This window comes from Amblyomma mixtum, chromosome 4 (assembly GCF_055824585.1).
Source record: "Amblyomma mixtum isolate Tamu chromosome 4, ASM5582458v1, whole genome shotgun sequence".
Classification (NCBI taxonomy): Eukaryota; Metazoa; Arthropoda; class Arachnida; order Ixodida; family Ixodidae; genus Amblyomma; species Amblyomma mixtum.
Genome location: NC_143015.1, coordinates 78,298,554 through 78,370,642, shown reverse-complemented (window position 1 = coordinate 78,370,642; position 72,089 = coordinate 78,298,554). Strand labels below are relative to the sequence as shown.

General features: G+C 46.5%; 1 protein-coding gene across 1 annotated transcript; it reads right to left on the bottom strand.

The window, feature by feature from the left end:
• Positions 1 to 15,049: 15,049 nt before the first annotated feature.
• Positions 15,050 to 54,070, bottom strand: LOC149347140 (uncharacterized). Its single transcript, XM_089541501.1, has 8 exons — positions 53,977 to 54,070; positions 49,717 to 49,951; positions 47,408 to 47,573; positions 41,504 to 41,607; positions 38,544 to 38,706; positions 27,399 to 27,599; positions 23,996 to 24,142; positions 15,050 to 15,256 (listed from the first exon to the last, which is right to left on the bottom strand). The coding sequence occupies exons 1-8, from the start codon at positions 54,068 to 54,070 to the stop codon at positions 15,050 to 15,052; spliced, it is 1,317 nt and encodes a 438-aa protein (XP_089397627.1).
• Between the last annotated feature and the right edge of the window lie 18,019 nt (positions 54,071 to 72,089).

The window sequence follows — 72,089 nt, the reverse complement described above, 5'->3', positions numbered from 1 at the left end:
TCCCGTCTTCTGGTGTAGTAACCGGGTGTCGAAGCGGTAGGCTATGGCACGTGGCCTTCGTTTCCTTGCATTTCTTGATGAATGAAAGGGTGCCTTTAAATCGAGATACCTTTATTGTCTTGATGTACTATCGGGAAAAAAGTGGTATACTCCATGCGGCGGGTGCCGGGGCAACGGAAAACTGCCTCGCAACGCCATCTACAGGCGGTATCTGGGATCGAGACGGCCAACGCGTGACCTTTCTTATCAGCAGGCATGCCGCTTGGCTCGTTTCAATGTTTCATGCTTTAGCTCGCCAAAATGCCAGCAGTTTTCCGTTGCTCCGGCGCCCGCCGCGTGAAGTATACCACTTTTTCACCGATAGTTTATTCGCGAGTGAAAATATTAGCTTTAGTGATACGCCATCAGAACAGGAAATAGCAACGATCGCTGCTACGGTTATGAACACGCTCATAACAAAAGTGCTAGATGTGTTCAAAAAGCAGGACGTCGCTCCAGTGATGTCATTGTGCTAATCTTTTTCGCTTCTCACTTTACTTCGTTGTAGGGCCTAGGACCTTGAGCTTTTTGACTTTTTGACTTTTTGAGCTTAATAAATGTTGCTTGAGATAATCTGTGAGTGTTTGCCGTAAGTTATTCCCAATCAGGCAGGCAATTCTGTCGAAATGTTTAGTCTGCGTTCTATCTCACCGGGCTTTAAGCTAGAAAGCTTAAAGCCCGGTGAGATAGAACGCAGACTAAACATTTCGACAGAATTGCCTGCCTGATTGGGAATAACTTACGGCAAACACTCACAGATTATCTCAAGCAACATTTATTAAGCTCAAAAAGTCATTACCTTTCGACGACGGCTCGGCTCGGGCCCGAGCCGGCACCAGAACGTCCGAACTTTTTAAAATTATATAGTTTTGTTCGGAGAAACTGTTTCATAATAATTATTAGTTCCCAATCGGAAATGGGAATGGTGTGACATTGTGATGTTTCCAAAAAAAATGACAATGGCTTAGCTCTGCTATGCCTGGATATACGTAGCGTAAAGCGACGGTTATGCTTGGACAACCTTGGGATCGGAAGAATTTAAATTTTCCAGTCTTCTGTGCAGTTTGGCAGCGGCTCGACTCTCCTTGGCTTCCATGTCGAGCGCGACCGTCTTTTCTCCGCCGAGCGCATTATATAGACGCGGCGTACCCTCATCGCGCATGAGCAGTAGCGCGCGGCGCAACTGTCATAAGCGCACGCCGGTGGCGGCGGCGGCGAGAAGCGCACCGGCTGTGGCGAGGAGGCGACGCACCTGCGCCGCTTGTGATGTCACGCGGCTCTCGCGCATGCGCATAACGGGCGGCGCACACTCACGTGAGACTCGGCTCTGGCCCGTGTAGTGCAGCTTTATGCCACAAAATACTATTTACTTCGTAGAACCATATGCATCGCTCCCGCTGGTATAAGCGCCGTCTTTTTATGTAGCTGACAGAAATGATCTAATCTGTTTGGAAAATCACTTGGAAAGTTTTCTAGAAGCATGACGTTACACATGCATTCAGAAAGGCTGGCAAGTTTATTTTTTACTGTTGAAGAGGGAGCAAATCTATTTTTCAGAGTGTAATTGCGAAATTCGCTATTGCGAGTTTGAAGACTTACACCTTTCTAAATCCATAAATTTTTGTGATGCTTTTATGGCACGAAAGTCCGCCGTAAAACGTCGTATTGAGTAAATGTGCGTTATTCTAATCACATTATTTGGCTTCTGCCTGTAGATAAAACTTAACGAACAATATGCCTTCTATCTTGTTTTTCCAATAATGGGTCAAATGTAACCAAAAATAACAATGTGAGGTAATTCAGGTCAGAGATGTAAACAGATTTATTGCGTTTTTTTTTCGGAAGCATAGCCTGAAATTTCCATTCCAGACAGCAAGAGTGTTCAGACACTCAGCAAGAGTGACAATTTTTTCCCTCCTTGCTTGCGAGCTTGCTTCTGTAGCTTCTGTTGCTATGTCCTGAACCTCTCTCGGCGAAATACGCTCGACGAAGGTTACGCTCCTGCAACCATAACACGATGTAGTACCCCAGCAGCATTCCAAATACCTTTGGATGTCACCGGGATTATTAGAGGACATTATCTCAGGATATGCTTCTGTCAGTTAACGTTCGTACGGACTCTAAGCTTCTTGTTGCGAGATGTGGATTCAAAGGAAGGAATTTCTTTGAGCGCAGTCCAAATTTCTCAGTATTTTCCGTTCGTCCATGGGGACACTTCTTGAGGAGGTCTGGCTGTAGTGATTGCTCAAAAGCATTACTTTATGGCATGAAGACCACACTGCACAACGTGGCCGTCCGTCATTTGACTTTCGTCCACTCACCATGTGCTGCTCTCTTTCGAACGCAGCGCGTTATAGGCGTCACTGTCAGTGGCAAACGTGTACGAATGCTCAGTTTAAACTTGCTGAGGCATGGTTTCTAAGTTTTGAGTGAAAATCAAGACATAAGTTTAAAAATAACCACATATGAGTGAGAAAATTGCTCGACTCACATGTAGTAAGGAAAGCGACCGATAAACTAGCGAACATCCTACACAGCTTGCAATGTAAAAAATTTGCATTTCCTTATAGCTCTTAGTCACCTGGCTTAAAAGATTGCTCAATTTCGCTTCAGTCTACTTCTGCCGCATAAATATGCGCCAAAGCACGCTCCAGAGAAATCGGGCGTCTCGAATGGGCATTGCGTTTATAATACGGGGCTTTTCTAGCTTTACATCGGTTGCTTGATGAATGTGTCACCTAGGCTGTTCTCGGTGGTAATCTCGGTGCATATTGCTGTCACTTCTGGATGTCACGCCAATCATGTTGCTGTTATCTACTTGTGTATTTGCTCGGCTGGACATCATGTTCCCATATTTTCGAGGTATTTTCCTCACCTTCTTGTGATCCTGTTATGCCTGTCGATGCTATTCTATTTTTATGCATGGCTTCGTGTGCAAAGTACCTCCAAATTTGTGTACAGTTGAATGTAGTATTATTCCCCCTCACTGTAATGCATAGGTAAAGGTGCTATGAGTAATAAATAATAAAGCGAAAACGCTTGTGTATTCTATGCTGGTAGAAACGTCAAAAACCGATTATCTTCTAGAGCGAAAGCCCTACTCCTTCCGTACAAAGCTGAAGGTCATGTGGCTACGAAATTTGACCTTCAAACCAGGAGGAGCGGAGGCTTGCCTCTGACGTCATGCACTGCACTCGCCACGCTTCGCTAGAGCTGCGCGCTTTGAGTCGACGGCGCTCACTCGCCACAGAACTATTAACATTACCAGAACTTTCGCTGGTCTTGCTAAGTTAGGCCGGGTTGAACCACAGCCATTTCTTCAGCCCACTTTTTATCCTTTAACGGACGTTTTGCGTGCTCAAACACAAAGCAGAAGCCTCGCAAGAAATGTTTGCATACATTTATGCAAGAGCTAAGCGAACAGACAACACTGTGAGCCACGAGGGTCAGTATACTCTGCGCTAAATGTTTATATCACCAGCAAGATTTATTTCACCACATTATATAACAAAAAATTATTTAATAACACAATCCGCGCGAGAAAGTTTCCTGGAGCAGGCTTTCGATCAGTTGACGCCAACAGGATTTGTTTTTTCGAACTTTTGCTCCAATATGTTCAAAAACTTGACTTCTGAAGTAAGGCGGCGTCCCTTATAGTGTTATTTTTTATTTGCTTTCTTAAGGGGCTCATTTTCCTGTGCATTTTGAAAATCAGATAAATGAACTGTTACACCTAAAGTTTCGACTCAGCAAGTGAAGCTATTATACTAAGAATTACCACACGAAACGGGTTGTAGCGCCGAAACAGACAACACAGAAAGCTAGACGGGACACGTGTAACTTCCAACTGTTTTATTCACCGCGATTGCGAATGAATAGAAGGCAGTCAATCAAGAGGGATAGCAAGAACCACACATGCGGGTGAGGGTTGTACAAAAATTGAAAAAAAAAGATAAGTGAATCACACAGGCGTCTCACACCCGGGTATCTAAAAAAAGCGCTTTCATTCATATATGTGGTACCTGATGGGTACTAACACAGTCGCTACAGTTGCTTTTTATATAGAAAGCCTCCAACAGTTCACGGGCTGTCTGGTCCTTACTTGTGTTTAAGACCTTTCTTTCTTTCAGCCTTGCTGCACACTTTATCTTTCTTTCTTCGCCGCAGGCTTTACAGTCATGGGACAGATGTAAACCAGTGCCATTTTGTAAATCCCGGTTATGTTCTGCTAATCGGCCGTTAATACAGCGGCCGGTTTGTCCGATGTACTTCTTTCCGCAGAAATCTGATAGACGACTCCCACGGCACGCTTAACAAACAGAGCGGCATGTATCTTCTTACATTCAGTTTTGTTTGCCTTGTGGTGACCGGTTTTAACGCACAAGGAAGCTAGTTTCTTTGGGCGGAAAAAACCACAGGAACCTTATATTTTGTTGCCATATGCTTCAAATTACGCGCCACCTTATGGGTGTCCGGGATGACAACCGGTCTACTTTTGGCTTTGGTGACCTCATCTTCATTGCCTTTTTTTTCTACATTCTTTCTTCAGTTTTCCCAGCAAAGCCAAAGCCAAAAGCTATCTCCTTTGTAGAGGGCTACTCTTGTGCTGTTCTCGTGTACGCAATGTTATCAGTTGCCAATGTTTTACGCACTGCTTGCTTTCATGTCATGAATATTTCAATTTCTTTTCCATATATTTATACAATTCCAATTTAACTAAATGTCTGACTTGGAGCCGTCTACTAAGCGTCGGCTACTCGTCCAAAGAGTTCTTCTGACGCTTTTATACCGTATTAAGAAACAAATAAGCTTTTTAATTTCAATTTAAATTTTAATCATGAGGGCAAAAGTAGGGCAGAAACGGGCTTAGGGCACTAATTTGGTTTCTTCTCTCCTGTCAGTCTCGTTTTTAATACCAACTTTGTGGCCTTACTTGTGCTAACAAAAGCTATTCGCGATGTGAATGCGATCCTTCAAAATAACTATATTTCTGTGGACCTTTAGGGCCGACTACATTATTTTTTATCACACTACAACTTTTAAATAAATTTAATGTTTTTAATTTTTTACCCTTTTTCTAGTGGCTGCTTGTGTTCTGTAACGCCGTTGATAATCACGCGGAGAAGAAGGCAATGATAACTATTTTCAGTGCAGGTCAAGACGTCATGATAGCGCGATACTTCGTGCGAAAAGGATCCACAGTTGTCCCCAATATTTGGGCAGTCCACAACGATCCGGAACATTGGAGTGAGCCGCAAAAGTTTGATCCGACACGCTTCTTGACCGAAGATGGGTCGCTTGCCTTGGAGAGGTTGAAGGGAGTCATCCCATTTTCAGTCGGCAAGCTAAGTTTTGATTGACACTTGTTAATAACTGCGAAACTTTTCGAACAGCAAATGCACTAAAGTGTTGTTTTTTAAGCGCGACAGCACTGCTACACCCACCTCTCAGAAGGCTGAGGTTTATGCTCTACATTTTTGATTACTGCAATCTTTCCAACGACAATTAATAGTAAAAACGCGTACCGTTCGAACGTAAATCCATTCACCTTGATTATCAGCCAAAAGTTCATTTTGACCACCTGTGCCCATGACCTCATTCTTGGCTTGGATTTTCTGACCGACCATTCCGCCCTCATTGACTGCTCAGATGGCGTCCTACACCTCGAACTTCCACTGCTGGATTCAGAACCCGTCGATATATCCCTGCGACTGTACAGTACCGATTATGCTCGCCTGTCATCCCGAACCGCCTCTTTCGTTCCACTGACCCCATCTCGCCCAGTTCCTGATGGCGACTATCTCGTTACGCCCAACCTTGACCTCCTGCTGACCCGTAACGTTGCCCTACCTCATACCATCGCCACCATCCAAGCTAACGCCCTTTCTCTGCCTTTCCTCAACTTCGGCGTCTCTTCTCAAGTGCTCCCGTCCGGCATCTGCGTGGCTACCCTATCTCCTCTCGCTCCTTGCCACGTCGCTCAGTTGGCCAACACCCCTGTTCACGACACTGCCACCCCGCGCCGGCAGTCTCCTCAGTCGCCCGACGCCTTCACGACCATGATGGCCACCGACCTCAGTCCCGACCAAACTGCCCAGCTTCGTGGCCTTCTCGAATCTTTTTCGGATATTTTTGATGTCAACAGCACGACGCTGGGCCAAACTCTCGCCGTCAGGCACCGCATTGAAACCGGTGATGCCCCTCCCATCCGCCGCCGCCCCTATCGAGTCTCTCACGCCGAGCGTCAAGTTATCAATGCGGAAGTTACTAAAATGCTCGCGAAAAACATTATCGAACCCTCGCACAGTCCCTGGGCCTCACCCGTCGTACTTGTGAAGAAAAAGGATGGCTCCTGGCGTTTTTGCATTGATTATCGGCACTTGAATAAGATCACCAAAAAGGACGTGTACCCCTTGCCGCGTATCGATGACGCCCTTGACTGCCTTCATGGTGCCAAATTTTTCTCCTCCATTGATCTTCGCTCCGGCTACTGGCAAATTGCTGTAGACGACCAGGACCGTGAAAAGACCGCCTTTGTGACACCTGATGGGCTTTACCAATTCAAAGTTATGCCTTTCGGATTATGCAACGCGCCAGCCACATTCGAGCGCATGATGGATGCCCTTTTGCACGGCTTTAAGTGGTCCACCTGCCTGTGCTACCTCGATGACGTCATTGTCTTTTCGCCCACGTTTTCCGCTCATATCACTGACCTTTCCCAGATCCTTTGCCTCTTTCGTCATGCCGGCCTGCAGCTCAACTCGTCTAAGTGCCGTTTCGCGCGCCGCCAGCTCACCATCTTGGGTCATGTCGTCGACAATACGGGGGTCCACCCTGACCCTGAGATGATCCGAGCCGTCAAAGACTTTCCCCAGCCACGTTCTTCTAACGACGTCCGAAGCTTCTTGGGGCTCTGCTCCTACTTTCGTCGATTCGTTCAAGGCTTCGCCGACATCGCCCGCCCCCTAACTAACCTTCTGAAGAAAGACACCACCTTCATCTGGGGACCCGACCAGGCACAAGCGTTTTCCAACCTGATATCGAAGCTTACTACCGCGCCAGTTCTCGCCCACTTCGATGTGACCGCTCCCACTGAAGTTCGCACCGACGCCAGTGGCTACGGCATCGGCGCTATCCTCTCACAGAGACAATCCGGAGAGCACCGTGTGATCGCGTACGCCAGCCGTCTCCTCTGTGCCCCGGAGCGGAATTACTCAATTACCGAACGCGAGTGCTTAGCTCTTGTCTGGGCTGTTGGGAAATTTCGCCCATATTTATACGGCCGCCCCTTTACAGTTGTCACTGACCACCATGCGTTGTGCTGGCTCTCTTCCTTGAAAGACCCTACAGGACGGCTTGGTCGTTGGGCACTGAGCCTGCAGCAGTACCATTACTCTGTACTCTACAAGTCTGGCCGCTTGCACGCCGATGCCGACTGCCTTTCCCGTTACCCCGTTGGCCCGTGTGACCATCTTGGCACTGACAGCGTGGATGCTCTGTGCTCCCTCTCTGTCCTCGCTAACATGGCCGAAGAACAGCGCCGCGATGCCGAGCTGCGCTCCATTATCGACCGCCTCAACACCGCCCCATTCGACCCTCCGATGCGCCGCTTTGTGCTCCGTGATGGAGTTTTATACCGCAGGAGCCTTAGCCAGGATGGTCCAGACCTCCTTCTCGTTGTCCCCGAGCACCTTCGCACTGCTGTCCTTCAAGAGCTGCATGATCTTCCCACTGCTGGTCACTTGGGTGTCTCCCGTACTTACGACCGCGTGCGTCGTCGATTCTTTTGGCCGCGGCTCTACCGCTGTGTACGCCGCTATGTTGCTGCCTGCGATGAGTGCCAGCGCCGGAAACGCCCCACCACTCTGTCAGCCGGTCTGCTTCAGCCCATTGACGTCCCACCCGAACCTTTCCATCGCGTCGGCTTAGACCTTTTGGGGCCATTTCCGGAATCCGCCTCGGGCAACAAATGGATAGCTGTTGCCACAGACTACGCTACCCGTTACGCGATCACACGCGCACTGCCCACCAGTACGGCTACTGATGTTGCCGACTTTCTTTTGACCGACCTTATCCTACATCATGGAGCTCCCCGTCAACTTCTGACCGACCGAGGCCGATGCTTTCTGTCCAGAGTTGTCGCTGAGATTCTTCGATCGTGCTCTACGAAACATAAGCTCTCCACCGCCTACCACCCGCAGACGAACGGCCTCACAGAACGCTTCAATCGCACTCTCACCGATATGCTGGCTATGTACGTTTCTCCGGACCATCGCGACTGGGATACCGCTCTCCCCTATGTGACCTTCGCCTACAACTCCTCCCGCCATGACACTGCCGGTTACTCCCCTTTTTATCTTTTGTATGGCCGCGAGCCCCTGCTGCCTCTGGACACGCTGCTTCCCACTTCTACTGCTCCGCCGTCTGCATACGCCCACGACGCCATTACCCGCGCTGACCACGCTCGCCAACTCGCACGCTCCCGGCTCCTCGCTTCCCAGACCTCTCAGCAGGAATTCTACAACCGCCGTCACCGTGTGGTCTCCTTCACCCCTAGCTCCCTCGTCTTGCTTTGGTCGCCATCTCGCCGCGTGGGGCTCTCTGAAAAACTTCTTTCCCGCTACATCGGACCGTACCGTGTCCTGCGCCAAGTCACCGCAGTCACCTACGAGATCGCTCCGGCCTTCCCCGGTGCCACGTCCTCTCCGCATCAGACCGATGTTGTGCACGTCTCTCGCCTCAAGCCCTACGTCTTGCAGTCCCCCTCACTGCCCTGATGAGCACCGAGACGGTGCTTTTCCGACCGGGGGGCCATGCAACGGATAATCTCCGTGAAGACGACGCAGAGGAAGTGCCCGGTGTGTGCGCGCTTGCCGCTCGGGGCTAGCTGTGATCTGGACCCTGTGCTCCGGTCGTCCTTGTGCCGACATAGACTTCGGGCCACGTAACATCTTCATCACCGGGAGACCACAGCAGTCGCGCACACATTGCGAAAAATTGACAGATGCATTGCAAGCTTAGGACCACAACCTGAAAAAGCGAAAAACACTGTGAGAGCCACACCACGACCTTTTCCTCGCAGATTCATGCTAGCGCACATCTTTCCCGGAAGCATCGAGAGAAATGGCCTGGACAGAACAGGCGCTGTTTTGCTCTGCGGTCGTCTAGGTCGCCTGCTTTTCTTCGTACTTTTCCCAAGAAGTTGCCACATTTCACTCCCATCACACAAATCAGAGCTCGACGACCTATAATCCCTCTCAAATGCGCCTTTTTCTACTAGCGCTCTCTCACTGCGACAACTTGCCTATGTTGTCAGTTTAGGCCTCAAGACCGTAGCATGTTATACAGAAACTGCTTCCCATTAGCTTTATATTTATCGCGTAACAACAGCAACGGTTTGCTCACACAGTCCCCATGTAGTTTCTGTTGAGTATGTATTCAATCATTTGTGATCGCTGCCATACAACGTTCGTATCTAACTGTATTAGCCTTATGCCGTTTTTGCTGTCTGTTTCCCAATACTTGTCGATTGTATGCATCATTAGTGGTAGAAATAGTGCGTCGCTCTCGTTGAAGATATAAAAGCAGTCAGAGGAATGTTGGGATCTAGGTACAGTTATCAGCACCATGGATCTGCGTTCCAGCGCTCACTCGAGTTGCATAACAAATATACAGAGGTTTGCTGCCATTATCATCAAGCGCACCAGCGACATTTACTATGATCATATTTTCACGCGTTGATTGCGAGTAGGTAGCGGGTTAGAAAAGTTTGACCACCGAAGCGTGGTCCTTATTTTTCACATTGACTCTGCATGTATTGTATTGCCGATAATTTAGGATATTTTCTACCTCGGGGATCAGTGAGAACACCATAGCCATTCTTCTAGAGTCTCGTTGAACAAGGAAATGACACTACGCGTATGATAGATGCCAACATAAATGGTAGATGCCAACCTTGTCATTACTTGTGATAAACAACACGTTTATATTTCTTCATGAAATTTCCTCTGTTCTTTCAAACTGCCACGAAAGCTACTATAGGGAGGACAGTGACTTTGCTAGCCGACTAATGCTTCAAAGGCAAAAACATTTTTGCGCCCAGGCGTTGCATTAACGATCTCCGCGTTCACAGGTATTGCCTGATATATCCATCGATCTATGTGTATGGCATACGCAAATTAGCACGTCTGAAAGCTTTTAATGCCGAGTGATCGTTCCTGCTTCAAGCCCAAGGAATACTTCCAAGATATTTAAAGAATTCTGAACTTTGTTGCTCTTGTTTTTCTGCAATTTGGTTGAAGTTTTTTTCGCTTTCCGATCGCTTTCTTTTTATAGCAATGGCTCTCTCGTTCTTTTTTTTTTGCCAATACCAAGCGGTTTCTCGGTAAACAAATTCTCTAATTGGTCAGTAGGAGTGGCGCCATCCGAGTTACTTGGACCACAAAGGATTCAGAGAGCATCGTAAAATTTCAGAATTCAGTAGAAACCAAAAAACTTACTTTGCAGCTGACCAACCTCCAGAAAATTTTGCAGTTGGCACAGCCCGAAAATTGGGCTCTGGGTCCAGCTCCTATATTTGGCATATGGCCTCGCTAAAAATTTGTCATTTTGCCCGCCGCAAAAGTTTAGCAGTTTGCCGACTTCCAAGATTTCGTGGTTGGCCCACCCGCCAGAATTTTACAGTAGCCCCACGTGGCATGGGTTAAGTAATCACAGTGGGTGGATTTGACACTTTGGTGCTAATAGGTGGCGGGATGTGAAGCGGGCGGTAAACGATGGTATAAACGCGGAGGTGGGAGGCCTTGTGAACTGGTTCTTTGTTTTTGCATCTACCTCAAAAAATGATAGCGAAGTGTACAAGATTTAATCATTGGAAAGTGATCGGAATTACAACGTAGACAGAAAAACCCATAACCTAAATCCTACGTCATTTCCGTCGTTTAGTAGTCATTAAGAGGTCCCTTAATTTTTCTGTGTTTGTACTTTCAATATTTTCAAATTTCAGTTCCTTAGCGTCAACTAAAATATGCGCAATGTCGAAAACAGTTTCAAAGCACGCACTGCGACTTAAAATTTTTTCATGTTGGGCAGTTTACGAACAGGATGTAACAACTTTTTTTTTTGCTTTATTTCAGGCAAAAGAATGTGTCCTGGCGAAGCTCTTGCTTCTTTGGAGATCTACTTATTTCTGACGTGCACACTACAGAAGTTCTGCATTCGTCCACAACCCGGATGTCAATTCGATCCGAAAATCCGCGACGACCATATCATGTATCCAGGTCGTCACATGTTCCTCTGCACTCCACGGGAGGAATAATTTTTCTCACCAGGGCATGTGAAAGCGCTGACGGCCTAAATATGCTTTCAAAAAAAAAAAAACTGCATGCGTCAACTCGCCCCGCCGTCTGCTTTTCCAGGCACCATTTCTTTTTCTACGCAATAAATTTGAAGTAAGAGCTTTCATACGTTCTATGTAAGAAGGAGCGCCCCTCGAAGCTTCGTTTGTTTTCGACGATTATGTAACCATTGCCTCCGTAGCACTCGCTTAGCAGCATTATTGGTAGAAAATGACACGAATCTAATTGCAGTCTGAAATTTTAACAATAACTTTGTGTAGCGATCAAAGCATGTAATGGTTTTCGGACGTGTGTACAGAAATTTCTTTCTATTTCTGTATGCATCTTTTTCTTCAAAAAATTAAACCCATAATAGTGCGCTGCTATTTATGCTGCCGTACAAAGCAAGACTGAAGTTGGTGTAAGCGTATTTACAGAAAAGTGCCTAACATTTTCTTATTATTCACACAACTGTATGATCTGATTACTGTGCAGTAAATGAAGTGACATGCCCAGCTAAAAAACAGGTTGAAGCCTGTGTTTTGTGCACATGCAAATGTTGCTTGAATTGTTGAGTGTATTTAGCGAAATCCTGAGGCTAAGAGTATTGTCTTTTCAATAGGCGTGCTGGATTTCGTGCACTGCATTGCCACATTCCTCAATGTACAAATACCGTGTCCTATACTCTAGCTTTAACTAGCTTTTCTGCCTCGAGAGTGCTCTCTGCTCTCTGGTTCACTGCAGTGTCTCAAGACGGCTCTGTTCATTTGCTATGAGAAGGCATTGCGGCTGATGCAGTGCTTTTCGATACCTACACGAACGGAAGGCGGCAACGATCGTTAGGGTACTGGAAACTCGGTGTAAGACAGATGTATTTATTATTACCAATATAACCTTCGTACAAACCAGTCAACTAAGCTGCTAGTCGCTTTATAGGTTGAGCGCTGCATACTCTGCGTGAACACTTAAAATTTCAGCTTTTCTGCTCATCTGGAAAGTGTGAAAATAAGAGAAAGATACGTAGACAAATATTGGCGTCCCCTTTGCACCCGGCCGGTGGCCGCTCATATCGCCTCTTATGGAAGTTCAAGTTTGAAATATATTTCCTGCACTGCTTCAACATTCCCGCGGCGCGATCAGTACTGCCATCGCCCTTAATTAAATGGTTAACCTATGAATACCGAATACCACGCAGGTTGCCGGCTCACAGGCTAACGCTGAATCAAACTTATACCTTATGTAGGAACAAATCTTTAGTGTTATAGTCGACACACCAAAAGGATAAACAATATCTTGCGGCATATTTTATGTGAGCTGCTTCGACACGTTTATTGAGGCAGAAGTACAAAAAAATTTTCAAAGTGCCCATAGTTACCCGACTAAATTTATAAACAAAGGAAGCAATGCGCGGACCCTGGAATAGAACTTAATACGAGACAGTGTGCATTATCATGCAAGTTGTAACTGCAGCCCAGCGGGGCAGCACGATGAAGGTGTGCCAAGTGATTTATAGCAGCAAGGTTCAAGATTAAAAACTAAACATTTCGACAGATTTGACAGTCTGGTTCAGTAACAAGAAATGTAATAATATTTGACACATCTACAACCAAAAACTTGAATTTAAAACTCAACGTTTTGGAGCCGGCTCGGTTTCTTCTTCGGGGGTGACTGGAGGCAGTAGATAGCGGCTTTATGATACTTAAAGGGACAGTGAGGAGAGCTCTATTAATATTTTTTTTTTATAGCAAAATCCGATAGTTCGGCATTTCATGGCTTTGTTGCCACTTGGCCGGCAGCGAAAGATGCATTTATTTCTAAGAAATTTGGATTCGAAGTTGAAAAAGTTTTTCCCGCCGCTCTGATTCAAACTTCGGATTCTCCTATGACGACACAGGACTAAGTGACGTGAAACATGACGTGCACATGACGTAACGCAGACTCCGTGATTTCTGGCAGCCAGCAGTGCGGCCCAGCAGCAGCCGAAAAGAAAGCTACCGCCGGCCGCACGTTGAAGGCATCTACGTTTGCACCGGCGTTTTGCCAGCGTTATAATGGATCCCGTTCTCGAAGTCGCCAACGAAGTTCTCGCAAATAGACACCTTTAACATACCGTGTACCTTGTCTACCGTTAGCGGAATTTAGGGAGCCCGCATACCGCTGTGAGCAGGCGCTGATTGGTCCCGGCGCTGCAGGAGCGCGCGTAGCTGTCGGGTACGTGGCGCCAACTGGCGACGTCAAGGAGATTTGCGCATGCATTTGCTGCGCCTCAGTGATTCGTGGCTTCTCGTGTCCTAGTGTTGCTAGAACTATTGGTTCTAGCAACACTGTTTTTTCCTATGACGTCATGAAGCTTGTGCTTGCGAGTTTGGCCTGTGGCGGCGATACTTGTGTTTTGGTTCTTGCTCTTTTCTACGTTACAAGACTTTGTTATCAGTATGAATGGCGTTTTTTTGATCAGGAGCTGGTATTCTGTCGATGGAAGTCAACTTCAGTTTCTCCTCAGTGTCCCTTTAATGACGCTAACTACGCTAGCGTCCTATTTCGAGGCTGACTGGAGGCAGTAGTGTCTTTAATGCACATAATGACGCAAACTACGCTAGCTGCGCTAGCGTCTCGACGAAATGGATGATATTTGTGCACACCTGTCCCATTATCACATAATAATACCACACTCTCCCGACCACGCTGTTTATACGTATGACTAAGACCTCGCTATATAACGGGCATGCAGTTTACCGAGCAGTAGGAGAATCTCAAACATTGACCATGAGCTTCACATAGCGATTTGGCGGCACAACGATAAACCGCGCTTTGCGACAGTGTTCATCGAGAACAGCGGCGTAAAACACAGGCTTGTGACAACATACGCACTGAAGTAAAAAGGAAGGAAATGACACGTATTCGCGGAATGATCTAATGCGGCTTTTGCAATGAAGAAATCACAAATTTTTAATGCATTAAAGAATAAGTATGCAGCTGAAGCAAGTGAACCTGACAAGTACTGCTAGAGTGTTTATTCTTCGTAGTGACCTTTTCTTATAAAAGTAAAAAGCCTTTGTTTTGCGGATGTAGAAAAGGTAGTACTTAAGAAATGGAAATTCATTGTTATTGCTTGCAATTACGCGAAATGTAGCGAGACATATTTAACAGTCATCTTCCAAAAAAAAACAAGACATGGCAGAAATATAGTTTCGAATCGGGCACTCACCAACAAAAGTTACCTCAGTTCGCAAATGTCTTTTTCCAGAGTACAAGGTAGAGAGTAGTAACAAAGGGCGCAATGAGAACGGAAGTTGAAGACATAAATTTCTGTTATGCTTGAAGAATTACATGCACTGTGTGCACGAAGGCAACTTATGCTAAATGTGAAAATGAAAAATATAAATAGAGAAATCTGAACAAGCAGCGCGATCACACGCACCAGCGAGAGTCTTTTGCTGCAATACCACAACAGGCCAGGAGGATACACCGAAGAAAGACCACATCAACACATACGACAAACGCATAAAAATATAAGGAAATTCTCTACAGCCTAAGGGTATTAGTGATGGGAAAAGCACATAATGTCGCGTGCAGAAATACCTTCTCGCTCACATACTGCGAGGAATAAGCATCAGAAGAGCGTTAAGACTGACGCAGTGCTGCTACTGCCTGAAGGACACTGCCAGTCAAGGTCATACGACGTCGAGGCAGTCTCTGTGTTTGCGGGAGTCGGTGTAGTTGCTCTTGAGAAAGGCGGACAACTTCTTGAGCATGAGTGTACGGTTGAAGTAGCCGTAGAGCTTGTCTTCTGCACAGGTGCCCTCGGTGCTATCGAAGTTCACGTCGAAGGCGGCCAGTGTGAAGACGACATGCGTGAGGTTGCTCTTGGCGTCGCACAACTGCATTTGTAGGAGAAAGAACAAGTCATTAATCGTCCCGCTCTATGTGCGCACACCTTCTTTTACATTCGGACACTTATGTGCCCTTTGCCTTTAGAATTGAACAGCATGAGTATAACTTGTTTTGTTTAAAATATTGTTATCTTTATCCTCAAATGACAATTCTGCGGCTTTGAAGGTTGGTGTAATGAAAGCGCTTTCAAGGTAGGCGCAAAACAAAGAAAACTAACGAGAAATGTTTGCGTCCGTGTTGTCACAAATACTAAAAAAAATACGTACTAGATTCTATACCTTTCATCCTAGAGATCACCTAACCTGAGCTATTCTTTGCTTTTGTCGGGATTTGTGCCACCATATCTCTTTCAGGGATATTTGCTGCTGCAGTCTTTTGTTCGTTAGAACGAAACTCATAAAACAAGGCTTTTTTTTTACTCACCAAAGATACTAGATACAACACAACACTCTCTCCCTCAGCAAGTTTTAATTTCTTGGCTTTAGGCAAGCTTTTGACGACTCTCTAAAGATTTGTGTCTTGGTTACATGCCTCTTTTACTACTGTCTCTTGTTCTAGAATCCGCTTTGAAGTGCTACACACTGAGCGGACATTCGCGATATGGCACAGTACTGCACATGTGCACGCTGCGTCATGAAGGCTGCGATGCCGCACATAGAATATTGTGGCCTCACCAAAGCAACTAAATCCAGTGGCTACCGGTGAAATGATTAGCTTTCCAATAGGGGCATCGAAGACGCCTGTTCGCCGCTTATGCACGACATAGCGCTCTCCTACTGACTACCCCTGCTACATCACTAGGGCTGCGGTGCCGAGTCCTGTTTCTTATAGCTTCTACGGTGCGGTGCAGCGTGCCCCGACACTAAGTAAGCAGTACGAGTTGGGGTCGGTAGAAAAGCTGGCAGGTGGAAAACTACAATTGCAGTGGACGAGTAAAGGCTCTATTCCCAATTTTTGGCGGCTTTTGTAACAGAGGAGCCATTTTTCACGTCAACAACGCATCGATTTAGAGAATCACAATTTCCTAGCATCAAACTGCAGTTGAATGCAGGTGTTCCGCAATGATCCATTGTCTCCCCTGTTTTGAAGTATGAAGTTTTAACTGGAAACAGCCTAAACATAGTAATTTTCAACAAACAGACTACAGCTTTGCTGCCCAAAACATGTCAGCATGAGAAGGCTGTTCGTTTGTTGTAGCAGAGTGTACAGCACGCATTGGGATGGTGTAGCGAGGGCTATACCAGGTAAACTTGCTGGGAACTTTAGATAACTAACTAAACATACACGACGGTCACAGTTTGTCCAGTTTTCCGCCAATCAAGGCATTTCTGTTGATGCAAATGAGCCGCGGTTGAATCTGTGGAGCTTATCAACTACTCATGAGCGTTTTGTGGAAAAGATTTCAGGTCGGTAGTGATTTGAATTATGGTTGTAAGAATACGACTGAAACTGCGGGAATTTCTTCTACATTGAAGCTTTTGCTGATCTTCTTTTAAAAATAAATTGTTTTTCACGTGCGAACGTACAGAGTAACAGAATATCTTATCCATTATTTAATTTAGCGCAGTACTCAGTGGTAAGTTGTATGGGAAGGGTATAAAAATTATACGTTAAAAGTATAGCGTAAAAACAGCATGTTATGATATTGCAAAAACCAATTTTAAGATATGGCCTTTCCAGTATTCAGTGCATGGCTCTTGGAGGTTGTAGTTCTGCGTAATGTTTGAAATTTTAAGATAATTTTCATGTGCTCCTTCCACAGTCTGCGAAAGTCTTCAATATGCACTGAGGTTCTGTTCTACGTATTGAATGAAAAGCATTTGTTTATAACAAAAATCTTTATTTATTCTCTCTTTGATCTGTTTGCCTTGAGTACGTTATGCATAGCAGCGCGGAAATTAAAAGTGGTTCGGTTTGTTCTAACGTCCCAAAGCGACTCAGGATATGAGGGACGCCGTAGAGAAGGGCTCCGGAAATTTCCACCACCAGGGGTTCTTCAATGTGCAATGACATCGCACAGTACACAGGCCTCTAGAATTTTCCTTCATAGAAATTAAAACTGCTCTGATACATTTCCAGACAAGTGCAGATTTGTTTCACTTGACAGAGATCAGAATCTGCACAGTGCTAATGCTGAGTGGTGGTTTTCAATCCTTCTAATGAAGAGGAGATATTTATCGCAAAAGCGGAAATTTGTGTTTCGAGATTACGAAATTTAACCGGATTTGCTCTTTTCTGTCTTTATTTATAAATTTCATTAGTTTACATTACTTGTTTGTGAACTTTATGTTGTACGGAGCACTTCTTGCTTGATTATATTTGCGCGTGTTGAAAAATCCGACAAAATTACGTTAGCAATACCTGTAGCCTCTTTTTCCACTACACTTTCTCCAAAGGTTTAGTTATTTCCTCAGTAGATAGAGAAAATATGTCGTTTTCTTGCGCAATTTCTGCTCTAAGAGCTCAAAACAAGTTTTGTTGCTGAGTTAACACTTAACACAGATTTCTTTCTGCTGCAACAAGATCCATGTCCTTCGTGCACGCGTCTGTTATGCCTACGTCGAACTCTCTCTCTCAAGGATATACGCTTCATTTACGTCTTAGTACTAGCTGAAGTACCTGCATATCATGAGTATAACATTCTCCTCTGATATACTGATAATTATGTGCACTCTAATGAGTTTAGAATTATCACTAACACTCCAAACAAAAAGGCCTGCCGTTTCTTGCGCAAGTTTTGTTGGCATTATTCCTATTCCCACTGATCCACCTTCCTACCCTTGGACCTAGGTATAAGGACGGCACTAGCCTCCTCTATCGTCTGTACAACTTCCTAATTTCTTTCTTTCTTTATTTCTTTATTGAATACTGCAAACCTTATACAGGTCCAAGCAGGGTGGGTAAAATGACAAACAAAACAATAATAACAAAGTTAGTAAACATCAAAGTGTGGCGAAAGGCAATAAAGAATCATTCCAGTCCGTTACTGTGCGAGGAAAAAATGAAAACTTGAATAAATCTGTTCGTGCAAAATACGGCGTCAGAGAATTAGGATGATGGTGGCGTGTATACCTCGACGTTGAAAGCGACAGATATGGGGCAGGGTTAATAGCTAATTCTTGTTTCCAAAGCAAGTAAAGAAATTCCAAACGTAAATTTTTTCTTCGTTGTGCAAGACATTGAATACCATTAACCTGCATTATTTCAGAGGGTGAGTCATACGGGGAAAATTTAGAGTAAATAAACCTTACAGCTTTTCTCTGTACCTTTTCTAGGCGGGTGATATTGTGTTTAGTAAACGGGTCCCAGACAACACATGCGTATTCGAGTTTCGGTCTAATCAGTGAATTGTAAGCAAGTAATTTTACGCTAGGGGGAGAAGTTTTAAGCTTATGTCTTAAGAAGTATAGTTTGCCGAGTGCAGAAGAGCAGATGTTATCTATATGTAAATTCCATGATAAAGTGTTAGTAAGTGTGACACCCAAATACTTATATTTAGTCTCTTCCAGCAAAGGCGATGAACCTAGCCTGTAGTTAAAAGAAAGAGGAGCTTTTTTGCGAGAGAAGCGAAGAAAGACGGTCTTATCAGTGTTAAGTTGCATGTCCCACGTTTCACACCATTCAAAAATCTTAGCAAGAGAGGAGTTAAGGTGGATTTGGTCGTCAATTGAAGTTATTTCATGAAAGAGCACACAATCATCCGCAAACAACCTGATTTGCACATTCGGATCAAGTTCAGTGGTAATGTCATTAATATACAATAAAAATAATAATGGCCCCAGCACACTTCCTTGAGGCACGCCAGAGCCGACTGGAAGGCAACCTGATTGTTGCTCATTAACTGCGACAAATTGGTAGCGATTGGTTAAATAATTTGATATCCATGTGATCAAAATTTCCGGGAGGCCAATGCGTCTGAGTTTTAATATCAGTTTGTCATGGGGAACCCTATCGAAAGCTTTGCTGAAGTCAAGAAATATTGCATCAATCTGGCCGTTGTTATCAAGACATGAAGCGAGTGAATGTATAACTGTCACTAGTTGTGTAATTGTTGAGTATCCTTTTCTGAACCCGTGCTGGAAATTAGAGAGGACTGCGTGCGCATCTAAAAATTCATTAATCTGGTTGGCAATAATATGTTCGATTAGTTTACAACATGATGATGTAAGTGATATTGGACGGTAATTTTGTAATAATGCACGGTCACCTTTCTTGTGTATAGGCACAACCCTGGCTATCTTCCAGTCGCTCGGTAGGCATCCATGAAGTAATGAAATACGAAATATAATAACTAGAAACTTTGCAACAGATTCAGCATATCGCTTCAGGAAGACGTTAGGAAGGTTGTCGGGACCACATGATGATTTAGTTTTTAAATTCAGTAGCATTGAGACTACGCCAGGGTATGAAACAAAATTTACATCACAGAGGTCAAACACTGCGTCACTGGATGTACAAGCACCGGATTTTGAAAACACACTGTGAAAGTACTCATTGAAGTGGTGCGCAATATCCCCGTGATCGGTAACTACAGAACCATCAACCAAAATTTGCGACACTGGTTTCTTTTTTTCGCTTATATAATTCCAAAACTTTTTTGGTTCCTCTACAATGAAATTTGGAAGCACTGTATTAAAATAGTGTTCTTTCGAAGAGTGTACTGCGCGTGCAAGCCCTTCCTTTAAGTCCTTTAAATGATCTAAATGCATGCGCCGTTTCTTTAACCTTTTTATCTTTCTCTTTAAGTGGATTATTTCACGCGTCATCCACGGCGTTTTTCTATGAACAAGTTTACGTTTGCTCGGCACAAACTTATCTATACAGTAGTGGCACATATCTTTAAAGCGGCGCCAAAGTGCGTTCAAATCAGTATCATTAAAATCGATCAGGCATGTTTCCAAATGTTCTATAATGGATGCATCATCTGCACGTGAGTAGTCTTTGAAAGAACGTTTCACAGGGTTATTAGATTGAGTACAAGCGACAATGAGCAAGCGAACACTGACAAGCAGGTGGTCAGAGATGCCTTCCACAACTTCAACAGTGTATTCAGGTAATCCTCTAGGCAAAAATACCAAATCCAATACAGATTTGCTAGTTCCTTGCACACGTGTCGGTTCCTGGACTATTTGAATTAGGTCATGCGTTAACATCATGTTAAGTACATTGTTTAAATTATTGCTGTTTTGAGGAAGGGATTCAAAACGCTCCCAATTAACGCCTGCTAAGTTTAGGTCACCAATAAGTAGTAATTTGCTTCTTTGGAACCGAGACATGTGCTCTTCCAGTTTGAACAGATAATCAGCTGAGGCATCAGGAGGTCTATAAATGGCAATCAGAATGAAGTTATGGCCCCAGCATGAGATATTTAAGCACAAACATTCAAGGCCGGGAATTTCCTCCAAGAGAACAGCCTGTATGTGGCCTTTAATTAGGACTGCAACGCCACCTCCCCTGAAAGGCCGATCCCTACGAAAAACTTGGTAACAATTAGGAAAGACATCCTCGTCGGCTATTTCAGTCCGCAGCCACGTCTCAGTTATGACGGCAATATGTGGGTCATGTTCTAGTAAAGAAACCTCGAGAGGTTCGGTTTTGTTTACTACGCTACGGGCATTTAAGTTGATTATACGCAAGTGCTTGTCATATTCTTTGGAAAGGCGTCAAGGCTCGGGCTGCTCAGAGCGTTGATTGTTAATCTTGACGCGCATGTTTATTGTCTCATCCCAAAAGAACAAATCTTTATCGACCTTAAGTTTATCATGAAGTAGGTGTACTTTTTTACCCTGCAGTTTCTCATCTTTCGCACTTTCCCACAGGAGCTTCCGTTTCTTTAGCGTTGCTTGCGAGTAATCGTTTTGTACAGACATGCCTGAATCTTTAAGCTTGCTGCAGTTTTGAAATATAAGTTTCTTTTCGTTAAAATCTTGCAGATAGATGATTACCGGTCGTTTGCTTCCTTGTCGGCCGAGCCTATGAATGCGGCCGATTGATTCGCACTGTACCTGCAGCTTATCCCTCATTACCTCGGTGAGAACTTTTTCCTTCAGGGCCGCTTCCGTTTCATCGTCGCATTCAGAAATGCCATGAATAATTACGTTTGACCGCCTATTTCTGTCTTCGAGATCAGTTAGTTTCTTTGACTGGAAGCCAATAACGTTTTCTATAGACTTCAGAGTAGTTTGAACCTGATCCCCTTCCGTCGCAGCAGATTCAGATAACCTTTTGTCAAGTTGAGTGTACGTCTGTTGAAGGCTGTTTATCAATGTTTCGATGTTAGATATTTGAACTTTCATGTCTGAAATATCGTTACGGATAACAGCTTGACCCTCAAGCAACTCTTCAAACATTTCCTTCTGCGTGGGACCTGGGTTCGTTTCAATGTCCCCGCTGAGAAGCAACTTGCACACAAGAAGACATTGATAGGCAAGGTCAAGACACTTCCGTGGGCACGGCAGGACAATAATGCCACGACAATCAGTCCGTAAAGAACTACTGTGGGGACTAACCTGCAGAACGCAGAACAGGGTCCTGGTTAGCGTCATTGCCAATCCACGTCCGCCGTGCCCACAGAAGACGAAATGGTGAGGTGCTGCTTTTATAGTGGTGTTCCAAGGTGACGTCACACTGCGACTACCAGGTGGTGTCGCTAGCAGAGCCAGGTCGCCAGGAAATAAATGTGCTGTCATCTGTCCAACATTGCAATCCGGATGAAGTTGATCGACGCCGACGATATCGCTTCTGTACCCGAACGTGTAGCCGCTCGTTGCCGTAGGTGCACCGATCTGGAAAATGCCCTGCAGAACGCAGAACAGGGTCCTGGTTAGCGTCATTGCCAATCCACGTCCGCCGTGCCCACAGAAGACGAAATGGTGAGGTGCTGCTTTTATAGTGGTGTTCCAAGGTGACGTCACACTGCGACTACCAGGTGGTGTCGCTAGCAGAGCCAGGTCGCCAGGAAATAAATGTGCTGTCATCTGTCCAACATTGCAATCCGGATGAAGTTGATCGACGCCGACGATATCGCTTCTGTACCCGAACGTGTAGCCGCTCGTTGCCGTAGGTGCACCGATCTGGAAAATGCCCTGCAGAACGCAGAACAGGGTCCTGGTTAGCGTCATTGCCAATCCACGTCCGCCGTGCCCACAGATTATGAATTCGGGATTAGAATTCGCAACTGAATTGTTATCATATAGCTGCTAACTACTTAGCTGGTTCGTCCTCACTGACATTCGTAAAAGTTCTTTGAGCCTGGAGCTACGAATCAGCACGTTTGCCTTCCATATGAAGACTGAGAAGTAATCATGCTTGCTATTATCATATTTAGTGACCTGTGATATATTTTTTGATATCTTTGCAATTCTTAGTATATTTTAAAGCTGACAATTCAACAGATCTTACAAATCATGGGTTTATTCAGGCACTCTTGCTGGAGGAATAGAAGGGTCACAAAGGTGTAACGCTTCTGCAGAGCTATTGTGCCCGTTTCGTAAAGAAATCCGCCATGGCGGATAACAGAAATACGTTAGGCTTATTCCAGGGTTCCTGCAAAATGATTTTCGCTCTTTGCCGGTTCTAAAACGACACTATGCTCAATATGACTCCGTTTGTCAAACGTAAATGCTTCGAAAGCAATGAAGTTCCACCAACCAACGCCAGTAAAAAATCTGAAGAAACGCACGGCATTCACATGTAACGAAATGCGGTATAGAACAATCAACAGTAAATCTTAATATTAGTCTTCTATTAATTTAATTCACAAAAACAAAGCAAAATTAGTCCTCGGCTGAGAACACTTATGGTTTACATGTTACCGTGGAGAACAAGAACAAGCCTTTGCTGCACTGCTTTTGTTGTCTAATTGTTAGATGACTCTTTACGTGACTTCCCAGTTAAGGAAGCCACATGATGACATCATTGTAGCCAACGCACTGAGCTGATAATTCAATAAGGACACACAACACTTGCTCAGCAGCACAGTTATTTGTGCTTAAATTTTGTTCCTTGAAATGCAATGAGTGCAAAAGATAGAAGTACAGCGGATATACTGACCTAGCGGTGAACAGTTCATATGGACTATTTTGCTAGCAATCACAGTGCCTGCTTGCAGTACCGGTTGTCTCACTCTCTCAGCAATCGTCATATCGCCAAGAAATTAAGCTCTAAGTCCGTGAAGTATATAGCCATGGCTGTGTTGGCGCTGATATCTGACGCCTGTGGATTCTTCTATGTGCGGAATTTTCAAGTTTCAAGGAGACTAATGGAAAGTCTGTTGTGATTTTGGGATGCAGGTTGTGTCTAAGAAATTTGTGTCTAAGAAGCATGGTTCCATTTTACTGAAACAAAAAGGAGTTATTTTCAATAACATTTTTGACTAACACACACCTAACATATATAAAATTTGAAGCACATATTTGAACTATTGACGACAGTCAAGAAAATCATCCGAATAGAAAACAATGAGATAAATGAAAGAAACACGGAAAGATGTTAGAGGCGGAAATCAGAATCCAGAATGCAAATTTCTTGAGTTACTGCATGCAATCACCATTTCCCAGAGAGCCCTACAAAGACTAATGCTCTTAACAATGAATCCTAGCTTCTACACATTTGGCGTCGTCTGACGTAGTCACATGAGCAATCCTTTACAGGTTGTATTACTGTCAAAAAATCAGCTTCGCATGCCCTAAAAAATAGTGCGCCGTAGTGTGCGCTTTGACACCTACCTTCTCCCGGTAGGTCACATGGTTGTCGAAGGCGAGTGTGACTCGACGGTCCTCACGGAGGAAAGCTGTGTCGAACGAGGCCATTGTCTTGGTATCCTTGTCCCATACCAAATTCTTAAAGAGGTTTGTGTTGGTCAGACTGCAGACCTGCAAGAAAAATGTTTGAGAAAAGGTATGTGCCAGTGTCAGATATGCACTTTAGCATCTGATTGAAGTGGCTTGGCAGGAAAAAGAAGGTTTAAAGCTTTCTATTCCTAAAATAGTCTCCAGACGGAAACCGAAGAACTTGTCTTGTGGGTCCAAAGTTAAGCTCAATATAGGGCTCATAAATTTCCTGCCTTAAACAAAGCACACAGTTCAGAAGGGAAACAGAAAGTAGCCACCCAGAAAAGGACACCCCTGGCAGCTCCTCTTTGAAAATTCGATTCTAACTTCCTTATACCTTCTGTTGCAAAATACATTGGGGCACGGCACAGCACTCAACATGCTACTCCAAACTGCTTCAACTGGCACCTGTCAACTTTCATCGGTCTTGGACTTTGTCTGAGGTGAATTTCAGTCCCTGTGTCTTATGGGTGCATGATTGTGTGTGACAGGCAACTGAACGAAATAGTGAGCAGTTTTGAAATTGATATCAGAATAGCAGGAATCTCAGTTTTGCTTAGTGAAGACGCCTTAGCGTGCACGTACCGGACTAAACTCGGCACATGCTATGCGCGCCGTGGCATATGTGGACCCCACCTGAGCGCCGTGGTGTGAATGAGAGGACGATGCGGGGTCCAGTAATCCGGCATGCAGCTTGGTGACTGCTTCTCCACTATATTGAATTTATATAATGTCGCGAAACTCCTCCTACCGATAGCGCAGCTGTTCAGCATGACGCTCTGTCTGACGGAAATGTAGAGCAGCATGTGGCAATTCTTTTGTAATATTGTCAATTTGAAATTTCTAAATATTTGTTAAAAATGCAAAAATTGTACACGCGTTTCACAGAACTGACCACTGCTTTACTATTATTGAAGGAATGGCAGCTGCAGGTGCAGAGGAGATGGCATGACAAGAAATACGGGTCAGCTGTCGTGCCGCCGCCGTCTCTTCTGCATTCGCTGCTCAAAACAACCGCCATACAAATAAGCTGGGATGTCCGCTGTGTGGATACTTTTATAAGTCGGGTCGAGTTATTGCACTGCGGCCTGCAGCACATAAACAGGCAAGAACTGCGATCGCAGTAGTATATGCTAACTGTAGCTTTGGGTGGTCCAACGTCTCAAAAACGATGGCCCCATTCATCAAATGCCTAGTAGTAGGTCATACTGGAAGTACCGAGAAAGCAACAGGGACTAGCAGCAGGTTCCGAGTTCGTTCGGCGTCCTAACTGCAGGGGCACAAGGGGCGCTAGCAAGCGCCTAAGCATGTTCACAGTTACGGATGTCGCTTGAAAAGGGAGGCTTACCGGCAATGGCGAGTAGACGTGGCCATGTGCCGTTGAGAGAGCTAGCAAAGAAGGTGCTGTCGTATCTAAGACGTAGAGGTGGTGACAAATGGAATAAACGCAAGGAACTTCTCTAAGAGACAACAAGGAGTTTGGGCAACAAGGGCAAGTGTAACCGCTTTTGCTAAACCGTAAAAGCACCGAAGTGTCATCGTTCCCCGTAAAGGCTATCATGATGCGAAAGACATATCTTGTTGCGCTGGAGCATTGGTACTGGCATAAAGAAACATTGGCACTTTGAAGAACCAACAAAGAAAGAGTACTATATTGTTTGGTTTGACGTGCAAAATCCATGGATGTCAGTGCATGTCGGTTTAGTAGCTGTCAGTTTAAAGCGTGGTTTTGCGGCATAGGCACGTTTACACAAGGTTAACTACAAATAAAATGCCCTATTTCTTGGAGTTTTTGAGGTTACGGACGCAGTGTTAGGAGAACGAAATCTTCGAACGGCCACATGACCTCTTTAAGAGGACATCGGCGCGCTTAGAAGCCCCACTGTAGAGTGCGAGCTCCACGCCGACAAATTAGCACTGCGCACCGTTGCTATTTCGGTATTTACGCTTTTGTGAGATGCTGGTTACACTGCATTTGTTGGCAGTTACATAACACACAATTTTCTCGGACCGTTCCCTACCTGTACCCGCTCCTCACGTAGGTCATCTAACTTTGCAAACGAGGGGTCAACGTCCACCACGAACACCTGAAGGAAGAGATTTGTTCTCAACCTCGAGACCACCTGGTTAATCCTGATCACCTGCAGATTCACCTAATCAGCAAAATCGTAATCAACAGCCGAACTATCACTGCTAGTATTCACCTCTTTGGACTCCCAGCTGAAGGCTCTTTCCAACATCGCCGCCGCGGTGGCTCAGTGATTATGGTGCTCCGCTGCTGACCCGAAAGACGCGGTTTCGATCCCGGCCGCGGCGGTTGAATTTCTTTCGAGGAGAAATTCTAGAGGCCCGTGTACTGTGCGATGTCAGTGCACGTTAAAGAACCCCAGGTGGTCGAAATGTCCGGAGCCCTCCACTACGGCGTCTCTCATAGCCTTAGCTGCTTTGGGACGTTAAACGCCATAAACCACCACCACCTCTTTCCAACATCGCCCGTCCCTCTATGTGTGGACCAGCGACATTGCACCTTTAATTCTCCCGTCGCCCTCCAATTTCTCTCCATCCTTCACGCACTCTCATCGCAAGGAGAGCCTTGCTTAGGGATCATCCCTGGGAAGACGATTTACACCACATCCGCAAGACCCTACGCATTTTGATTTCAATCTTTCAGTCCGTGAAGGAAAACATTACTCCTCTTCGTCTTTCTGCGCACGTAATTGGACGCTGCGAAATAATTGAATACCAAGCATACATTCTGCCTTTACTGCTCTTCTGTGCGACTCCTGGTCCGAGATCATATTGGCGTTAGAACAGGACGAGGCCTAGACCCAAACAAAGCGGCACCCACCAGCGTAACGTTGGTGCAGTGCTCTTGTACACGTCCACAGTTTGCATAACGTCTTTCTGCGCACGTAATTGGACGCTGCGAAATAATTGAATACCAAGCATACATTTTGCCTTTACTGCTCTTCTGTGTGACTCCTGGTCCGAGATCATATTGGCGTTAGAACAGGACGAGGTCTAGCCCCAAACAAAGCGGCACCCACCAGGGTAACATGGCGCAATGCTCTTGTAAACGTCTACAGTTTGCATAACGTCCTGCCTAGTGACACTATTTCAACCCCTAAGCATGGTGTGCGTATCTTGAACACTGAAGGTATAAAAAAGCTTTCCTTATCGTTCGAAAACTAATTCATTTCTGTAGTGAAGTGATCATATATGAAAAAAGCTCCTCATTTCATAACGGTTACACTTCGTGCTCCAGCTAGTTCTGTGCGCCTGGTGAATGCAGTCTTACCGCTGCTGGAGCCAGGTCCGTGTCAACAGACTCAGGGTCGCAGTCTTTGAACAGGCCGTAGTTGCCCAAAAGATTTTCTGTCGTGTTTTCGTCGTCGCTTCGTGGCTGCCACAAGCGTCCCTTGAGTGTGAACGAGACTGCGATGGGGATGTGGAGGTCGTGAAGCGACCGCAAGCATTCGGCCAGCCTGCATCCCTCGTACTGTGAGAAGGAAAGCCGTCGTCAGGGTGCATAAGCTTTAATGAGAAAATGTTTATAATTAATCATAATTACCGTTTTAGTGGCAGTGTTCTATTGCATGTATTGCCAACCTTTCGTTAAAAACTAAGTTCTGTAACAATTGCTTGTGCTACCATTGTCTACATTTTTTGGGATGAACTTCAGAATCACTTTACTTTGTTACTCCTCCCTCTGTACAGCGATCGAATGTTGATTCTGAATCAGAATTCGAATATTATATTTTTGTACCGATACATTGTTTTATGTAATGATGCCTATAATTTATGCTCTCTTCTTTAAGACTCTTAGAGGCTTTTCGCATAAACTTCTCCCCTTTGTTTGCTTGTTCTGCATCTATTAAATCGCATGTGCCGCAATGCGTCGTGTAGATCAGAAAAATATGAATAGCGCTCTAGTGCGTTCAATTCACTTGATATTGCCACACTCTACCAGCGCCCCCGTGCGGTTTGTCTTCGACCTTTGTCGCGCGCCGGACTTCGTCTTCTTCTGCTCGGTGCTAGGGTCGGCCAGCTGTGCTCCGCCCAGTGTGCTCTCCAGGGACAGAACGTTCTACCGGCGCCCGTGACATTTTGGTGCAGCTGCGGGGTACGATCCATGTACGAAGAGGTCCCAGGAACCTCCAGCGCTCCGCCACACCCCCTGGACACGACACCTGTCCACAAGTCAAGCCGCCGCTTGAAAGGCTTAGCTCCCGAGTACAAACCCCTCACCGCGCCATCCCGCACGATGACCTCTACGGTGGCCAGCCAGACCTTCCAGCCATCTGTGAGTTCGCCACCGCTACTTCTTCATACGCCTCGCACGCCTGCGTCGTTTCATGGTGACAAGTTTGAGGATGTGGAGGACTGGTTGGACGGGTATGACAGGGTTGCTGAATTTAATCTGTGGGACGAAGACCGCAAGCTTCGGAACGTTTACTTTGCCCCTCCAGGACGCCGCCAAGACGTGGTTCGAAAACCACGAGTCCGCCATCCACACCTGGCAAGACTTCCGGCGGCAGTTGCTGCATACCTTCAGCAGCAACGAACGGCGGGAGCGTGCTGAATTGGCCTTGCAATCGAGGGCGCAGCAGCCAAACGAGAGCGTGGCGATGTTCGTGGAGGACATGACCCGGCTCTTCAACCGCGCTGATCCTTCGATGTCTGAAGCCAAGAAGGTGCGCCATTTGATGCGGGGAGTGAAGGAGCAATTGTTCGTTGGGCTCGTGCGCGATCCTCCGGCTACAGTCGCCGATTTTGCGAAGGAAGCGGCAGGCATGGAGCGCGCCCTGCAACAGCGGTTTGCGCACTACGGCCGTCCATCAAACATAACTGCTGTGGAGTGCCACATTCCGAAGCCCGGGGATGAGAACACCTCCCTCCGAGAGCTCATCAGGAGCATCGTGCGCGAAGAGCTGCAGAAGCTTCGCTCTGTGGAGCAGCCTCCTAGTGTGACCGCCATCTCGGATGCTGTCCGTGACGAGATACGCCGCACGGTGCAGCCCATTCCGCCTCCCCAACCGCCAGCGCCCTACGTGATGACATACAGCGAGGCATTGCGAAGTACTGCGCCACCACCGCCGGCGTTCTACTCTCCTGCCCCTACCGCGCCGTCCCGCCGATTCCCGTATACGGCAGCGCTGCCAGACGACCGCCCACCCGTCACGAAGGCAAACATGTGGCGCACGCCGAACAACAGGCCCTTGTGCTTCCACTGCGGCGAAGCAGGCCACATCCGTCGTCACTGCCCGTACCGCCGGATTGGCCTGCGCGGCTTTTCGCCAGACGCACCCCTGCCACGCTATGGTGAACGACCCCGCGAGATCGATCAGTACCTAGCGGCCAACGTCCCACCTGCACCCACTGCCCAACGTCAGTCCAGGTCACCGTCACCTCGACGGTTGTCTTCACCAGCCCGCCAGTCCTACGTCCGGCAGTCCTCCAGCCCGCGCCGGGAAAACTGAGTACGGCGACCCCCGGAGGTAGGGCCGCCGTCACTGGACATAATGACGAACATCCTCCGCTCACCGACGTTAGCATGCCACCCGACCTCCGACCTCACGCCGCTACGACCTTTCGACGCCCAGAGACGTCTCCGCTTGACGCACCAACTCGACCGCGAGAACGATCCCCAAGTCCGACCACCCCCACACAGCGTTTTTCCGAAGGTGACCAAGCTTCGGCTGAAATCCCGATCATCGTTGATGGCCGCCGCGTGACTGCTCTCGTAGATACCGGCGCCGACTTCTCCGTCATGAGTCGTGGTCTGGCGACTGTCCTGAGGAAAGTCCTGACACCTTGGCCTGGAACGCACATCCGGACAGCTGGAGGCCATCTGGTGACACCGCTAGGTGTCTGCACCGCTAGAATGGAGATTCGCGGTGTAACCTTCATTGCCTGCTTCGCTGTGTTGGCTCATTGCTCGAAGGACCTCATCCTCGGGTTTGATTTTCTTCGAGAACACGGTGCGATAATCAACCTCCGCGAACTTGTCGTGACGTTCTCACCTCAGTGTGCCACAGCCGGCAGAAGCGAGCCCGACAGGCCTGTTTTTCGCGTGTGTGATGACAATGTCACGCTACCACCACGCTCCAGTTTGTTTATTACGGTGGAATGCTCCAACCCACGCACGCCTCACGGGATTGCGGAAGGTAACCTGTCGTTACTGTTGAGTCAACAAGTCTGCGTTGCGCGTGGTGTTGCTTCCCTCCGCGGAATGCGAACGCAGCTTTTTGTTACCAACTTTAGCGCCGAATACCGCCACTTGCCGCAAGCAACAGCCATAGCCTATTTCGATGAAATTAGTGACTCAGTCTCCCACTGCGCCTTGACCCTCAACGATACCCATGAATCGACGTCTGACGCCCCCGTTCTGACTGACATGAACCCCGACCTAACCGCCGATCAGAAACACCGCCTCCACATGATCCTCGACTCTTTTCGCGACTGCTTTGCGACCACTTCTAAAGTTCGGCAAACATCGGTCGCTAAACACCGCATTGTAGTTGATGAAGGCGAGAGGCCTATACAACACCACCCCTATCGAGTGTCTGCGAAAGAAAGGGAGGTGATTCGGAGGCAGGTTGAGGAAATGCTCCGCGACGAGGTTATCCAGCCGTCAACAAGCCCGTGGGCTTCGCCCGTTGTGCTGGTCGCCAAGAAGGATGGCACTCTCCGATTCTGTGTCGACTATCGTCGCCTCAACAAGATTACTAAAAAGGACGTTTATCCGTTGCCCCGAATTGATGACTCATTCGATCGCCTGCGTCATGCCCGCTACTTTTCCTCTCTTGATCTGCGCAGTGGGTACTGGCAGATCGAAGTCGATGAACGTGACCGTGAAAAGACCGCTTTCATAACCCCCGACGGTTTGTACGAGTTCAAGGTGCTCCCCTTTGGCCTGTGTACCGCTCCTGCCACCTTTCAAAGAATGATGGACACTGTCCTGGTTGGCCTCAAATGGCAGTCGTGTCTCGTCTATCTTGATGATGTGGTTATTTTCGCTGCGACCTACGATGAACATCTCAAACGCTTGAGTGCAGTATTGACGGCAATCCGATCAGCCGGTCTGTCTCTAAAACCCGAAAAATGCCACTTCGCGTACCAACGGCTGAAGTTTTTGGGCCATGTTGTGACACCTGAGGGCGTCAGCCCCGACCCTGACAAGACGGCCGCTGTAGCTGCGTTCCCGACTCCCACTGATAAGCGAGCTGTGCGTCGGTTTCTTGGCCTCTGCGCATATTACAGACGCTTCGTGCAAGACTTCTCCAGGCTGGCTGAGCCTCTCACACGGCTGACAAAAGACGATCAGCCTTTCGTCTGGGCACAGGAACAGCAGGACGCCTTCGAAAAGCTCCGCGAACGCCTACAAACAACGCCCATTCTTGCCCATTTTGACGAGGAGGCGGACACGGAACTTCACACCGATGCCAGCAACATTGGCCTCGGTGCAGTCCTCGTCCAGTGGCAAGATGGTGTTGAACGCGTGATTGCGTACGGCAGCCGCACGTTGTCACGGTCCGAGGCAAATTACTCAACCACTGAAAAGGAGTGCCTAGCTGTTGTGTGGGCGATAACGAAGTTCCGGCCCTACTTGTATGGTCGCCCGTTTCGGGTCGTGAGTGACCACCACTCACTGTGTTGGCTCGCGAATCTTAAAGACCCCTCGGGCCGGCTAGCTCGTTGGAGCCTTCGCTTGCAAGAATTTGACGTTACAGTTGTCTACAAGTCGGGCAACAAACACAGCGATGCAGACTGCTTGTCCCGTGCTCCTATCCCGTCCAGCTCTGATGACCTCGACGATGACCCTCTATTTATTGGTGCTCTGACCACGTCCGCCCTCGCTCAACAACAGAGAGACGACACGGAATTGCGCCCACTCATCGATTATCTCGAGGGAACCGCCTCGTTACCACCTCGTCTATTCGCGCGTGGCTTGTCGTCGTTTTGCTTGCGAGATGGCGTCCTCTACAAACGAAATTACGGCCCGACGGACTCTGGTTACCTGCTCGTGGTTCCAACGGCGCTCCGCACTGACGTTTTGCAGGCGTGCCACGACGAGCTTCCTTCCGGCCACCTCGGATTTTCTCGAACGATGGCACGAGTTCGTCACCGTTATTACTGGCCCAGGCTTTCTGCGGCTGTCAAGCGTTATGTGCGCACTTGCCGCGAGTGTCAACGTCGGAAGAAACCACCTTTCAAGCCGGCTGGCTTGCTCCAACCCATTGCTCCGCCGAGAATTCCTTTCCACCAAGTCGGCATGGACTTACTGGGCCCATTTCCCACGTCATCATTGGGTAACCGGTATATTGTGGTTGCCACCGACTACCTCACCCGGTATTGTGAGACGAAAGCCCTTCCCCGCGGTACTGCTGCTGAAATTGCTGACTTTTTCATCATCAGCATAGTCCTCCGCCATGGCGCCCCTTCTGTTGTTTTAACTGACCGAGGCACAGCGTTCACGTCCACGCTTACTCAGGAAGTTATGCGGCTCAGTGGCACAAGTCATCGTAAGACCACAGCTTACCATCCTCAAACCAACGGCCTAACCGAGCGCCTCAATAAGACTATCGCTGATATGATTTCTATGTACGTCGACGATGACCACAAGAACTGGGACGCAATACTTCCGTACGTCACGTTTGCCTACAACACTGCCCTTCAAGAGACGACGGGGTTCACGCCATTTCGTTTGGTACACGGTCGTGAAGTCGTGACTATGTTGAACACGATGTTGTTGCCCGATATTGCGCACCCATCCGTTGCCGACGCTGATGCATTCGTTCGCCATGCAGAAGCTGCCCGCCGGCTGGCTCGGCAACGAACCCGCGTGCGGCAGGAAGTCGATGCTCACCGCTATAACCTTCGTCATCGCGAAGTCATTTTCCAGCCTGGAGATCAAGTGTGGGTTTGGAGCCCCATCCGTCACCGCGGTCGCTCCGAGAAGCTTTTGCGCCGTTATTTCGGTCCCTACGAGGTACTCCGCAAACTCAGCGACGTTACGTATGAAGTGCTCCCGCAAGGGAGTGTTCGTTCTTCAAGACGCCCGCCGACATCCGAAATTGTGCACGTCGCAAGACTCAAGCCATACCATGCCCGCTAGAACAACTCTCACCACGTTCCGCGCCCGGGACTCGGTTCACGCACACACGTGGCTCCCCCTCAATCCCAGCCATCGAGTCGATGCCTTTCCAGAGGGGAGGGGCAATGCCACACTCTACCAGCGCCCCCGTGCGGTTTGTCTTCGACCTTTGTCGCGCGCCGGACTTCGTCTTCTTCTGCTCGGTGCTAGGGTCGGCCAGCTGTGCTCCGCCCAGTGTGCTCTCCAGGGACAGAACGTTCTACCGGCGCCCGTGACAATATGATATATGATTATTCTTTTACGCTCGCACACCCAGGCTGCTGCCCACTCTTTGATGAAGTAACCTCTAGCCACTGCTAAGATGGTCATCTGCGGCGCAGGAATATAGAGCAGAACTTCGCACTCGCACATACAAAAGAACCAAAACAAGACGTGATTGATTAGCTTTGACCTATAACAATAAAACAACTGGTGATGCTGATAAGTTGTTTGCTGCTCTATTTATTAACCTCTCCAAACCTTCCAACCTTTCAGTCATTTTCTAAGTTGGATCCACTTGGCGTAAATGGCTCATCTTAATCTCTAATCCATAGCTCCCTGCTTCGCAAACAACCTACTCATTTTCGACACCTTTTTAGGTATGACACCAGTAACACTGGCCCGCTTATAGATGCCTCCATTAACCTTTCTTATTTCTTACATATATCAGAGACATTCTGAACTATCTTCTATCTTCTGAACTATACGTTCATTATACTACTGATTTTTTTCCACAAACGTTTCGAAAATGAACTAAATAAATGTAGTGTAAATGCGGCTAAGGTGGCAATTCGTTGAGAAAATAGCGCGCTGGCTTTTATTGCCCGGTAATCTAAAGATTAATTTTTATTTCTGGGCAAAATCTATACGGAAGCAGCATCTACTACTCTGAATGTGTTACACGTAATGGCGATGACTAAATCACATTTCTTGGAGTTGTATCAGATAGGTACTCAAAATTTTTCAAGTACAATTACTCTATAACAGAAAAGTAGCATATGGTATAAGAATAATAATACAGATGCATTCACATGTCTTTATATCCGTCCCTTATTATTGTTTTGCAAGGTATTTATACGTAGCCGCATAAACTACTTGATATGCTCGTAGAGTTGTACTCACATAACTCATCTGTACCCCTTGCAGCATCTACGAAATTAAGCATTACACAAAATAACTGTCAGTCACTTCGCGTTAGGATTTTCATCTTTACTTCGAAAATATAACATTTTATTCGTGGCACAGTAGTAGAAATATTCTCCGTATTTTTAAATTTTATTCATCAATGGTCACCTTGCATATCTCCTAATAAATGCAAGTCGGGGCCTAGTTTCACACGTTTCCCACGAAACAATATCTTGATGCCAAAACCCACAACGAGTTACTTAAATTCAAAGCTTTTTTTTATTCTTCATTAGTTTTAGACTCATTATCATAGAAACTAAAATATTTGTGATCATTGATTCATTTGAACTCAACTTGAGAGGGTTCCTGCTCAGAACTTGAACATTTTTCCTTAGGGCAATGCAGAAAGTTGGGCGAGTTGGTAATACATGTTGAGCTTAGCAAAGCGCAATAAAAAGACAGGGACAAGAAGAAGAAGAAGCACGCAGGACAAACGCTTGACATCAACTAGTTCTTTACTCGGGAAAAAACACATATATACAGATACATAGAGGGCGGAAACAAATTATTAACCAAACAATGAATCGGCTTTATCACAAGTGTGTTTAGCGTGAACAGGTATCAAGGTAAGCAATTTCCTTGCGTGATAAGGTCAGAGAAGGAGTGCTGATACAATTTTCAGCTTTCTTTACAATGCGATATGCCTCTATAATTTCTCTGTCAAGTCTATTTTTTTCTTTACCGCACGTGCGTGTGGCATTGAACTGCGGCTCATTTGCTTTACATTTTTTACACGACTTCCAGTGTTCGGCTAGGGGCCCTTCCGTTGCTGCAGCTTGCACAGCACGACGGTGTTCCCTCAACCTATCGTTCAGGCACCTGCCTGTCTGGTCAATGTAAGACTTCTTGCACGAGAGCGGAACCTCGTAGACCACCCCTGTGACGCAGGTTGTGAAACGGGTGGCATGCTTCGTTGTGCACCCAGGCCGAGAAGTGCGGGGTATCCGTGGTGTTTTCAGCGCCCAATAAGCTCTCACAAATGTGTCGAACTGTCAACGAGGTCAGTGACCATCCTGGGTGCACGACGAAGCATGCCACCCGTTTCACAACCTTCTTCACAGGGGTGGTCTACGAGATTCCGCTCTCGTGCAAGAAGTCTTACATTGTCCAGACAGGCAGGTGCCTGAACGATAGGTTGAGGGAACACCGTCGTGATGTGCAAGCTGTAGCAACGGATGGGCACCTCACTGCAAGTCGTGTAAAAAATGTAAGGAAAAAAATAGTCTTGACAGAGAAATTATAGAGGCATATCGCATTGTAAAGAAAGCTGAAAATTGTATCAGCACTCCTTCCCTGACCTTATCATGCAAGGAAATTGCTTACCTTGATACCTGTTCACGCTAAACACACTTGTGATAAAGCCGATTCATTGTTTGGTTAATAATTTGTTTCCGCCCTCTATGTATCTGTATATATGTGTTTTTTCCCGAGTAAAAAACTAGTTGATGTCAAGCGTTTGTCCTGCGTGCTTCTTCTTCTTGTCCCAGTCTTTTTATTGCGCTTTGCTAAGTTTCCTTAGGGGTGTGCGAATATCAAATTTTTCGAATACGAATCGAATACGAATACTTGGTTCCGAATATCGAATCGAATATCGAATAATCAAGGACAGACGCATTTAACCACTACAAAACACTTATTTGAGCACCCAAGAACATCACAGTTCAACTATCAGTGATGAAATCAGCACATAGGGCGTGTGTGGCTGCACAAAAAGTATCAACTATCAGTGATGAAACAACACAGAGTGTGTGTGTGGCTGCATAAAAAGTATCAAAGTCTCGAACATTGTTCTTAGAAGAGCGGAAATATCAGAGAAGATGGCTAGTACACAGCATTGATCAAGGCTAGCTTGCCATAAGCACAAAAGCGCGTTGCTGGGATGAACATAAAAGGTTATCGTGAAGGAAAACCGGCTGCTCCAAATGGTCAGGCAGAAGTAGTTCCCTTCTAGCTGAAACGACTTCTCCAGCCACAGAAAATTCCCTCTCAATAGGCACTGAACTGGCTCGTATTGCGAGGTATTTCGTGCACAACTCCGAATATACCAGCTTCGCAGGTATAGACACAAAGAAGCTCACCAGTGCAGTCAGCTACTGCATGGCCCAACGTTACGCATTGCTCTGGGCGCCGCCATGTTGTTATGTCTCTGTCGATAGGAATTGCGGACCGAAATGAACACCGGTGCTCGCAATAGAATATTCGGCTAGATACGATTATTCGCGTCGTGTCGAATATTCTAAACAACACGAATACTTGGATTTCGGATCGAATACGAATACTAAAAATATAATATTTGAATTATATTCGAAAATTTCGAATATTAGCACACCCCTATATTTTCCTTGCTCTTTTGCCTAAACTGTCAACAATTCCTCTTTTGATTTCCGTCTATTGCTTCGTAATAAACATAGTTTTCAAGGTACGTTTCAGATTTTGTTTGCTCTGTAATTGCTTATTTGAGCAAGCAAATATAACTTGGTAATAATTGCGTCCAGCAATTTTAGCTCATGTTTCAAAGTAGCTGCAGCCTCCCCTAACACAGGCATATTTTGTAAGTAGTGCTGCTCGATTTTGATCTTTATTACGAAGTGCTTCTACTGATGGGGCACCCCCCACAGTCTCTGAATCGGACTTCTCTTTTATTTATTATTATGTACCAATGTTTACGGCCGCCGCGGTGACTCATTTGTTATGGTACTCGGTTGCGGACCCAAAAGACCGGGTTCGATCCGGTCCGCGGCGTTTGCATTTAGATGGAGGCGAAATCCTAGAGGCCTATGTACTGCGCGGTGTCAGTTTACGTCAAAGCACCCCAGGTCGTGGCCATTATCAGGAGCCCCCATCCACAAAGACGTCCCTCATAGCCTCATCGCTTTGGGACTTAAAGCCCACAGCTCCCACCCCCCTGCCCCCTCAATATGTGTTAACATTTGGGCAATGCATTATCTGCCCTATAAAAAGGTACACACTAATTACATATAATGAGCATGACGGGTCAAAAGCGGGTTACTGCAAATGTGTGTATTATTACTCTAAAACGTAGCAAGAACAAACCTGCTTCTCACTTCACAGTTTGACTGCATATGCAAGGTTTTAATTATTAGTACTAAATGATACAATTATGGTGCTTGATCTTATTCCCTCTGAGGATCAAGACGCAATAGTATGCCGCGCATTCTACACGACTGCAACTGCTGTGGCCTGATATAATTAAAACCATCCCTGGAATATCAAGGTATTTCGTCATAAATCTGAATAAACAGCAATTGGAACATGATATGATGGCTTCAAGAGAAACCGGGTGTGGAAGGATGACAGGGCTATCAGAGGATCATGTTTCACATATCTTTACTCAACAGCAGTGCGTGCATAATGTGCATGCGTGCAGGCGTGTACAGAAGAAGGGCACATAAATTTGACTTAATTAACCGAGCATTTCATTTTCATGAAAGGCGGTCATCATTTCAAGCCCAGCTGTATGTGTCCAAAAGTTCTTCAGCTTTCTTCCTACTGAAGGTTTTTTGGAAAGAAACTGTTAAGCCGAGCAATGCTGGAGGTAAACGTACCAATAAATTGATGCCTATTTGCTGGCTCCACATAACACAAGAAAGAATGTCAGGAACAAAAATGCTTTTTTTAGTCTTTCACGTAATGTTCTCACCAATTTAGAAAGTCCCATTCGGCGTTTCCAAAAAATGATCTTGTCTCACCAAATCTGATCAGGCAAACGAAGTTCCGACTAAGGCGCCACCGCGTGAAAACCATGAAAGAGGTCATAATATGTGCGTGGTGTATTTACGAAACAAATGCCAACGCTATAAATAAAATCCAAGAATAGTTCACAGAGCCCAATTCCATTAAGCAAGTAGCATGATGCTAGAAGATCCTCTTTTTAAATGCAATATTTTAACATTGCTGAAACATCGGCAGCAGTTGTGTGGACAACCTAAATTCCATGTATTTGGTTATTTCTATACTATTTGACCATCTTTACTCATGCTCTTAATGCAACAAGCTGAAATCACACTTGAAGCTAAAAAAATGAAAACGACCTTATAGCTTTTAACACAGGCACGTGCGTTCTGGAAACAAAGGAAGTTTATAAGTATGCGGCACACTTACATATGTGTGTGCGTATGTCACAAGGTCCCGCACATATTCCGGTATCCTGTATATATTCGGCGGCAACATGAGGCACCTGAAGTCCGTGATATATTTCCTAACCGAGTATGGGTGGAAGGAGATGTGGCCGAGGATGACGATGGCGTCCGGCACGAACACGGTCCTGTATGTGAAGGAATTTGATACTTTGATATTAAGCTGCACAACGCACCGCAAGACCACGGCCTACTATCCACAGAGCAATGGCTTGACCGAAAGATTGAACAGGAACCTTTCGGACATGCTGTCCATGTACGTAGATGTCCAACACAAAACTTGGGATGAGGTCCTGCCGTATGTCACCTTCGCCTATAACACCGCCCTGCAGGAAACTACGCGCTTACACCGTTCCGCCTCGTGTACGGACGTGAAGTTCAGAGCATGCTTGATGCCATGCTCCCGTGCCCAGAGGATGACCAACTCGACCCAGACGCTCAACAATTTGCCCAACGTGCTGAAGAAGCCCGTCAGCTGGCCCGCGTGCCCATCGGGCAACAGCAGAGCACCGATGCGCGCCGTTACAACCTTCGCAACCGACAGGTTGACTACAAACCTGGTGACCAAGTCTGGGTATGGACTCCTGTCCGTCGCCAAGGCTTGTGCGAGACACTGCTCTGCCGCTATTTTGGCCCTTACAGAGTGATCCGGCGTGTGAGTGACGTAAACTATGAAGTGGTTCCGGACGGTGTTGCGCAACCCCGACGCCGACAGCCCAGCTCTGACATTGTGCACGTTGTACGGCTTAAACCGTACTATACTCGGTGACGCAGACGTGTTGATGTCTTGGAACGCTTCAGTTGCGGAACTTTGCTCGTTTTTTTTGTTTATTTTTTGTTACTCGACAGCGCTCTTCTTTTTCATAAGGGGGGAATAATGCCACCTAGCATTGCCAGGTGGCCCATAGCTGCTGACGACGACGAAGTAGGGCTCGCGCCGTGTGGAATCTGTTGTCTTTGCTGCCCCAGCTTGCGTGGCCTTGTCTGTCTTCGCACTTGTTATTAAAGCCCCCTTCGTCAACAAGTACGTTACAATATGAAGGAAATCACACAATTGCTGCCGTTCCTTACTGCGTTTCTTGTGGGCCTCGCCCCATCTCGCATGGCGTCTGACGCATACAGGTGAGTTCTGCTTCATGCTCTAATTGCCAAGAATTTACAGGGCCAGCCCTTAGACATCTACAGCGCGTTGTGTAGCTTCCATTCAATACAATTTTAACTAGGTGGGGTCAGAAAATGGAGCGGAAGTATTAAGCTATTAAGGTGAAGCTGAAAGAAGAAAGATGAAGGACCAAAATAGTTAGAGTGTGGGAATATAAACATTTTCCGGAACTAATCGATTACGATTAGTTATCATCAGATAGCCCATAGAATGTCAGAAAATGGATACGAAATACATTTATTACCATAGCCTTGATGATTCCACAATTTTATATCTCGCCTGGGACAATAAGCGGTTTCGTGTAGCACACGACGCGGCGAGGCAGCGAAGATCACTGCAGTTAGTGTATAGGCTGCTTACAGGAGCCAGAGCTGCACGTACGCACGTCGAGTTGCTACCGAAAGCATTCAAATTATGGGAGAAAGGCGCCAAAATAGCTCATAGGAGGAACTTTTGGTGCTGCTGTTAAACGGTGGCTCCATTAAGCCGCGCTTCTTTTGCGTGTAGAGCTGGCCTTATTCTGAGAAAACTTTTGTGCTCGTGGGTATAAGGGTACCTTAGTCGTAATCAGGCTGTACGAAAACCCGTATTAAAGAGCTATCGCTGAAGCCCCAGCTGCATGGACAGGCGACTATCTAATGTAAAGGGTGGAAGTCACGAGCGCGATCTTTTACGATAAAAGGAAATTTTTCCTTAGTGGGCGTTTTGTACGCGCGTAACGAACGCAGCCTGCCGAAGGTGACGATGATGTTTATTTAAACTAATGGACTTACGGCAGTGGTCAAGCGCCATATAGTGTGGATGGAAGGGGGGTCGCATGTTCTACGTTGCAAGAATGTTTACGAGTCACGCTGCTGAAAGCGGTGCAGGGAAAGCAAGCACAAAATTCTGGCCCTGGTAGCGAGCCTGTACAGTAACTACTAGAGGTCAGGCGCTTTGACGTTATAAGCCCTGACTTACTCGTGACGAACTGTCAGTAAAGAAACAGTGCCGTGATCTAAATGCTATGGTTGCAAAGGCACTTTTGAATTCAGTTTGTCCGTTTACCCCTATGACCCATAAGAACTCTTACACAGCGTACAGAAAAAAAACTGAGGGGGCACTTTGGCTCTCTAAAGTGCTGCAAGGCGAAAGCGTTTCCTGGCCACTGATTGTTTTTATTTTACTGTTTTATTTTTGCTCCTTTTCTTAACTTTATTGTTTTTATTTTTATTTCCACATCTTATTTTTATTTTGTTTTTATTTTTGTTTATTTTCTTATTTTTATTTTTTATTTTCCTTTTCCTGACTTTACTCCTTTTATTTCATTTATGAAGCCCATGCATCCACTAGATGCGCCTTTATTCATGCTGCAACCTTGAGCCTTTTAAGCAGTGACGTCGAAAGGCGGACGAATCTGTCGCGTCTGTCGACACGGCTGCCGACGCGTTTGTCGACACTCCTGCCGACGCGTCTGTCGACACTTCTGCCGACACGTCTGTCGACACTCCTGCCGACGCGTCTGTCGACACTCCTGCCGACGCGTCTGTCGACACGGCTGCCGACGCGTCTGCTAACGACAGTATGAGGCATTAAAGGCTTTCGCCTTAATATGACCTGTTCGCAGTTTATAGTTTCGCACAGGGCTCGGTTGATAATTTTCCTTAATGCGTGAGGTTAGTTGGAGTGACAGCGCTTCTACAGCAAGTAGTTACCTACGTTCGTGCGATAAAATGTCAACTCTGGGTTCCTTCCTACCAGACTTTGCAGAAACGGTCACTTACTTAATACTTTCGGCGATCATCTGGCAGTCGCCGTAACAGCCAAGAAATGTGTAGGATGCAATCTTGCGCTGCTCAAGCTGTGTCTGTGAGAATGCTGCTGCTTCCTGCCAAAGAGAGACATCTTTCCGTTAAATAGTTCAACAAAGAAAGAATTCTAGCGGTGAACGCGTTTTGCTAAAAAAAGCTAACGTGGCCTCAAGTATGAGCACCTGCATATGTTATTAACATAGCGCATTTGAAAAACGTTCGCTTCTCGGAAAACACACTTTTGTCAAATATGTCCCAGAGCCCCTTCTCACTCCCATTTAGGCAAAGGAGCTTTTCAGAACACGAACCGCAACTTGAATTTTCAAGACGCTCTAAAGGGACAATTCAAGGACCGCCACTAAAGCATGAACTTCATTTCATATTCAATGCTGCCCCTCTCCAAGTTTGCAGAAAGAGCCATGCATGGTTATCTGCTTAAGATCTTTTCAGCAGATCAATTTCGCACACTGGGCACACTCAAAGATTAGCGTAATTTAGTGCGAATAGCGCATATTGAATAATTTTCACTGCTGATTTTAAGCAGTGTTGTTAAAGCGATAGTAGTGCTGCCTCAGCGGTGAGTGCTGTTTCGACGGCGAAATGTTCTGGACCGAAAACCGCTGTATTCACTCATTCGCATCTGGCGATGTCGTCTCTAATTACTCAGCAACGAGCACTGTCAAGTATCTGCATTAAGGCACTTTGTGATGAAAATGAAGTTTTTCCAAGAGGAGTTTGATGTGGTCGCACTCACAAACTGCGTTATGGGCTGTGGCACGGTTATCATCCTCATGTGAATTCCCGCCGGCAAAGAGACAGACTATGAGACAGTCTGCGTGCTTATGCTACTTGTAGAATGAAGCATAAAATTTGCTGACGGAAACTCTGGCATGCAATGTAGCAAAAGTAAACAATACTGCAATCTGCGATACAGGAATGCCACACAGCAATCGAAATTTCTTCAGGGGCGGATCTAAGATGGGGCTGGACACACAGAACTAAAGCTCTCTGTGAAAAAAGAGCATTGTCACCGGTTTCTGTGACGAGGAAAGCTGATAAGTATATTTTATGAGCACAGCCGCGCATAACAGCCGCTACCCTCCAGGAACTCTTCACAAGTCCGATTTCAACCCTTTTGGCTCGCTCGAATTACCTGCACAACGGACGGTAATGCCTCCCCGTGATGTCGCTCTGTAATTCTTTTAAGTAATGTTTGATTTTCGAAGAATTCGGTGCCTGAGCCAGAGAGGCGCTAATCTTGTCTCTGACTTCGTCTTTAGAATAAAGAACCTAGCTCCAAGTGAGAACTGTGTTTTTACAAAGCGAGAAGGTTTGCATCGGAGTTGGAGCATGCGGCTCACGATAGTTCATAGAGATGCATTTCGGTATATAGCAGACTGAAGAAGAGCCAGCACCGGCACTAGATACTGAAGGAAAAATTATGTGCGATCTTAAGCACAGGACTACAAAAGGCCTAATTGGAGGACTGCACGAAATCACAACTAAGGTCAAGGAAAGAAAGCAAAGAAAGTTTCATTATATATTGTTAAGTGTGGAGCACTCTTTCCCGGCTGAGAAACCCAACTACATAAGCTGAAACTTCCATTCAAGGCTTGCATTGTTCTTGCCGCAAGGCCTGTTGTCGTTCCATTTTCCTTGAATCGGGGGCAATGAGACATGACACCTGTACTATAAACGCCAACTCAGGCAGATTGTAGAGGAATTCTCAGGGCACGTGTTGAATCGAGTGATTTCATTTCACTCCAGTACACTTCTCGTTTTGTCACTCTTTCATATTCGCCTCATTCAAGACACACAACACCGAACACTCAGCTTCGACTATTGTCGAAGCGTGACAAAGCAAGACGAAGAGAACTGAAATGAACAATACGCTGCTCCTTCGTAAGTTTGTAATCGCATCAGGAATTCCACACACAGCCACGCCATACCGGTCCGTCGGCGGCCACGACTTCAAGAAAGAATGTAAAGAGGCTACGGCACCGCGCCATGGCAGGTGCGCTCCGGTGGGAGCCAACGCTCAGCCCATGAATGATACCCAGTGGCCGAAACACCTGACCTCCCATAAGAATCTGGCTGCGGGCAGCTAGCCATCTGAAACTGAATGTGTGGCAACATTCTGTGCTAGAACTTTCTCCAGTGAGGTTTCTACGAGGTACCAGCGGATATTGAATCGGATGTCAAAGGAATCAGTCAAGTTATAAGGCGAGATGACGCGTATACAGCGTCAAATGGCGGGTACGCTCACTGCTAGCGTCGATTAGTGGAGAGACGACAACTAGGTGTGGGATTACTCATTAATAACGGTATAGCTGGCAACAACGAGGAATTGTACAACGTTAACGAGAGGGTGGCAGTTCGCGTAATTAAGCTTATACGACGTACAAACTGAAGGTGGTACATGATTAGAGGCCTACTTCAAGCCATGATGAAGATACCGCCGAAAGCTTCCGTTAGAATGTCGAAAAGAAAGTACACTCTTGTGACGGGAGACATTAAGGCCAATCAGCCAAGACGCAGGCTGGAGACCAGTCAGCGGGCTACTAAGCCATGGGCTTTAGGAATAGCAGGTTTAGACGTATTTGTAGAGATCGCAGAGCGAAATGTTTTACGGATAGGAAATGCTTTCTGCAGCAAGCGAGACAACAGGAAGTGTACGCAGAAGAGCCGAAATGGAGACACCAACTATGAAATAGACAACGCACTGTGCGCCCACGCAGGCATTGTGCAGAATAAGGAGGTCTTCAAATGGGTGCAGGGTAGTGATCTTTGGAGGGCAAGAACTCGAATTAGCTAATACTTGAAGAGAGAACCGAACTAGTCAAGCAGAAGCGCATCAGCGAGTTGGCGGTAAGAGGGACAGTATATTAATTCACGGTCTTGTTGCAGGACAGATATTCGGCATTAACCATGTTCAAGCAATGAGCGTTAGTCTCACAGCTATCATTGCGGAGGGCACAGTAGAAGTAGGCGGTAGAGTGCTTAGACAAGATACCGGGGAGCTGTGTAATGAAACGAAAAACCTGGTTTAAAAAGGCCAAAGTATGAAAGGCTCAAACCCCGCTGAGGAAACAGAACTGAGAACTCTATCAAAGTTAATCAATAAGCGCCATGTTACCAACAAAATGATGCACAATAGGGAGAGATCGAGGAAGCTGTAATGAACGGATGTAGCCAGCAAGCGGTGAAGAGGAAGGTAGACCTAAACGAAAATCTGGTGTATGCACTAGGAGACAAAGAGGGCAATGTTATTATCAATAAGCATAATGTTGTTATTATTAGCTGTATAGTTCTGCACTATTTCATACCGCGCCAAGACTGTAAGAAGACCAGGAATAGTGTATGTCAGATGGACAAACCGTAAGCAACGACACAGAAAGTAAAGAAAGCCTGAGTAGCAATGGAAAAGGGGAAAACAGCCGACGAGAATTGGTTAACAGCCGACCTGTTGAACGACAATGGGTGCATCGTGCTAGCAAAACTAGCCACCCTGTATACGTAATGCATTATGACGTCGAGCGCACCAGAACCTTGCAAGAACGCTGGCATCGTCTTAGTACAGGCATACGGGACGCCATGGACTGGAAAATATGCACACCAATCACCTTACTGACCGTTACCTTCAAGGGATTTATAAATTTAATCGCTAATAGAATCAGGACAACCAAATGACCAATCTGGCTGTTGTAAAAACTAGTCGACAATAGACCATCTTCTCGCCATCATTTAGGCGTTAGAAAATTGCGAAAAACATAACACACCCTTATATATAGCTTGAATAGATGAAGAGAACACAATTGGAAAAGTTGTAACAGCGGCAGTCATGCCGGCATTAAGGAATCAGGGTATATAATACGCCGATCTACACCCACCATAGTGCTCCATAAAAATAGCAATAAAATCCCAATAAAGAAGGGTGCCAGGCAGGGATGCATGATCTCTCCAAAGCTAGTAACTGCCTGCTTACGGCACGTCTACAGAGACCTGGACTGCGAACACTTGGTGAAAGCTTCTAATGAGGTACATTAGCAATCTGCGCTTGGGGGATGGTATTGCCTCGCTGAGTCATTCAGGGGATGATTTGAAAAGCATAAGCAGTGACTTACAGAGACAAAGCAGAACTGTACATTTAAAAATTAATATCATCGTCAGTCTGGCTACGCCCCCTGCAAAGCAAAGGCCTCTCCCATGTCCCTCCAATTATCCCTGTCCTTTGCCAGCTGCGGCTACCGTGTTCCCGCAAACTTCTTATTCTCATCCGCCCATTGAACATTTTGCCGCCCCTGGCCACGTTTGCCGTCTCTTGGATTCCACTCCGTTACTCTTAAAAACCAGCAGTTACCTCGCCTTCGCTTTACGTGAACAGTCAATGCCTATTTCTTCCTCCTTATTTCGACTAGAATGTCATGAACCCACGTTTGTTCCAGGACCCACTACACCCGCTCCCGGTCTCTTAACGTCTCACCTATCATTTTTCTCTCCATAGCTCACCGAGGTGTCTCAACTTAAGCTGAACCCTATTCGTTAACTTCCAGGTGTCTGCTCCATACTTAAATACCGGTAATATACAAGTGTCGTATATTTTCCTCTTGAGGGATTTTGCTAACTTGCCATTCATAATCTGAGAAAAACCTCCTATATGCACCTCATCCCATTTTTATTCTGCTAGTTATTTCCCTATCATTATCCGGGTCAGCTGTCACTACCTGTCCTAATTAGACGTATTCCCTCATAACTTCCAGCACCTCGCTAGTAATTGTAAAGTGCTGTTTTCTTGCTAGACTCTTGAACAAGGGAGCCGCAGTTCACGATTGGTAGCGAGACGCTGGAAGTGGTAGGGGATGTGCACACAGGGCAGCTACTGACTGCAGATGCGGGCCACGGGAATGCAATTGCAAGAACAATAAGAATGGGATGGAGCGCATTTGGCACGTACTCAAAGGTCATGAATGACAGCTTACCATTATCGCGCAAGAGGAAAGCATATATTTGCTGTATTATACAGGTACTCCCTTATGGGGCCTAAACGTGGAGGCTAACAAATGGAGTTCGAACTAAATGGCAAGGTCTTTACATGAAGACAGTAGAGGGGGTCATTAAACAACCACCGCGTTTGATGGCCCCCTAGTCGAAATCAAGAATACGAACTGGGCATCGGCACGGCATGAAATCTGAAGGCATGATACTAGATTCCCGTTAAGGGTAACAGCCTGGAATCGAAGAGAAGCCGATTGTAACAGCGTGCGACAGAAGGTTGGGTGGGCCAATGAGATTGAGAAGTTTGCGGAGGTAAGGTGGCCGCGGCTTGTAGGAGCGGGGTGGAGGGGGGGGGGGGGGGGCAGGATTAATTGGAGAGATGTCGAAGGGCCTCTGTCCTGCAGTTGGTATAGTCAAGCTGACGATGAAGATAGCGATTGTTTTCTTCAGGTCGTGTCCTCTTTCTGGCGCACGCTGTGGAGGTTGGCTGATTCTATATATAGCAGCCGTGCTAGTCACTATAGAATAAAAGAATAATAATACTAGATTAGATGTGAAGTTCACATTCCCCATCTCTGTACAGCGTGCGCTGCATTCCGAAAAGAAAAGGAAAGTTTCTCGGTCATCGCGCTTTATTAGTAAATACCGAAGAGCTAAAAACACATTGTTGTTGGGTATTCCAAAATAAAGAGCAGTGCAATATTAAGTTATAACCTTGCTCAATTTCCCTGATCTCAAATAGCTCCATTTTCCTAAAAGCTTCAGCACGATAAAAGGATTCGACCAGTGGAAATTCTACAAATCCATAAGATGAAGAACAGGCACAGTTGCCACTTTCATGTACTGTTAATGTAACACTTAAAAAGGCAAAAATGAACGAACCTTGAGAGCTTCCAGAGCGTTCCTAAGCAAGCCATGATAGGAGTCCAGGAACACTTTGTGGGCATTTGTGACACCCCAGTGGTACACTTTCTTGTTGAACAGCTCTTCTGTTATCCAGTGTTTTGAATGCTGGCTCCTGAGGTCTTCGATGAACTTTGTGACTGCCCTGTACGCAAAAAGTTGCATAAATAGCATTACGTGTAGTCTTCAGCTTGCTGGTTAAGTAAGAAGTGCAATACAGAGCTTTTCGATCTGTAAGCAAGTTTCAAAAGTAATGATGCGTGATCAATAATAGGCGGAATACTCAGTTTTACACGCTAGCGTTACGGCTTCCGTTGTCCAGAAAATCTTGTGTCGTCGGCCTCGTCGGCGTCGTTGTCAGCGTCATCGTCGTCGAAATCGTTAACGACAAATACGGTGGACCAGAGGTAGTCACCCCAGGAGAAGCAATCTAGGTGACCTACCTAGGGAAAGTGATATTGTGACGTCATCAGAACCTGCTCACCGGATTGTGAGCCAACTAACCACCCTGGCACGTAACAGTTAAATTAATGGTTAATCACGGGAACTTTCTCGAGAAAAGCAGCTCGGGTCGCACAAAGCTCACCGGTGGCAGCACCTGTCATCGCGGGCAGTGGCGCAATCCTAAACCCTGCACCATTGCGCAAATAGGGCTATGAGGGACCGAAAGACAAAGTTGTAAAGTTGAGAATGAACAATTCCGCATGTATCACAATTAACTCACTGAAGCTTTCGCGTCATACGGTGAAGGCGGCGCGTAAGAGCCCTCTTCAATTTTAGTCACTATATATAGGTGCAGTTCGCGTGTATTAACATGTAAGATAAGTGGACTCGGTCCTTATCACGACACCACGCAATGTTTTCAAACGTTTGCAAACACTCTAAGAACTGTAATCATGGGCTGCCATTTTATCAATGTGCAATGAGGGAAAGACAAGCTGAATACTTGTGAAACAGCCAGAGGAAGCTGCTTAGGCGACATATTTCAGAAATTCTCCAGAGCATGGACGAACCTTTCCCTATCGCTATGGGCTGCAGCAAGCCAAAACAGCAGCCTTACTAACCGGACTATGTACTGTTACAATGTGCTAGTTCCTAAATTACGCGCATGTTAAAGGCTGCAGTTAGCGAGTACTGTGGCCAGTCATGAAAGCCTCAGTGCCCAAGGACCGCGTAACAATCAATATTAGCCGATAGTACTATCAGTATCCGATGTTTCGCAGTTACTCTCAGATCATGAATGACAGTGTACTGGTACCTCCAAAAAAAAGTTATAACCAAACTTGGTGTATTTCTAACCCGACGGGCAGCAGACGTGTAACACGTGATCACCGGTGGCAATCAGATAATTTTAATGGTGACCGGCATAGAGCGAGCGCTCCGTCCTGCGCCGCTGCCAGCCACGTGTGTTACATGACAATGCAATCGGTACTAGCCTATGACGCTGAAGCGTGCACACTAGCGACAGATGTTTAACATATGCAGTGTAGCGTAGAGAGCTATAGAAAGAATAACGAGAGGTGTAACGTAAAGAGGCCGGAACTGTGCAGATTGTCTCAGGGAACAAACGCGAGTTAATGACATGCTAGTCGAAATTTAGAAGAAATGACCATCGAGAGGGCATGTATTGCGGAGAAATGATAACCGCTGGTCTGCAAGGGTAACGGAAGAGATTGCAAGAGAAGGCAAGTACAACAGCATACAGCAAAAAGTTATGAGATCAGGAAATTTACAAGGGAACTTTACATGGAACTTTGCTGGGACAAGATGACCGCAGGGCGCACAGCACCGGGTCATTAGGAGAAACATGGAATAGGCCTTTTTCATGCATTGAGCGTTGTCAGGGTGATTATAAGATACACTGTGTATTTCTTCCATATTTAAGTACCCGGCGCTCTAAGCATTCATGGGAGGTGCCTCAATGCCTTTCAAGCTAGCGTCACGTGCATCAGCTCTGTCACGTGTTCTTGGCTCATGAGGTCTAAGTGCCAAATCACCCATAAGCTACGGCACGCACATGTAATAAATTTCGACGTGTTGCATTTCAAGTATTTACTTGTGCTCACAATTTATGCTCGTCAGATAGTCCCACCAATTCAGCAACTGATCACATCGCGTGCCAACTAGCGGAAGGAAAGCCTAGACATAAACAAGTTGTTGCATTGAAAAACTCTTCAGAATAGCACAGACTTCTGACTAGAAATGCACAGCACTTCGTCTTTGTTTTGGGTGTAACCCCCTCCTACAAGAAACTTGAAGAAACGAGCCAAAACGCACAGTCGACTCACTGGATGTCGATGGAACAGCCGCACTCCGTTAACTTGCTTGCTGCCGCCAGTCTTACGAAGTCCTCAAGGCTCTCCCCAAGCGACAGCAGTCCCACATCCGCTCGGCACTTGTAGAGGGAGTCGTACAGGATGAAATCGCACACGCCGTCGGGGAGCACATCAATATCAGTTTCGCAGTCTACGGTGCAGATCATGGAGTGGTTTGTCAGCGGCTTGTTCAGCATCTTAATGGGGTCTATGGACAAAAAGAACGGGCGGGAAAATGAATCATTATAGAGAAGCGTCTTACCCATTGCACCGTAGTTCTGTAACCAGGGGCCGTATTCTATAAGCTGACCAATTTGCATTTCCATTTCGAGTCTATTTGGTTCCTTGGCAGGTCACTCACGTATACTCATGGCTTGTAAGCGTCTTTGGGAAGCGGCCCGGCGATTGGGTGGTTGGCGAGCGGAGCAGCCACTGCCTGTCTGCGATGTGCAACGAGTGGTGAGGCGCCTCACAGCGCACAGTTAGCAGCCGGCAACAGGGCCTCACCACTGGCTACCATTTGCTTCGTTATGGGACCAATAGTACTGCTGAAACATACTCCAAAGTGTGGTAATTAAGATGGCCTCTAAACACACTGCGGCCACATCGATATGAGGGCAGCAAGCCGCCAACTAGCCAGCTGCTCCTTCTATGCTAAAAGCCTTGCGTACAGGAAGAGACAAAGGCGCATGATCGAAAAGCTCCTGTTCGTTTAGGTTACACTAAGAGTATAACATACTTATGCAGCGATGAGCACTGCAGTCTTTGGCTGAGTTCAGCGGAAGAATATTCAATGAATGCCAATTTGCTTCTAGACTATGCGCAGTGTGTTTCCTTTGTTCAGGACGCGAATACTCATGCAAAGTGTGGTGCGCGCACAATACTACAAAGTAGACTGAAACCTTAGGTACTTGGTTTAGAGCAGGTTGGCGGAGTTTGTTTCTTTTAAAATAACCCGGTGTAAATGTATGATTTACTTTAATGGTAAGGGAGGAAGATGGGAATGAACGAAGACACCGTATTCACTAGACGCGCCTTTGTTCATTCCAAATCATCGAGCAGACATGGCGGAGTGGTTAGCGTGCTCGTCTCGCTCTCCGGAGGCCCTGGTTCGATTCCCGACTAGACCAATTTTGCACTTGGTTTTATTTATTTATCTGGTCTGACTACAAAAGTTAATTAGCCTGATTGGTTAATTTAGTAATTAACTGAACTCAGTCCCACTTACTGGGAGCATCACAATACCATCCCTTTAATTGGTTGCATGGTTACTAGGAGGAGGAGGTAAACTTTATTAAAGAAGAGGTCTTAGGCGCGGATTGGGGTGATGTTCCCCTCCCCGCGATGGGCTCCTCTTCTAGGAAGGACGCCAGGTGGCCGACCGACGATGTCGTTCGGCGACCTCTTCGTATCGCTCTGTGACTCGAAGTTGAACCTCCGGGTACGAGCTGAGCAGCGCGGCCTCCCACTGAGATTGGGTAGAGAGCTGCAGACTGTGCGACGGCTTGTCTTGAGTACATGAGTATAGGATGTGCGGTGTGTCTGCCTTTTGGTGCCCACAGAGAGAACAGACGGGGCTGTACTGCTCCGGGAACCATATGGAGTACATGTACGGATTAAAGAATGTGTCTGGAGCTGCCGCCAACTGACTTGTGTTTTACTCAGGGATTTATGTGGTTCTGGGAAGATCTGTATTTCTTTCTTGAAGAGGGTAGTAATTTCTTTCTAGGTTGTCATTCGCTCCTTGGCCGACCTGAGCTCGGGGTAGCACACCTGCCGGTTAACCACGAATCCTCGGGCAAATTGGTGCGCCGCCTCGTTTGCAGGATGGTCCGAATGGGTGGGGAAGCAGATCAATGTAATTTGGCGGGTATTGGAGGTTTTTTGTAAGATTTTGATGGCTGCTGAGTGGGCCCTTCCTTTTGCAAAATTTCGAATTGCTGTTTTGGAGTCACTTATGATGTATTTGGCAGTGGTGGAGGTAATGGCTAAAGCTATGGCAGCTTCTTCGGCCTCCTCCGGAAATTTTGTTTTATCTATTGTCGCCGATGCAAAGGGAGAACCTCGATGATCGACAACTGCCAGAGAAAAGGCGTCTCTGTCCGCATGTTCTGCCACGTCCACGTGCGCCGTGTCTTTCGGAACTGGAAATCTTTCGTGAATATTTTGTGCCCTAGCCTTTCTTCTGTCCGTATTGTAGTGTGGATGCATGTTTTAGGGCAGAGGAGGGACTGTTAAGTGTTTGTGCACGTGTCTTGGGATTGTCAAGGTGCGTGTACGGATTCCTTCATATTGTATTCCTGCTTTATTTAGGATGAAACGTCCCGTTTCAGTGCCTGATAGTCTTTCATATTGTCCGGTGAGGTGTGCTTCTATCATTTCCGCTAAGGTGTTACGAATTCCTAACTGCAATAGTTTTTCATTTGGAGTATGACGAGAGGTTAAGCGCAATTTTGTACGACTGTCTAATTAGAGAATCCAGGTCGTCTCTTTCTCGCACTGTGAGGGTGACGTATGGTGTAGTGTAGTTGACTCTGCTAAGAACGAAGGCTTGTATTAGTCTCCTGGTCTCGGCTTCTTTAACTCCTCCTCGCCTATTCGCGATGTGTCTGATGAGGAAGGACATTTGATTGACAGTGTTTCTCAGTTTCTTAATTAACGTGTCGTTTTTTTTTGTTTGACTGTATCAGCATTCCTAAGATTCTTAGTGTTACCACTTCTGGGATGGCTGCCCCTTCCGCGTAGATTTTAATCTCAGGCGCTTTATTCTTCCTTTGACGCTTTGGGTGTAGGATGAAGACTTCAGATTTTTGGGGGGAACACGCGAGTCCCGCGGCTTGTGCCTCCTCTATTACTACATCTGTCGCTTGTTGTAGTGTATCTTGTACCGTGGCGATACTACCCTTGGTGGTCCAAAGGGTGATATCGTCCGCGTACAGAGAGTGTTCTAGGTCTGGGATTTTTGCGAGTGCGTGTGCCATTTTGATGAGGGTTATATTGAATAAGAACGGGGAGAGGACCGATCCTTGCGCCGTTCCTCTGTCTCCTAAACTGAAGGCGTCGGATTTGATGGCGCCAATTTGAATTTTAGCTGTTCTATCGGACAGAAAGTCCTTAATGTAGTTAAACGCTCTTTCGCCCACATTCAACGGTGAAAGAGATTCTAGGATTGCTTTGTGTTTGACGTTATCAAACGCTTTTGTTAAATCTAGAGCTAGGATTGCCCTGGTGCTCCTTTCTTGCTCCTGAGATAGGACTTCGTTTGACAGTCTGAGCATCGTGTCCTGTGTTGATAAATGTGGTCTAAAGCCAACCATAGTGTGTGGATATAAATTCTCTTTGTGCGTGTGAGACTGGAGTCTGTCTAGAATCACGTGCTCTATCAGTTTTCCTATGCAAGATGTAAGCGAAATAGGTCTGGGGTTTTCGAGCGCGAGCTTTTTGACCGGTTTTGGGATGAATTTAACGATGGCATGTTTCCAAGCCGCTGGGAGTTTTCCCTCCCTCCAACACTTGTTCGCAAAGTCCGTGAGGGCTGTGATGGAAGCGTCGTCTAGGTTTCTGAGTGTCAAGCTCGCGCTCGAAAACCTCAGACCTATTTCGCTTACATCTTGCATAGGAAAACTGATAGAGCACGTCATACTAGACAGACTCCAGTCTCACATGCACAAAGAGAATTTATATCCACACACTATGGTTGGCTTTAGACCACATATATCAACACAGGACACGATGCTCAGACTGGCAAACGAAGTCCTATCTCAGGAGCAAGAAAGGAGCACCAGCGCAATCCTAGCTCTAGATTTAACAAAAGCGTTTGATAACGTCAAACACAAAGCAATCCTAGAATATCTAGTCAAAGTACAATTGGTCGCGTTTGAAATTCGCGCACTGTGACGTCGTGACCATTTCGACCGATTGAAAAGCGTGACATTTCTGTCGACAACTCCTGCTTACAACGATGAGGCAGTAAAGGCTTCCGCCTTAATATTTGAAAACATTTGTACATGTTATCACCTAGTTATCTAACTACGTTGGAATAAAACCCTTCGGAGTTGCATTACATGATGGTAAGCACTGTCTTTTTGCATTTACCTAAGTACGGTGTACCACTTTTTCCAAGCCGTGCCTAAACTTAGGTGAAACGCCGTCTATAAGTACTTCGTTTCTTTTAACACTATCCAAGTAACAGCGTGGAATACGCTGTTTTGCCGAGTTAGCTGTCAATCTTACCGGATTTCCTTCTAGTTGACCAAGTCGAAGAAGTAGTCGACGTTGAGGAAGTTGACGAAGTTGGCGAAGTAGTCGTTGTTGCGGAAGTAGTCATGGTCGCCTCAGTTGTGGTCATCGTTCTTTCGCCATATCTGATGAACCAAGATTGAGGGAAGTTATTCTATATTTCACTGTTTTGTGCTTATTACATGTATGAGATTGTTTTGTGTACGCTGAGAGGGAGTAATTTCCACAGCACTCATGAAAAGCAATATCCGTGGCCCTCTCCGTTGCCAGAGCTGCCGCAGGTATACAATTAAGCGACCATTGGAGCCGCACGTAATGGATATGTCATAGAAGGATATGTCAAGGATATGTCAGAGATGGATAGCGTCACATAGAGAAAAGAGTTGACCAAATATTTTAGGGGAATCCCCCAAGGCTTTCCTTTCCTTTGTGGCCGTATGGCTGCGCTCGGGTGGACGTCAATGAGTAATTAGTCCCTTATTACAGAGAAAAGAGGCGTCCCGGTTAGGCGCTTTGCTTGCTCACCTGGTGGTTGTTTTAACTGCGTCAGTAGAAGAGCCATCGATAGGAATGATGGACACGGGCGCCTTTGATTGAGTTTCCTCAGTGGAAAGGCTTCCGAGAGGAGTGCTGGGTGTGCTTGCTTTTTCTGGGTTCTTGTAAATGGAAAGGAAACCTGCAAGAGTTCGGATTTGATTTAAGCAAGAGTTGGCATGCAGACGGAAAATGCAACAACGGCAGACAAAAATTATCAACATTCCGGCCTTTCCACTGCGATCATATCCAGTGAAAGAATTAGCGCAGGAGGAATGCGGCGATCGTCTTCTGGTGCTCAGGTTTGTAATGTTAAACTCAGGGAACTGAGAAAAAGGTATAAACAGCTGGCCACGAAGAACAACACTGAATGCCCAATCTTTAGTAATTATACAGCATGGATATTTAAAAAGTGCATGTATCAACTAAAATATCTTCGAACGCGGCCTTCTTCCCGCTTTTACAATGCAACTACCACAGTGTCGCATCGACTACACTGCATGGGCTAAGCCAGGCGGTGGACTCCAATTTCCTAGAAGATATGGAAAAAGCGTGAATGCTGGCTTTAACCGGAAAGCAAGCGTTTTCGGAGACACCTACCTCTGCTCATATTCTTTAGTACCTAAGCCGAAATTTAGGGCCTCACTCAAAATAATTTCATTTTAAACATCGTTTACTCTGGAATAAAATGTATTTCCATCCCATTTGTATTAGTTAATTAAGTTATCGATGCTCTCCGACGGCAAGCTCACACACTCCTCAAAAATGCAGCAAATATCACCAGAATCGCTCCTTTCATTCTTACAGTTCTGCAAGTTCAATAGCATCAAACTATCCAAAATATAGTGTGTCAGTTAGCGTTTGTTTTAGAAAACAATTCAAATATATCAAGCAAAGTTAACATTTGTAACAAAAAAGCTTATATAGCAGGAATTGTCGGGATTGTAGATTCTTACGTGCGAATTATGAGGCTATTGAAAATAATTTTAAAATAAACTGCATTATCACTGCAGAACGGTTTGATGTTCAGGAGCCTCACGTAGGCTAAACCTGAGATTCACTGCACTCTCTGCAATGCGTATTAAACTAGTTTGTTTTTGAGCAACCTATCAAGTTATTTTATGGGGTTTTTATCCTGTAAAATAAAACGAAAGCCGTCACATATGCAGCAGCCTTGATGGGCACAAGCTGAACACAATGTCCACAATTCGTCGTCCTCGTAAACTCCACTGTGTCGATCTTTGCTGCAACGATATTCACTGAAGAGAAGAATAGCAACAGTGCTTGTAAATTTGTTGCGCTGTCTTCGCGGTTGGTCAAATAGCGGCTTTAGCACTTGAAGACTAGCGAAAACAAGAGTCCTATTCAGTGCATGCCGTGTAAGTTATATTAAAATTTCAGCTGCATGCAGACGCATCGAACGTTTGCGATTGCCATCGCAATGTACCAGCGCTGTATTGTCCAGATGGTGCGCACAACAAATTCGCCACTTAGTGAAATAAAAAATACCGCTAGGAAATAAAATGGTAATGCTTCAAATCGGCGCAAAAAATTAACTTGCGGTTTCAAACTGAAGTGCCTCTTTTATATTTTAACAACGAACGCGCCCCAGTGTCTAAGAACGTTGGGTTTTTTTTTTTTTTTGCCAACGGCACCAAGCTCTCAGTCAGCGCAACCACAATCACGTGCATTTAAGTACTCGCAGTGAAGAAATGAATGAACTTCCTTGAGGCACGTATACGTGCACATGCTGCCAGCTGAAGCTTAAAAGCATTAAGAACTTGAAACTTGGATCGGGTAAAAAGGTGAACTTTATGGCCTTGCAGCCTACGCATTTTCTCCGTTTTCAGCATTTGCTCTGTAGTTACCAATAGGGATTCTTTTTCGGGTGAATGCTTGTTCCTTTCAATTCAAACCATCCGAATTGATGATGACCTCAAATTCTCCGCTAAATCTCCATGATTATGCCGAACTGCTGCCTGAACTTTTAAATGCTTATTTTAGAAATCGGCTCGTAGCTGGTAAAACTCATAGATAATTACGCTGAATGCTCAGTTTTGTTTACCAAGAGGAATCAGCAGTCGAATATGTCGTGAAATACAGGAAAACAGTCTCAGTTATCTTTTTGCGTTCTTATCTTAGCAAGCGAACCATGAAGCAGAAATTGTGGATAATTCAGCTTTCGTTTTCGCGCTTCATATGAGGTCATGAAAGCGTTCCGTACACCTACACACCAAGTGTAGGTCAACACCCCCACCCACGCAAGCAAGCGCACAAGTGGCCTTCTCTGTGTCGTCGTAGGAAAGATACCTAGCTGATGTTACGAAGGGAACAGATCCTACTTCTGTGCTTTCTTTGTCACCGCAATTCGGCATGTAAGGTTATGTACTCTGGGACCACATTTTTTACTAAACTTTCGTCGATGTATACTATTTATTCTAGTTGCGTCCTTGATAACAGGTCGAGCAAATGAGATTTTGATTATCATTAGAGTTACGTCACAAATGGTATAAGCCTATAGAAGGGTGGCAATGAAACCAACCAACCGATAGCCTGCTGCCTATAAAATAAGTTGCTCCTATATACACAAATATGGACACAGATGACGTAATCTTAGTTAAGTTTAATCCTAAATGCATCACCATATTCCGCGTGAAGTTCTCAGCGCAGAATTTTTGAAATAATCTCTAGAGAACACAGAAGCACAAGCAATTCCAATAGAATTTTAAAACAGTCTTCTAGTCAAAAGTGAGCCGCTATTATAAAGCGACTTGGGACAAAAGGATCTATTGGAAATATATATTTATAAAACGAATTCACTCCTTACCAGCACGCAGGGGGCGTATTTCCACAGCAAAGAGAAAGAAACCCGAGAGAGCGGATAGGAGAAGCAGGCAGCAAACACCGGAAAGCAGGCCTGTGGCCCAGCGTCCGTCCCGGCTGAAAATTCTAATAGAAAGGCGACACTTGCTTAGAACGCGTAGGACTACAATAATATTGCGATTACCATCGAGGCGCCTATTAATTTCGACCAGGTATTCAAATAATCTTTTTATCGAGTAGAACATGGCTTAAGTAAATGAATTCTGCTTAGTGTAACAAGAAATGGTTGAACAAGAAACACGCTGAAATATAAATTAAGTGTTACCTGGGAACTCTGCAAATATCTACAGGGTAACACGGAAGCACTAAGGATGGATCCAGTTAACGCGTGCTGCTCATCAATATGAAATCCATGTTCTTCACATAGGAGCCCTAGAAGATTAATAAAGCGATAAAGAGACATGCACGCACACGGGCGCAACGCCATCAAACTCATATTAAACTGCTTAGATATGCAAGTTTTTGTGCTGTTGGCCTCCTGTTACCCTCATCGCAGCCTCCTTGACGAGGAGAGAGTGGCAGTAGACTAGCGCTACTTGTAATTTTTCTCTTGAAACTAATAAATTAATAACGAAAGAGCAAAAGGTTTTAGTTCAGTAGACTTAAGCTCAGACTGAAATGCACTGAACAAAGTAAGTTATATAAAGAAGATTAATAAATACAGATCGCAGAAGAAAGCCATATTTTTCCGATAATGAAATGAGGGCTGCGCTCATGCATCTATAATCTACAATTGTTGTCGTTTATGCGTACCTTGTTTGAAGCATGTGTCAAAAACAACGTCAAAAACTGGTTTGCAATTGGTAATGGGTCCCACTGCCCACATTGCAGGGGCAAGAGACAGCCTGTCCTGGCCTTGACGCTCTTCTTGCTCATATGTATTTACACCGTGCTTCTTTAAGGCAACTAATCAGTTGTGAGTGTCATTGGTCCTTAGTGTAGTCGTCCACTAACATATGTATGTTATTGGAGGTCCCATATAATCCTGACTGAACAAACTAGCCAAAGGAATCCAACGTCGCAATTAATCTTGAAAGTATGATGCCAACGACATCAGGGTATCGTGTTTTTTAGACTGCAAGCAAGTTCAGGCGTCGTAAAATGGTAAGTTACTAGTTAAACACGGCGAAGTTCTGGGCCAGTTGGTTCGACATGTTCAAGGGTAAAAGAACCGCGACAGGAGCAGGATGTAGGAAGAGAAGTGGATAGGACGAGTGGTAACTAGCAACTGGGGTTTATTGGAAAGAACATGGTTGAGGAAAAGTGCGCGCCTGCGCAAACCTTACCACAACAAAGCAAGGCGAACGTCCGTGGCAAGATTCAGGCAAAATGGCTTTGAAATCTAACGAGAAAAAAGACAAAAGGCCCAAAAAAGCGTACCTATCATGTCGTGAACTGAATCTCCTCTAGAAAAGCCACAGAAGGCTGACTAGCACATGTGTCTAGTCCAAGTTTGAGCATGTGCATGTCGCTTCTAAAATTTAACTTTCTGGCCTAGACATTTCCCTCCAGATGACAGTAGCTTTGTTCACCTCGGGGTAGCATCCTTGGCATTCCCAGCAATCATGGGGGAGATTAGCGCCATGTTCTGGTTTCAAGAACCGAAAGTGCTGATGCAGCCTCTCGTTTAAGTATTGACCCGTCTGTCCGACGTTAACTCTTCCGCATCGCCGAGGAAACTGGTACACCAATTCCGTGGCACCGAGCACGTACTGGTGCTCGTGCAGGGTACTGGTGCAAGGTCGGCAGCCCTGCGCTGACCGTCGGCCACGCGCCTACACAGTTGCCATAACTTGCCGGAGGCTGAAAAAACGACTTCAGGTTCTGCGCGAGCTTGTGCACATAAGGCGCAACTTCTAGCCGACCTTGGCTCGAAGAGGCGGCCTGCACCTGCCCAGGCACCTTGTTCCTCAGCTTCCACGTAAGCATAAAGCGATTGCCTGAGCAGAGGGAATCTAATGAACAAGGTGCGCGGGCAGGTGCAGGCGGCCTCTTCGAGCCAAGGTCCGCTAGAAGTTACGCCTTATTTATGTGCACAAGCTGGCGCAGAACCTGAAGTCGTTTGTTCAGCCCCCTGCAAATTATCGCAATTGTGTAGGCGCGTGGCCGACGGTCAGTGCAGGGATAGGATAGGATAGGACAACATAGGATAGGATAGGATAGGATAGGATAGGATAGGATAGGATAGGATAGGATAGGATAGGATAGGATAGGACAGGATAGGACAGGATAGGACAGGATAGGACAGGATAGGACAGGACAGGACAGGATAGGATAGGATAGGATAACTTTATTTAGCTCTAGCACAAGTGCTTTTATGCGGTCAGATGAGTCCATCCGCAACGGTCAGTTGCTCCTTTTCCAGGGCTCCGCTGGATGCTGCCGTCAGCTGAGCCCGCCGTATCAAACCGGTCTGGTCATCGCGGCAGTCGCTGGAGAGCAGACCCTCGCATTGCTCCGCACTTGGGTTTGGTATAAGTGGGACGATGTCGACTTTCTGACATGCCCATGTTATGTGACACAGTGTAGGTTTTTCATGGCACCACGGACAAATGTGTGCGTAAAGTGTGGGGTGAATTTTATTTAGTGTGTTTAGATTTGGATATGACTCTGTTTGAAGCTGTCTCCATGTGACAGCCTCTTCTTTAAGGATTTGTGCGGTGGTAGGTACCGCATCCTGCTGCCTTTGCAGGGCTGCCGACCTTGCACCAGTACCCTGTATGAGCACCAGTACGTGCGCCGTGCCACGGAAGTGGTGTACCAGTTTCTTCTGCGATGCGGCAGATTTTACGTCGGACAGACGGGCCAATGCTCAAACGAGAGGCTACGTCAATACTTTCGATCCTTAAAACCAGACAATGGCGCCAATCTCCCAGAACATTGCAGTGAATGACAAGGGTGCTAAAGCGAGCTGAAAAAAGCTTGTCATTCAGAGAGGAAAATCAAGGCTAGAAAAGCGATTTTTAAAAGCGGCATGCACGCTCAAACTTGGACTAGACACATGTATTAGTGAGCCTTCTGTGGCTCTTCTAGATAAGGGGAGTCGGTTCTTGAGGACATAGGTACGCTTTCTTTTTTGTGCCGTCTGCCTTTTTTTGTTGTTAGTTTTCAAAGTCATTTCTCCTGAATCTTGTCACGGACGTTCGCCTTACTTTGTTGTGGTACGGTTTGCGCAGGCGCACACTTTTCCTGAACCATGTTCTTTCCATTAAAACACATTTGCTACTTACCACTCGTGCTATCCACTCCTCTTCCTATGTCCTGCTCCAGTCATGGTTATTTTTACCCTTGAATATGTAAGATATTTTGATGAAAATATTGAATGTTGAGGTCTTTTCTGATCTGTAATAAAATCTTTCTTTTGAAGCGTTGCCCTCCATTGCATCAAACAGTTCAGATTGCATTATATAAAAATAGGGAACGCTTTTCCCGATGGCAAAAACGATAGTAGAAAATAATTGCAAGACTGCCCTCGTGTGATCAGTGGATACATTGATTGTTGTTGGGAAATCTCACATTATATAGAAAAACTGCGTTTTTAAACTATTTCCCAGTCAAAAATGCTTTTCTATAGAATTATCAGATATGATGACGCATTCCCCTGGATCACCGATCTGAAAGCCATACAAATTAAACTTACTCCATAAATTGGCAATAAACTACGGAGACGAGCAATGTTACCGTCACTATTTTCTATTCCATGCTCACATAGCGTCCAATTTCCTTCTGCCTTACTATACGAACGTAACTTGTTGAAGTTAAAAAGATCGGGATATTATTACCGTCAGTGGATGGGATTTTCGAAGTGGCCAATTTTCATACAGCACTGCGGCGAGCAAATCAGTAAACGCCTGTTAATAAACGCCGAGGAAGTAATACGCTGTCACAAAGCTAACTAGAGGACTTAAGTCCTTCAAGTTGGGAACGAGCTGAGTGCCATAATATACCGGTTCTTTGAAAGCCGATAATCAAGAACTTATATACGAATATTGTTATGTTTAGCACGCTATTATTCGCTCATCGGCTCGGCTATATTCAGTGTTTCTATTGTTGCCTTCCTATTCTAGTAACAACTTTTCCTTTGGTGACGTAGTGTTCCGTGTACCATAACGTCGGTATTACTGCCTCTACGATAAAGCCCTTTGGGGAGAGTGCAGGACGTGAAAAACTATACTTCGTGTAGTTATTGACGCCTAAGACCATAGTTATTTATTAGGCTCCTTCAAAGTGGCTAATAAATAGGGCAGCCAGCACTTTCTTTACAGTGTCTGGGGTAGGGCCGCTCACTACCCAACATGTCGATGTCATCATGCGCTGCTTTTTTGAACGCCTCCCAGCGAGCCTGGCGTCCCTAGCGGCTTTGCCTGCTTGACGCAGAGAAAGCCGCAGCTTTCCCTGGCTTTTATTCAACCCTAGCTACACGCGCGTCCTCGTATGCCTCCCACCTCATCTTCATGTATGACCATTTGATGCTGACGTTAAGACATAGAGGCACTTCTTGCTCCTCCGGCGTCAACTTAGTGCTGCCGTCTCTGTATACAAGACCTTTCTTAAATTCAGTTCCTTTTTACTACTAAGCTCCGACACTACTGCAATGGTGTGCTTGAAAGTGCTGAACGACTATATGGAACGTCAATAGGGAACATTGACAATGACCACCAGGTTTCTCTTCTCCTGCGTGACCAATTGCGACAGCGAATGTTACTGACAACAGGGATGACGATGGCGACGAATTCAACGATGTACATCTATCTCTTTGCGACTTTGAGCTGCGCCTTACCTTTGACGATATCAGACAGTAACTAGCAATATGCATAAAATGGTAGCAAATGTTAAAAGCGCGAAAATCATATCCATAACGTGCGAAGCCAGTCTCATAAACACGACTTGCACCACATCCCGTATGTGCCGCGGCGATGATCGAGTGGTCTCGGCCGTCAGGCAAGACTAGGCCCTCAGCTGGGACACTGGGACTGACGTCGGGTAAAGCCTGCTCATCGCTTCAAGAAATTTGTTTTGTTGCAGGCTGTGAATTTCTTTGCTTAGAAGTTTCGGCTTTCGGCATCACTGGTGCCGACGTAGTTTCAGCTTCCGTTCCACCGCTATCTGAGTAGGATGCTGTAGACAGTTTTATCTACAAATAAAGCTTAAATTACTTTCCTTTTAAAAGCAGGAAACGAAATGGCACCTAAAATTTTTTCGCTCCATTCTAACAGGCCGAATGTCTTCGTCGTTTATGTTAACTTACCGGATGTGATCTGAAATACAAGAAAATGATTACCTATTACGCTTTGAAAAGCAGTGTCATATATCATCGAAAATATTTCTAGCAAACTCAAAATATGAGTTGAAATTTTTACAGGCCTGTGCACCTACGCACCTTATTCATGACGAGGTACTGACCGATTGCTTCCGCGATACAGCTTTGATTTACAACGATGCTTTAATAATAGAGCAGGAAATAAAAAATGCGACTGACTTCGAACGCGATGCGACTGGGGGTAACTAGCAGCCGTTTAAGGGTAAAAAACAATGAATCAGAAAAAGATGTCTTCCAAATTAGAATTCCGCCCCAAAATTACGACAAGCCACGCTGCCGGCTGTATTTACGTGCTTACACAAACAGTAAAGGTAGCTAAATTTCTCTTGACAATCACTGACGCGTTATAATACTATTTGAGGCAGAAAGCTGGGCTAGTTTCTGCTTAGATAGAGGACGCAGTAGTAGCGCTAAATAACAGGGACGAAGGGACAAAAGACAACCCAGACGCTGGTTTTTCCCGACTTCTATTTAAAAAAAAACACACACACATTTATATGGGCCGCGATCCTCAGCCACCCAGTATCAACAAGCGAACCGCATGAGCAATGACACCTTCCGATACAAGAACTTCAGTTCCTTGGCAGAAAAATAATAATTTGGTTTACTGACACAATAGTGCCTTTTAACGTGTGTAGGGGTGCGTTTATTAGGCGTCCTCAAGAGACCGAACCGCCGTGCAGGATCTGGCAGCGTAGACGGGCGTAGCCAGCACCAAGAGAGCGGGGCAACTTCGTCGTCGTCAGGCGCAGCGTAGTGTCGGCGCATAACTTCGTCGTCGTCAGGCGCAGCGCAGTGTCGGCGCATGGCGGTAGCGGAACCTGTCACAGTTGGCACACTACAGTTTCCCCCGGGTGAAAAGGAGCCATCCTGGCGTCTTAAGGGGAAGGAAGAACAGAGGGGTCGTAGTACGGCTTCAGTCGGTCGACGTGGACGGTTTCGCGGCCACGGCGACGCAAGTCCGCAGCGGGTGCAACAGGCTCAACAATATAATTGACCGGAGATGTTTGCTTCAGAACCCGGTAGGGACCATGATACCGATGCAGCAGTTTCCGCGAAAGGCCGGGAGTTGTGGGAGGCACCCAGAGCCACACAAGGGAGTCGGCAGGGTAGGAGGTAGAGGCCGCGGAAGTGTCGCGGTCATGTTTTTGCTGCCACTGGGTCTGCGTGGTAAACGAGCGAGCAAGCTGGCGGCATTCTTCGGCGTACCTGGCAGCGTCGGACAGTGGCGTGGACTCGGAAATGTCGGGTCGGTAGCGAAGAAGAGTATCCATCGTGCAGGGGGGCTCGCGGCCGTACAGAAGAAAGAAGGGAGAGAATCCAGTGGTGGTTTGTGTCGCAGTGTTATAGGCGTAGGTGACGAAGGGAAGAACTTGGTCCCAGTTGGAGTGGTTAGCGTCGACGTACATGGACAGCATGTCACTGAGGGTTCGGTTGAAACGCTCGGTCAGGCCGTTGGTCTGAGGGTGGTAAGACGAAGCGGTTCGATGGATAATGCGGCATTCCTTGAGGAGGGCCTCAAGAGCGTCAGACAGGAATACGCGTCCACGGTCGCTGAGCAGTTCTTGAGGAGCACCATGGCGAAGGATCAGGTTCTTTAGAAGAAAGGAAGCCACGTCGCGGGCGGAGGCAGATGGTAATGGAGACGTTTCAGCATAACGTGTGAGATGATCCACGGCCACGATAATCCAGCGGTGACCAGCGCGAGTGGGAGGGAGGGGGCCGTAGAGGTCTATGCCAACGCGGTCAAACGGGCAGGGCAGGGCAGGGAGGGCGGGCATGCACTTTGTCCATGGTCGATCGTCAGAACAGCAAAGGGAAGCAGGAGGCAGCGATGGCGGGAAGCGGTTTCGGAAGGCGTGAAGAAAACAGTTGAATGAGGGACGCCGACACAGGAGAGCGGCACGAGGGCAGCAGAAAACGGAGGAATGTCGGTATCAGTCGCGACCACAAGTTTGGCAGACTGCGTAGGTACGTCGCAAAAGGGAGCGTCACACAGCGGAGAAAGGGCACGATGAGTCGAAAGGAAGTCACATCCCAGGATGATGTCGTGTGAGCAGTGAGACAGCACAATAAACTCGATGGTGTACAAAACATCTTGAATGAGGACACGGGCCGTACATGCGGCTGAGGGATGAATGCGCTGTGATGAGGCGGTGCGAAGCGAAAAGTCAGGAAGCGGGGTAGTCACTTTGCGGAGTCGGCGGCAGAGAGCTTCACTTATGACAGATACTGCAGCGCCCGTGTCGACGAGGGCGAGAACCTTGGCACCTTCCACGAACACTACGATTACATTAGCGGGACGACACGGAGGACTTGAGGAGTTCTAAACAAGCGCAGTTCTTGCCCCCGGAACTGCGGCTGTTAGTTTCCCTCAAGCGCGGAGCTAGAACGTCGCAGCATCGGAGAAGGGGAACGGCGTCGAGGGGAAGGCGATCGGCGAGTGGTGCAAAGTTGGCGATCAGGGGAAACAAAGGGGGGACCAGGTGGCCTTCTCGGCGAGGATAGTTCGGCATCGTACGGGTAGGAGCGCAGATCAGGTCTAGAAGGCGGAAAGCGCTGGCGGCAAAGCCGCGCGGCATGGCCGGGCAGACCACAGGCGTAACAGATGGGTCGGTTGTCCGCAGTACGCCAGGGATTCGTAGGATGTGCGCGAACCCTTGAGAACGGAGCTTGAGACGGGGGCTCAGACGGCGGCGGAGGACGGAAAGAAGGGGCGGCCTGGTAGGAATGGGGGGCCGGCGTATGTCGTGGCCTGGCCACCGCTTGGGCGTACGTCAAGGGTGCTGTCACAGGCGCGGGCACAGGGCTGGACGGTAGCAGATCAGCGACTTGGTCTTGCACGACACGGCGAATGGTAGGAGCCAAAGACGGGGTCGAGTCAGGAACTTGGCGGGCGGGGTCTTGAAAATGGGATATGAGGGACAGCTGGCGAGCGACCTCTTCCCGAACGAAGGCTTTGATTTGGTTGAGAAGAGGGGAGTCCTCAGGAGTAGTACCGCCCAGGGCCAGTGTGGAGAGGGCTTCGTCGCAGACACCGGCACGCCGTGTAGAAGCGCGCTGCTTGCGGAGCTCGTCGTAGCTCTGCCAAAGCTTAATAACCTCACTGACGGTGGTGGGATTTTTCGCGAGGAGCATCTGAAATGCGTCGTCAGCGATGCCTTTGAGGATATGGTGGATCTTGTCCGCTTCTGGCATGGCGGCGTTGACACGTTTGCAAAGGTCAACGATGTCCTCAATGTAACTTGTGAAGGTCTCGTCGGTGTGTTGAGCGCGGTCCCGTAAGCGCTGTTCGGCACGGAGCTTGCGCACCGCAGGGCGGCCGAACACTTCCGCAAACCTCTTCTTAAATACAGGCCAAGTGGGTAGGTCCGCCTCATGGTTTCGAAACCAGAGGTTCGCCACGTCCGTGAGATAAAAGATGACGTTACTCAGCTTGATAGTGTCATCCCACTTGTTATAGCTGCTCACTCGCTCATACGATGACAACCAGTCGTCAACATCTTGGTCGGCAGTCCCACTGAAGAGGGCAGGGTCACGCTGCCGGATGGCGCCAGAACAAATGACGGTGGTTGAACTGGCCGCCGGTATTGGGGCAGTCTCATCTGGCATGGTTGACACAGGCGGCAGCGTACGGCTCCGGAGTTCCAGGTTGGTAGGGGACGTACCCAGCACCTCCACCAATTGTAGGGGTGCGTTTATTAGGCGTCCTCAAGAGACCGAACCGCCGTGCAGGATCTGGCAGCGTAGACGGGCGTAGCCAGCACCAAGAGAGCGGGGCAACTTCGTCGTCGTCAGGCGCAGCGTAGTGTCGGCGCATAACTTCGTCGTCGTCAGGGGCAGCGCAGTGTCGGCGCATGGCGGTAGCGGAACCTGTCCCAGTTGGCACACTACACGTGTATAAGAAAGGCTTCCAGTATCCCTCTCTCATTCGGGTCCGCCTTTACTGACAGCGTTTTGTATTGTGTTCTGTCCCTTCATCTACGCTATCCAGCGCTACTACTATGTCTTCGCTATTATACCATTCAGAAATCACTCCTTATTTAAAATAGGCCATGCAATAGCACTCAAAGAGCGCTTGTAACTTGCAACCATCCGTCCGGTAGCATGAAGACCGTAACATGAAGCTACTTCTTGTTAATACGGTACTTTTCAATCAGATATCAAGGAAATAATATCAGGTCTTACTCGCATCCAGGTAACCGCCCGCGGAGAAAGCGAAGAAGATTGCCAGGACAAGAACCAGGACGGCGCAGTAAGCAGCCGCTAACAGACGGGCTGACCAGTGTCCGTCGCGCCCGAAAGCGCTACGAGAAGGATAGTATATTTGAGAAAATAGTCCCGGACGAAAATATGTTAATCAATGCCAGTTGAGCGCCCAGCTCATCACAACATTAACGTACTCATTCCTTGCATATTGTTTAGCAAATATGCTTTTCAAATGCGAGCCTTTTTGCCAAAGAGAGGAAAGTTTGGACACAACCAGCATTTTGAGAACTCTTCATACGTGCTTCGCGGTAATAGTCACGCCAAAGGGATCTTATTTTATTCCACACGCTGAGAGGGAGACTCAAATAGTAATGAACATGCGTAAATCAGCGCTTTGTTGTAGGTAAGTAATGGCTTCCGAAGTAACAGATTAGACTACAGTGCAATGATTCTGAGCCATCTGATAAAATGCATAATCTGGGGCCGTATCCAACAGGCTGTCCATTTTCCGTCATCTATTTCATTCGGTTCTGAGTGTGTGGTCACTCAGGTATACCTGCGGCTTTCAAGCGTCTGTGGCAAGCAATCGATCTGACCATTGGATGGTTGCCGACCCGACCTCACCATTGCCTGCATGTCGCAGCGAATGGCAGGTAGTGATTTGGCCTGATTGCTCGCTGTTGACACAGCGCTGCGAAGCACCTCAACCGCTGGCTGCATACTGCATGGAATTTTAGCTAACGGTAAGGTCCAGTCGCCAACAAACCAATGACGCCGGTACATCTCAGTGACCACTGAAAAAGGACAGAATGGACATGAAAGGGAGAATGCAATATACACAGCCTATAGAATGCGGTCCTTGGACAACAACCAGACATTTCAAGCATGCAATACCCGGATGCTTTCACAACCAAAAATGACACATTATTTCGCAATTATGATGGGTTATAGAAAGGGAAATTCAACTGAAACTCAAAAAATGTCTACACTCCATTACGGATTAGGAAATTGGAAAATTCTGAAGGTTTTAATTGCGGACAGGAGAGATTCGGACACGACTTTTCCGTTCAAAACACACACGCTAATATATCAAGTCCTTCATAATGGAAGAATAACAAAGTTACTAAAAACTCACAGACTAATAGCACAACTTTAAGCAAGTCATCGGTGGGTCACAGCGACGGCAGCTCTTTGTGCAGCAGCAGCAACCAGTAGTTCTCCCTGGTGACGTTTTTTGAGAAATAGCTCCTTTGTTTATAGCTAGATGGTGTTCCGGGGTCGTAAAACAACTCGCCTAGCAAGACAGCGCTTCTAGAGAGTGCAAGAGCGTCGTCCCAGCGGTAGAGTCTCGGCCCGAAGAGCATTACGCAACCGGGCAAAAGTAGCTACAAGGTCGAGAACATGGACTCCAGCATGGTTGTAACTAAGCAAAAGGTTAAACGAACCTGAGCCTCTCAGTTATGAATAGTTCTGCAGTACACCTGGAGATTTTCGTCTCGACACGGACGTGTACATATTTATCCCGGGAGCTTGCAAAGTGCGAATGTACACTTTCTGACAGGAATCGGTGCCCAGAATTCACAGGAACTCAAATGAAAGATGAAGATTTCCTGCTCATGAAAGGTAGCGCAATCAAGAGCGTGTTGCAACATGGAGATTAACGGTAACTGGCGCTTTGAAGCCATGGATTCTGGTGGACATCTTAAGGAACGTATATGAAACGCAATAAACAGGGACAGCAGAGAAGACACAAACAAGAGGCCTGTGTCTTCTCTGTTTTCCTTGCCTATATTTATATAGAAGCGCTGCGCATATTTTCCTTAAGATGAGCCAAAAACTATTGATCTGGTGGACATCTCCCACAAGTAAGATTTTAGGGTCATTAATACAAGCCGAGTCATCCAGACACATTTTCTCCGAAAAAGTGCCGATCATGTCGAAAGGATTCTGCTATGCCACAAGCTGTACACAAATTATATTGCGACTAGTCCCTGCCAGTGTGAAAGGTATACAAAGTTGTTCTGAAATAGGCAGCGTGACCTCACAAGGGGTGCTCACATTGGGAACACGTCAGTCGCAAAGTAACCGCCTCAGATATACAAGGCAGGGGCATTGAATACTTTGAACCCAAAGGACCACTCTCCATGCTTCGAGTATTCCTGCTAGGCATCTGATATGTCATATGCGGCAACGGTCTCTTGCTCCTTCACTAGACCCTGGTGTGTTCAGCACCAAGAACAGCGGAGGCCACTGGTCACTGGCCCGTTGCAAATGCCGCCATGTGAACAAGAATGCTTCCTGCTCTCTGAAGAACAAGACCTTTGCACCAAAGCCACAAAAAACACACTAAATGGTACACTGCAAGCAACCCAGGCGGTGCACTTAAACATACAGAAATTTTATCCCCCCCTCCCTCTTTTTTTAAGGCAGCTTCGCGCACCTGCAAAAAAAGTAACACGGAGTAGAAAAACTTTATGAAGATATGCAAGGCCGCTTGGAGACGGCGAAGCAGTTGGCGAGAACCGCTCTACAGCTTTCAAGGGCTGTTCAAAAATTGCAACAGTTGGGGCAAGATAAAGATCTTCAAGAGGTTGGGATTACTGACCACTGCGGAGCGGTGCCGAAGAGAGGCTCTACATACCTTCTAAGAGGATTCTGGTGTGGGCTAGTTGGTTCATGCTTAATAAACAGATTCACAACAGCGCCCCGGAACGAAGACAGAAGGAACAACGAAAACACAGGACGGGCGCCCGTCCTGTGTTTTTCGTGTTCCTTCTGTCCTCGTTCCGTGGCGCTGTTGTGAATCTGTTTATTCTACATACCGTTGTGTTGTGTGCTATAATCTACGACTGCCGCTGCTGGTCTTGCGACCAGGGTACGGATGACACCGAAGTCGTCAGGAAGACGTTCACGCCAAAGTATGACTGGGTATCCAGCTGTTTTGTGACTGCGGTCGCAGCGAGAGAACCTCATATAGAGCAACCATTGTGCCTCTGTCTTTGGCCAAGTATTTTGCGATTGTAGAAGAATCTTGAAATAAAACAGCGCTGCCGAAAAGTCGGAAGAAAGGGGTCAATACGCGCTGGTTAGAGCAGTTGTACACTGAGCATCAAAGTCCAACCTCTGCTATAGGCTTCATTTTCAATTCGCATCGGCCCCAGTAAAGGAGGGAGAATACTGAAGTCAACAAAGACAGCACCTCGATCACCTCTCCTAGGCATTGATCTGCGGTAGAATGGTGTCCCAAACAGTGCCCTATATTTTCCAGCATTTGGTACCTTCCTGTTTCTCTCCTACTGGTAACATCTTAGGCTTTTTTCATTCAGGCGCTATATTGAGAAACCACTTGAAAGCGGTAATTACACAGAATAGACAAAGGCGTCAGGTGAGATACAGCAATCTATGCTGAGCGCATTATTGTTACTGTGCAGAACCGACTACCCCAGCTTTTTCGCCGCACTGGTGTAATGAATTTATATTGCAGTGTTTTAGCTTCCCTTTTTTCTCCAATCTTCCATGTTTTACAGTACCTTTGATCAAGAACTTGCACTAATGGCCTTTTTGGGTGCACTAGTTCATAAATAAGTAAATAAATCTGGAGTAGTGGGGAGAAATTATGACGACGATTTTTCATTGTAAATACTCTGATACCGCTTTTAGAGGCTAGTTAAAGACAGGTACCCAATATGCGAACCACTAGGTTTCTGTCTTACAAACGCCTTTCTCCTCGAAGTGTACTTACCGCAGTTCACCTGAAATACAGATGAAAACACCTAAAGTATTAGTTGATTTCAGAAGTAGGTGGTTATTAATTTCGCCTTCCTTAAACAAACCCAGCGATAGTAAATGCTTCTATGCATGCTCCTATGAGTAAAGCTGAAGTGTGCAAATCCCTTTAGTTTTTTTTTTCTGATACTGCATTTTTTTATTGAACCGTATAGCAGGACATAAATCAAATAATAACCTTTTGCAGTAACTGCAGTTATGGCGTATATTTAATTGCAGTCTTAGAGCTCTTCGCATTACTAGACTGTTCTCTTTGATAGCGTTCTCATGGTATGAGTGAGACCTCAGATATTAGCGTTCAATGCCTGAGCTGCGACTCCGTAATTGCGCTTGTAAGGCGGCGATTAGCACAGAACACTACGTGACGCAGCAGTTAAGGATGGCATCGCGCCGTTCGTAACCACCTTGCGCACGCAAGTATGCAGGGGGAGATGAACATTTTGGGACGGAGATCTCTGTCTGCAGCGTGCTTGTCAAATTTTGGTGAGTTCTGGCATATTGCATCGAGATTTTTCACCACCTTTTACGAGCATGGTTAAGAGGGCATATCCTGTCGTTTCAACATAATTATAGCCATTAGACAACTTTCTTTATTAAACTTCTATAAATTTTTGCCGTGTGCTCGTCAGTGACATGCAAGGTTTAGTGCGGATCAAATTGCCGTGTATATAAATTGCCCTGAGAACTCAAGCAACAGGGTCTACTTTTGATGACTATTCCACTGCAGACATTTACGGAGCCTAAAAGCAGCTACGCATAAGCCGGAAGTGAGGTGAAACAAACGAATTCCAGCGTGGAGCGCAAGTGAATTTTGACTACTTCGAGCCGGCAGACTGGGCAGATGTCACCGGCGGGTCGTATGCGTCGCGCTATATCGGAGAGTCGAAGCACGAGTGCGAGTGCGGTAAGCACCAAAGCCATGATCATGTAGATGTGCGATTCTCGGGTCAGGCTGGCAGCCTCAGTCCCGGCCACTGACATTAGTAATATGAGTTAAATTTCGTGTTCGCGTAACTGATAAGTCCTAGGATAATGGAATGTCAAAACAAAATGTTTTTGAAGATTTCTGACTCATGCAAAGTTGCTTGCAGTAGTTAAAACTGCGGTGCAAGCAAATGTATTCCCACATCAGCATCGCAACTGCTTCAGAACCGCCATTGCGGTGCAGGTCGTCTTGTGCCCGCTATCTACTCGGCCGACGGCATTGCAGAAATGCACCATAAGTTTGTTATTATAATGTGATAGTGTTCAATTTGACCTGGTGACCCGGGTAAGGATTCAAAAATTTCACTGGCAGCTTCCGAATCTCCACCCGCTGTGGCTTCGATGCGAAGCAGGAAAGCCGTATTGACCGTAGTCCTAGTTCGTAACACGG

Bases quoted from the DNA above. Each gene is read 5' to 3' on its own strand.
- LOC149347140 (XM_089541501.1), bottom strand. From the start codon at position 54,070: ATGACTACTTCCGCAACAACGACTACTTCGCCAACTTCGTCAACTTCC. The intron at 47,574-49,716 runs GTGAGTCGACTG...TTTTGCGTACAG, and splicing joins GGCTGTTCCATCGACATCCA to GGCAGTCACAAAGTTCATCG. The intron at 27,600-38,543 runs GTAAGTGTGCCG...TCCTTCTCACAG, and splicing joins TGACATACGCACACACATAT to TACGAGGGATGCAGGCTGGC.